General features: G+C 48.8%; 3 protein-coding genes and 1 pseudogene across 6 annotated transcripts; 3 read left to right on the top strand and 1 right to left on the bottom strand.

Annotated features, from left to right (window-relative positions):
• Positions 1-15579: 15579 nt before the first annotated feature.
• Positions 15580-20392, top strand: LOC123050066 (uncharacterized). The gene is made up of 3 exons (XM_044472904.1): positions 15580-17145; positions 17245-17741; positions 19961-20392. The coding sequence occupies exons 1-2, from the start codon at positions 16669-16671 to the stop codon at positions 17428-17430; spliced, it is 663 nt and encodes a 220-aa protein (XP_044328839.1). The 5' UTR covers positions 15580-16668; the 3' UTR covers positions 17431-17741; positions 19961-20392.
• A 2957-nt stretch (positions 20393-23349) lies between these two features.
• Positions 23350-26053, top strand: LOC123054614 (tRNA (guanine-N(7)-)-methyltransferase). Of its 2 annotated transcripts, XM_044478423.1 has the most exons (8): positions 23350-23597; positions 23709-23765; positions 23837-23912; positions 24004-24083; positions 24176-24225; positions 24323-24407; positions 24530-24628; positions 25191-26053. In XM_044478423.1, exons 1-8 carry the CDS (start codon positions 23439-23441, stop codon positions 25440-25442), a joined length of 858 nt encoding a protein of 285 aa, XP_044334358.1. In that variant the 5' UTR covers positions 23350-23438; the 3' UTR covers positions 25443-26053. The 2 variants fall into 2 exon arrangements, with proteins under 2 accessions (XP_044334358.1, XP_044334357.1); XM_044478422.1 differs by having other exon boundaries at positions 23355-23765.
• A 1487-nt stretch (positions 26054-27540) lies between these two features.
• Positions 27541-28790, top strand: LOC123054613 (glycine-rich cell wall structural protein). Of its 3 annotated transcripts, none has more exons than XM_044478421.1 (3): positions 27541-27798; positions 27937-28152; positions 28189-28790. In XM_044478421.1, the coding sequence occupies exons 1-3, from the start codon at positions 27708-27710 to the stop codon at positions 28452-28454; spliced, it is 573 nt and encodes a 190-aa protein (XP_044334356.1). In that variant the 5' UTR covers positions 27541-27707; the 3' UTR covers positions 28455-28790. The 3 variants fall into 3 exon arrangements, with proteins under 3 accessions (XP_044334356.1, XP_044334354.1, XP_044334355.1); XM_044478420.1 differs by having other exon boundaries at positions 27542-27798; positions 28186-28790; XM_044478419.1 differs by having other exon boundaries at positions 27937-28790.
• A 1980-nt stretch (positions 28791-30770) lies between these two features.
• On the bottom strand, positions 30771-40472 carry LOC123055952 (disease resistance protein RGA2-like; annotated as a pseudogene).
• Between the last annotated feature and the right edge of the window lie 30533 nt (positions 40473-71005).

Here is a 71005-nt window from a genome sequence, read left to right as displayed (position 1 = left end):
ACACGCAAGCAAATGACATGGAAACAACGACGAATAACTGGAAGACACCTGGCACATCGGATCCGGGGCGTTACAGTTAGTCCCAAAAATCATATAAATGCATATAAGACATCTAAGATGGATAATATAATAGCATGAATACTTCATAAATTATAGATACGTTGGAGACATATCATTGATGTAGAAGCCCTCCGTGATTGATGCCCCCTCCGACGGAGCTCCGGAAAAGGCCCCAAGATGGGATCTCACGGGTACAGAAGGTTGCGGCGGTGGAATTAGGTTTTTGGCTCCGTATCTGATAGTTTGGGGGTACGTAGGTATATATAGGAGGAAGAAGTACGTCGGTGGAGCAACGTGGGGCCCACGAGGGTGGAGGGCGCGCCCAGGGGGTAGGCGCACCCAGGGGTAGGCGCGCCCCCCTACACCGTGCCTTCCTGGTTGATGCCTTGACGTAGGGTCCAAGTCCTCTGGATCACGTTCGTTCCAAAAATCACGTTCCCGAAGGTTTCATTTGGACTCCGTTTGATATTCTTTTTCTGCGAAACTCTGAAATAGGCAAGAAAAACAGCAATTCTGGGCTGGGCCTCCGGTTAATAGGTTAGTCCCAAAAATAATATAAAAGTGTATAATAAAGCCCATTAATGTCCAAAAACAGAATATAATATAGCATGGAACAATCAAAATTATAGATACGTTGGAGACGTATCAGGAGTCGAGGAAGGATCTCTGGGCGTTGATGCTACAACATGTTTGTTAAATATAAACTGCTATTCTATACTCTTCTGAATGCTGCAAGATGCTTGGAGCTGCTTGAAGATGCTAGTATTCGATAGGCTAGGCCTTCCCCCCTATTCTGGCATTCTACAGTTCAGTCCACAGATACATACCCTCCTTTGATACCAATGCATACTTATTATAGATTTGATGCTTGCGAGTACTTTGGATGAGTACTCACGGTTGCTTTGCTACTCATTTTCCCCCTTCTTTCTTCTTTCCGGTTGTTGCAACCAGATGGTGGATCCCAGGAGCCAGATGCCACCGTCGATGCCTACTACTACATGGAGACCGCCGACGACCAGGAGTAGTTAGGAGGTCCCAGGCAGGAGGCCTTGCCTCTTCGATCGTTGATGTTAGTGCTAGCCTTATTAAGGCATCCTTGTTTAACTTATGTCTGTACTAAGATATTGTTGCTTCCGCTGACGCTTGTGTATCGAGCTTGTATTCGAACCCTCGAGGCCCCTGGCTTGTAATATGAAGCTTGTATTATTTTAATTTGTGTCTAGAGTTGTGTTGTGATATCTTCCCGTGAGTCCCTGATCTTGATCGTACACACTTGCATGTATGATTAGTATACGGTCGAATCGGAGGCGTCACAAAAATATGCTAAGTTGATAATGATAGTGCAACATATTTGTGGCACTGTCGTTTAGGTCATATTGGTGTAAAGTGCATGAAGAAACTCCATACAGATGGACTTTTGGAATCACTTGATTATGAATCATTTGATACTTGCGAATCATGCCTCATGGGCAAGATGAGAAAAATTCCGTTCTCTGAAACAATGGAGCGAGCCAGTGACTTATTGGAAATAATACATACCGATGTATGCGGTCCGATGAGTGTTGAGGCACGCGGAGGTTATCGTTATTTTCTGACCTTCACAAATGATTTGAGCAGGTATGGGTATATCTACTTAATGAAACACAAGTCTAAAACATTTGAAAAGTTCAAAGAATTTCAGAGTGAAGTGGAGAATCATCGTAACAAGAAAATAAAGTTTCTATGATCTGATCGTGGAGGTGAATATTTGAGACCTTCTCGCCCATAGCGATGCTTAAGTCAGTCTGAATCATGTTAGCAATTGCCGCATTTTATGATTATGAAATTTGGCAAATGGACGTAAAAACTGCATTCCTTAATGGATTTCTTAAAGAAGAGTTGTATATGATGCAACCAGAAGTTTTTGTCGATCCTAAAGGTGCTAACAAAGTGTGCGAGCTCCAACGATACATCTATGGACTGGTGCAAGCATCTCGGAGTTGGAATATACGCTTTGATGAGGTGATCAAAGTATATGGTTTTATACAGACTTTCGGTGAAGCCTGTATTTACAAGAAAGTGAGTGGGAGCTCTGTAGAATTTCTGATATTATATGTAGAAGACATATTGTTGATTGGAAATGATATAGAATTTCTGGATAGCATAAAAGGATACTTGAATAAAAAAATTCAATGAAAGACCTCGGTGAAGTTACTTATATATTGGGCATCAAGATCTATAGAGATAGCTCAAGACGCTTAATAGGACTTTCACAAAGTACATACCTTGATAAAATTTTGAAGAAGTTCAAAATGGATCAGTCAAAGAAAGGGTTCTTGCCTGTGTTACAAGGTGTGAAGTTAAGCCAGACTCAAAGCCCGGCCACTGCAGAAGATAGAGAGAAAATGAAAGTCATTCCCTATGCCTCAGCCATAGGTTCTATCATGTATGCTATGTTGTGTACCAGACCTGATGTGTGCCTTGCCATAAGTCTAGCAGGGAGGTACCAAAGTAATCCAGGAGTGGATCACTGGACAGCGGTCAAGAACATCCTTAAGTACCTGAAAAGGACCAATGATATGTTTCTCGTTGATGGAGGTGACAAAGAGCTCGTCGTAAATGGCTACGTCGATGCTAGCTTTGACACTGATCCGGATGACTCTAAGTCACAAACCGGATACGTATTTATATAGAATGGTGGAGCTGTCAGTTGGTGCAGTTCCAAGCAGAGTGTCGTGGCGGGATCTATGTGTGAAGCGGAATACATAGCTGCTTCGGAAGCAGCAAATGAAGGAGTTCATATTTGATCTAGGTATAATACCTAGTGCATCGGGTCCAATGAAAATCTTTTGTGACAATACTGGAGCAATTGCCTTGGCGACGGAATCTAGATTTCACAAAACAACCAAACACATCAAGAGACGCTTCAACTCCATTCATGATCAAGTCAAGGAGGGAGACATAAAAATTTGCAAGATACATACGGGTCTGAATATAGAAGACCCGTTGACTAAGCCTCTTCCACGAGCAAAACATGATCAGCACAAAGACTCCATAGGTGTTAGATTCATTACAAGGTAATCTAGATTATTGACTCTAGTGCAAGTGGGAGACTGAAGGAAATATGCCCTAGAGGCAATAATAAAGTTGCTATTTTATATTTCCTTATTCATGATAAGGTTTATTATTCATGCTAGAATTGTATTGATCGGAAACCTTAATACATGTGTGAATACATAAACAAACACCGTGTCCCTAGTGAGCCTCTACTAGACTAGCTCGTTGATCAAAGATGGTTAAGGTTTTCTAACCATGACATGAGTTGTCATTTGATAACGGGATCACATCATTAGGAGAATGATGTGATGGACAAGACCCATCTGTTAGCTTAGCATTATGATCGTTCAGTTTTATTGCTATTGCCTTTTTCATGTCAAATACATATTCCTTCGGCTATGAGATTATGCAACTCCCGGATACCGGAGGAATGCCTTGTGTGCTATCAAATGTCACAACGTAACTGGGTGATTATAAAGATGTTTGTTGAGTTGTCATAGATCGAGATTAGGATTTGTCACTCCGAGTATCGGAGACGTATCTCTGGGCCCTCTCGGTAATACACATCATAAGCTTGCAAGCAAACGACTAAGGATTTAGTCACAAGGTGATGTATTACGGAACGATTAAAGAGACTTGCCGTTAACGAGATTGAACTAGGTATGGAGATACCGATGATTGAATCTCGGGCAAGTAACATAGCGATGGACAAGGGGAATTACGTATGTTGTCATAACGGTTCGACTGATAAAGATCTTCGTAGAATATGTAAGAGCCAATATGAGCATCCAGGTTCCGCTATTGGTACTGACCGGAGAGGTGTCTCGGTCATGTCCACATAGTTATCGAACCCGTAGGGTCCGCACGCTTGACGTGCGATGACGATATAGTATTATATGAGTTATGTGATTTGATGACCGAATGTTATTCGGAGTCCCGGGTGAGATCACAGACATGACAAGGAGTCTCGAAATGGTCGAGAGGTAAAGATTGATACATAGGACGATGGTATTCGGACACGGAAGTGTTTCGGGGGGTACCGGGTACTTACCGGGTCACCGGAAGGGGTTCCGGGCACCCCAGGCAAAAGATATGGGCCTTATGGGCCAAGAGGGGAAACGCACCAGCCACAAGGGGCTGGTGCGCCCCCCATATGGGCCGGCCAAGGTGGAGAAGGAAAGGGAAGGGGGAAAGGAAAGAAAGGGAATAGGATTCCCCCTTCCTTTCCCCCTCCCCCTCTTTCCTTCCCCCTCCGGTAGATATGGCAGGGGGCGCGGCTAGGGAGGAGCCCAAGTAGGATTCGCTCCTACTTGGGGCGTCTCCTGGCCTCTCCCCTCCCCCTCCCACCTATATATATGTGGGACGGCGCCTAGCACACCCCAGATAATTGTTTAGCGCGGCGTCCCCCTCCACCGTTTACACCCCCGGTCATATTTTCGTAGTGCTTAGGCGAAGCCCTGCGAGGATCACTTCACCACGCCGTCGTGCTGGCGGAAGTCATCTACTACCTTGACGTCTTGCTGGATCAAGAAGGCGTGGGACATCACCGAGCTGAACGTGTGCAGAACACGGAGGTGACGTGCCTTCGGTACTTGATCAGTTGAAGCGTGAAGAAGTTCGACTACATCAACCGCGTTGAGAAACGCTTCCGCTTACGGTCTACGAGGGTACGTAGACACACTCTCCCCCTCGTTGCTATGCATCTCCATGGATAGATCATTGCGTGTGTGTAGAATTTTTTTTGTTTTCCATGCAACAATTCCCAACATCCCTTGCTAATCCACCTTCAAGTCTTGTTCCTTCTTCCACTTCATCTATCATAAAATTCTATATGTCTCAAATGGAAGTAGATCGTAAAATTCTATATGCCACAAATAGAAGTAGAAAGAAATCTTAGTAGTCATTGAGATTGAATCCAGAGAAAATCGCAATCCAATTACCGTGAGAGCGAATTGGGTGTAATTTCTATCTCCTAGCATGGTTTCTATGGCCTTCAAATGTGGTAGTGACTCCTTTGGGTTGGCTGGCTTGAAGATTAGATTTTTAAGTACTCAACATATGTACTCCAAGTGATGTCTGTTAAGTACTTACGCTAATGGCTTACAGTGAAGAGAAGTGGCACAAGGCTTCTCTTGGTGGTCCTAATCATGTTTGTGCTTCTTCTTTTCTCAAGCATAGCGTGATCTGGTACTAGCGATTGCATTCATGCCTCCAAGGAGCCGACATGATGCATGCTTCCTTCTGCAATATTTATCTTAAGCCGCATATATGTTCAACGTGCACCCTTTTCAAATAGAGTCGATTACACCGATGATGCTAGAACTTGACGCAAACGATCACGTTAGTGTAAGAACTTGTGGTATACATCAAAGTGGTGCAAAAACTTGGCTCGGGCATGCAAATACGGCGCTAATCGCGTTTGTATACACCCACGACGCCGACGAGGCATGCCAGCATGGTGTGGGGCCCGTTGTCAGTGACCGAACAATGAAGACAAGGCTTGTGGCGTGGTTTTTTGCATGGAACCCCCTCGTTTATTATTTTTTCATAGGAAAGCCCCTGACAAGCAGGTCCCGCGATCAGCAACACAAATTTAATTGAATGCAAAAAAGGTTGTTTTTGTTTGGGCAAGAATGGAAAAAAGGTACATGCTCGCGAAGCTACCCAGCCAATCCCATTCGCCATTCATGTTGATTAACAAACACAAGCTATATATTCTAAGTTGAACAACATAAATTAGGAAAACAATGTAAAATGATGCAACCGCAGAGATTCGAACCGTGAGCGTACCTTAGTTTTTTTAAACAATTTCAACATGTTAGTGTTTTTCTCCAAATTTTATTAAAAAATTCAAATTCAAATTTTAAATAATATACAATAAAATAAAATAAATGACATTAAGTAAATGCTCATCTAATTTCATAGAATGTTCAATTATTAAATTAATAAAAGTCATAAATTAAATTATGACTTATAAAAGTATTTGTATAATTTTAAAACTGTTTGCACATGTTAAATAAAAAATTAAAGTCATTGAGAGAAATATGTATATATAAATAAATTCTCACATAAGTTCAAATATTTTCATGTTTTAAAAAAATATCCATGTAGTAGTATATAAACGTGTCCATGCTTTAAAAGAATTATGTTGTTTTAAAAGTGTATGTGTGTTTTTAATAAGGGTTCCCCGGTGTTTTTTAATAAAGTTTGTGTGTTTCCAAAAAAATAACTATATATTTTTATATAAATATAAATATATGTAAGGAGACTGTTGTTCCTCAAATGAATACATATTAAAATTATATGTATCTTACTTATAATTATAATTTATTTATTTATTTATTTATTAGAAATTGCACAAATTGAAAGTAAACTAACATATTCAAAATGGGCCGCACTAACTGCTGGCTGTTTTGGCCCATGAGCACGTGCTGTTATAGAAATAAATTGTAGCAGATTACAAAAACATAAATTGTAGCATTGTCTAAAAAAACGTAACAGTAACAAACCTTTGCAGATATGAAACAGCATTGGTTGGAGTGCCAGGCTGCCACTGGCCTGCTTGTTTACCGTAGTTAGCTGGTTTGATCCCGCTTAATTGCTTCTCTTTGATTCAAATTGAAATTCTTAATTTGTGTTATTTAATTAAAGAATATAATGTCCTGTATCCTCACCACGCAACGAGCGTGGTCTTTGTCAGGTGGCTAGTAGCGGACATGTTTAACTGGAGGTCGCTCGTTCGAAATCTGGCTTTTTGATAAAAATAAATAAAAAACAAGGGGGTTTCTAGCAAAAAAAATGTCCCACACCTTGTCTTCATTGTTTGGTCACTGACAACGGGGCTGGCATGCTTGGTCAGCGTTGTGGGGCGTATACAAACGTCATTAGCACCATATTTGTACGCCTGAGTCAAGTTTTTGCACAGCTTCACGGTGTGCCACAAGTTAATGACCGTTTATGTTAAGTTCTAGCACCATCGACATAATTGACTCTTTCCAATACATTTGCTTCTCCTAGTATTCGCTACTTTTACAGCTCCAAGGATCAGGCAGTATTTTAATTATCCAGCTTAGGAGGATTCTTTTCCTTTGTGCGCCCCATGTTGAAAAAAAAAAATCAAACTGTTTATTGAGCTCTCAAAATATTTACTTGGTTTCGGATATGCCAAAGAGAACAAAAATCATCACACGCAACTATTCGGTTATGAGATTGATAAGCTCCTGTTTAGCTACCTCAGGATACGAATACACCATCAAGAACTTACTAATCTGTACTCCTAATGTCTCACTTGAAAGTCTCCCTTCCATGGTTATTTTTTGTCTTGTTTCATTTCTTCTGGGTTTTTTGTCTCACCTCCCACCACCACCCCTTCACACTGGTTTTTTCATCCTACAATAAAATCTTTCCTATCCAGCCACGTTACAAACGGGTAGAAACCGATAGCACTTTACCAAACAATGAAATCCAATTTCGTGACAATCAATGCCAAACCCATACTTTCCTAACACATCGATCTTTGTCTTTCCTACAACCAAATCTCTACTATTAAATGGAAATTGGTGAAATTTCTACTATTACTAGCAATGAGCCCGTGGGTTGCAACAGATCCAAAGTAGAATAATACAGTCACAAATTTGAAAGAAAATAGTCTAGTTTTGATATACATATATCACTAAAAATATCTTATGTTTCACTCAAAATATATTTCTTGGCCTGTTTTGATGAGGTAAGGGAGGAATGTGGTTGGTTTCAAGATACTGAGGGGTTTTCTGTAAATTGGAGTAGAGAAGTGGGATATTATTGCAAAAAGTCCATAACTTACATCACAGTTGTTAGATGCAGATCTAGTGGTCAGAAATGACGGATAGCAGACACACCATCATCACCAACTGAATCTTTTATAGGAGTAGAGAAATTGGAGCAAAGAAGTGGGATATTGTTGCAAAAAGGCCACAACTTACATCACAGTCGTTAGATGCAAATCTAATGCTTATAAATGACGGATGACAGACACACCATCATCACTAACTGAGTCTTTTACAGGAGTAGAGAAATGGAAATTGATGAATGATGGTTCATCATTCAACTCCTCCATAATGGTACGTCGTGGCCTGCCCGCACTTTCCAAAACAATTAATAACACTTACCAAATCTCTACTGGAAGCCGTTCATTTGTTTGACCCCCTCCCACTAATAACAAACACCATCAGTATCCACAATGCAGCAGATAGGCACCCTCATTCCTCTTGCCACCCACCAGTTCCCTTACCGTCAATTTTGGGTATACCCTGCAAGGTTCTACTACTACGAACACAAACCATGGTTTCAGTATAAGGTTCTCTGAGACCATCACTTCTCTGTTATTTTATTGTAGCAAAAATGCTATATTACTGTGTTTGCTAATAGTTGTTGCACCAGGAAGGACAAATATTTCGAATTGAGGTGAAAGTTCGTGATAGGAACTTGACTGAGATATAGTGTTGTTCAGAATATTGTCTATAGTAGTTACATTCAAAATTGTTAGCCATGTCCATTTTCAAGTACTGCGGCTCCTTCAAAGTCAAATTATTTATATATAACCTTCATGTTGTAACAAGTCATGCAATGCAATTTGGAAGCCTTGGAATCGTTGTAGACGCGATAATCAGAAGTACAGCTAAACCACATTGCACCTCTAAAGCTACATTTTGCTAAACCACAACACACACAGAAAACATAGGACCACTCATGCTGAAACTGAAATGAAATTCCTCAAGGATTTAATATATAGAAGATACAAAAATCAAGTTTATCAATTCAGATAAACATGTTGGTCATGCGATAGAGATACCATAATATAGTTGAGTTTAATATGTTATATATATATGTAAATTGTTTGGGGCACCTAGGTGCCCAGGCACCTAGGCGCGTTATGGCAAGTACTATTCATTAGTGCATGGTGTACAATTGGCAAAATAATGACTTTCCATGTTTTGTTTGCATGTACTAGTATCCTAAATAGTCATGATTGTTTTTTCTATAACAAAAATAATCTGAAACACTTATACTTGGGTACGTATATATGTACATGTACCCGAGATACCCATGTGTATATGTTATTAGACCGAGATACTAGTTAGTGGGTATTATACCTAACGCAAATTTGTATGCATTGATGTTATACCCATGAAAATATACACATAAATATCATACATTTTAATAAGTACATGTTAATGTTATACCCTGTAAAAATATACACATAAATATACCTCGATGCGAATATACAAATAAATATATACGTGTATAGCCAATAAAAATAAAAACATAAATATACATACCTCGATCTGATTTTTTTTGTATATACCCATCAATGTCACACATTTTATAAGCGGTATATGTACCCGAGATACCCACATGTATATTTTTTATACCGTGATACCAGTTAATGGGTATTATACCTAATGAAAATATGTGCGTATTGGTGTCATACCCAATGAAAATACATATGTGTTAGTGTTATACCTAATGAAAATATGTACATATTGGTGTACGTGGTAAAAAAATTGCGTGGTATTTTTCTAATTAATTATTAAATTGCACCCCTTTGATACTTTGATAGCTCTGTATCAGTGAGTTTAGTTAAGTCATTGTTTTAGTTTACTTTATACTATTCATATTTGCATACATACTCCCTCTGTAAACTAATATAAGAGCGTTTTAATTACTAAAGTAGTGGTCTAAACGCTCTTATATTTGTTTACGGAGGGAGTACTATTCATGGATTATTCCCGTTTATATTACAATTTGGCAAGTAGATTTTGTGTGACCATTTTAAGCACAGGAGGGTCATTCATGCGAATAAGCTGGATTTGTTTTGAGATATATTTCAAGTGGCGGAATGCGATGGTGGTGTGGAACCAGTAGGACCTCTTGGTAAACTCGAAAAAGAAAAAGGAGCTCTTGTTATTTTGGAGCTAATAAGCTACATGATTTCTTCTAAAACAATAGGGTATTTGAACAATGTTTCCAAGAGAAATAAACATATAATTTTTGCTTCAAAGAAGCAACAATGATTTTTTTCAACTATCACTTTGTATCCTCGAGTTGCCCCAAGAGAGGGCAAATCTATCAACTATCTTGCAGAAACCACCTCTAGCCATCAAGTTAATTAGGGACCTCCAGATCCATTAATTGCTTCTTTGTCCATATTTTTATGAATATATACTTACTATTGCACAAAATAAAAAGTGGATCAAAGGGGCTTAGGATTCTTTTCTGTGGGTTGGTGAATAATACAAATGCATGGTGATGAAGATGACTTGGATTTTATTTTCTTATCGCAGAATTGTTTTTATCTAATACAGTACTATTTCAGAAAGCACCATAACTTCTGACTTGCACGAAAAACAAGGTTTTGGGTGAACAGTAAACAATTAAACACCCAAAACTTTTTCGCCAACTTCATTTTTTAGGTTTTTGTTATTCTATATTTCCTTGCTTAGGTCATCTCTTGGATGTTTGTCTCTTTCCAAATGAGAAACAAGGGCGTGGTGCATTTTTCCTTTGCCATTAGTGGATTTCACACAACAATAATCTCTACTATTAAAGGGCAGTTCGTATGTTGTTTCGTTTGTTTTCCACACATCGCACGACCTCCTTATTCCTTCATCGGTTTTTTCTCAAGCCACCACCTTCTTTTTCTGGTTTCTATTATTACCGGGTTTTTTGCCACAACAATTTCCTTCATCCCCGTAATCACCCTGCCTGCCTCGTTCATCCTCACTTATCGTATGCGATCTATTAGGGCAAACACACACACACACACACACACACACACACACATGCCGCCCTCACCGCCCGGACACTCCTCCTCTCCCCTGGCCATCCTTCCCCACTGCACCCCCTCCCCTGTCAATACAAGCGGTCGACCATCCTCCATTGTGAGCACTTTTCAGGGACCACCATCAGGAGATCTGAGTCATCGTCGGTCGACACCACGCCTGCCACTAGCAGGAACCGAGCCACCATCACCTTAGGTATTGTGGCCTGAATGATGAGTTGCGGTGCCCTCCTGGGAAGCCATTTGTCCCTTCGCTTCCCTTCCGGATTGATATCCAACTCCCAGGTTCAGTTAAACTCTCTGTTGTTGGCACTTCCAATTGGAATATATTAATTACACGCTCAAGTCAGTGTTTTTTATTGATCAATTATTCTCAGCTTTCTTTTATTTATCAATTCTTCTCCCCTCCTGAAATCCTTCCGCGAGCTTCTATATATGTTGCATCCTTTTGCACCCAATTGTTTTAGGTTTATTGGTTTGTGCTCTTATTAGTTTCCTAACTACGGTTGTGGTGTGGTGATGTAGAGCTATTTGGAAGAGCTCACGGGAAAATATGTTAGAGAGAGAGAGATCTGATGCAGCAAGAGACTCCTTTTTGGCTGACTTGCTTTCTATGCTGAGAAGACTGCAAACAAAGGGGCTGACAAAGACAAATCCCATGAGAAATCAAAGGACGACAAGAGAATGTTGGATTCTCGGTGATCTAAGGATAGTTGTGAGTATGACGATATTGTTATGGTGACCTGGTGTGCACTAATGACCCACAAGTATAGGGCATCAATCGTAGTCCTGTCATAAGTAAGAGTGTCAAACCCAACAAGGAGCAGAAGGGAATGACAAGCGGTTTACAGCAAGATATAATTTCTGTAAGCACTGAAATTGTCGGTAACACGTAGTTTGATAGCAAGATAATTTGTAACAAGTAACAAGTAGCAGTAGTAATAATAGGTGCAACAAGGTAGCCAAATCCTTTTTGTAGAAAAGGACAGGCCAGAACGGTTTATGATAATAAGTAAAACGTTCTCGAGGACACACGGGAATTTCATCTAGTCACTTTCGTCATGTTGGTTTGATTTGCGTTCGCTACTTTGATAATTTGATATGTGGGTGGACAGGTGCTTGGGTGATGTTCTTACTTGAACAAGCCTCCCACTTATGGTTAACCCCTCTCGCAAGTATCCGCAACCCGCAACTACTAAAGAAGAATTAAGATAAAATCTAACCATAGCATTAAACATATGGATCCAAATCAGCCCCTTACGGAATAGCACATAAACTAGGGTTTAAGCTTTTGTCACTCTAGCAACCCATCATCTAATAACTACTCCACAATGCATTCCCTTAGACCCCAAAGATGGTGAACTGTCATGTAGTCGGCGTTCACATAACACCACTAAGGGGATCACAACATACATATCATCAAAATATCGAACGAATATCAAATTCACATGATTACTTGTAACATGACTTCTCCCATGTCCTCAAGAACAAAAGCAACTACTCACGAATCATATTCATGCTCAAGATTAGAACAGTAATAAATATCATAATGGATCTGAAAATATAATCTTCCACCAAATAAACCAACTAGCATCAACTACAAGATGTAATCAACACTACTAGTCACCCATAGGTACCAACCTAAAGTTTTGATACAAAGATTGAACACAAGAGATGAACTAGGGCTTGAACATGAAATGGTGCTGGTGAAGATGTTGATGAAGATTGATCCTCCCAAGGTGAGAGGGTTGTTGGTGATGACGATAGCTTCGATTTCTCCCTCCCGGAGGGAAGTATCCCCAGCGGAATCTCTCCGCTGGAGAGCAAAAGTGCTCATGCCCAAGTTTCGCCTCGAGAGGGTGGCTCTCCGTCCCAAAAGTCATCTCTTTATTTTCTCTAGGTCAAAATACCTTATATACCAGAAGATGGGCACCGGAGGTGGGCCAGGGCCCCCACTACCCACCAGGGTGCGCCAGGGGGGAGGCGTGCTCTGGTGCCTAGTGGGCACCTGGGTGACTCCCTCCGGTATTTCTTTTCTCTAGTATTTTTATATATTCCTGAATAATTCTCTGTAAAGTTTTAGCTTATTTGAAGATGTGCAGAATAGGTATCTTTGACGTAGCTTTTTCAGGTCCAGAATTCCAGCTGCCAGTATTCTCCCTCTTTGTGTAAACCTTGCATATTATGAGAGAAAAGGCATTAGAATTACTTCAAAAGGTGTTATAAAGAATAAAAATACTATAGATAACAGTAGGAAAACATGATGCAAAATGAACGTATCAACTCCCCCAAGCTTAGACCTCGCTTGTCCTCAAGCGAAAGCCAATATCGAGAATCATGTCCACATGTTTAGAGAGAGAGGTGTCGATAAAACAAAATACAGACATAGTAGCATCATGACCATTATTATAACAACAATAAAATTTATCATAAAACTTCTTATGAGCATCACATCAACGAAGTATAAAGCATAAACTTTCTTGAAAGCAAACAAACTGTGTTCTCAGTCGACTTTGCAATTGCAATTCATCATATTTTCAGGAATGGTCTCGTGTCGGAGCCTTTTGGCAAGTCCACATACTCAACCATCATTTAGTCTTCTATGATTTCTAACACTCACAACATATATATGGAGCAGAAAGTTTCAGCCAGACACATAGAAAGATAGGGGCTTATAGTTTCGCCTCCCAACTTGTTCACCTCAAGGGTGATGTCAACAATAATAACTCATGGTCACTCATATCCAACTGGGTATATGTGCATAGATCTTTCCCCACCACATGGTGCTTGCAAAAGAGAAAAATAAAAAGGAATAGAGGATAACACTATTGACTCTTGCATGAAAAGTAAATTCATAAAAGTAAAAGATAGGCCCTTCACAGAGGGAAGCAGAGGTTGTCATGCGCTTTTATTTTTGGATGTGCAATCTCTTAATGCAAAAGAACATCACATTATATTGCCCCTTTTGATAGCAACCTTTATTATGCAGTTCGTTGCTTTTATTACTTTGCCATCACAAGTTCATACAACGCTTATTTTCCTTTACAATAAAAGATCAAGCATATTTAGAAGCAATTTTTTATTGCTTTATGCACCGATGAAAACTTACTTGAAGGAGAGAAGTGATGAGCAGAGAGTAAATGTGATAGTTCATGGGAGGGTTGGTGGCTAAAAGTAGGATGGCTGAAAGGATACAAAAAAACAAAAGGAAAAAACTTGATGATGTGGCAGATTTGTTGAGGTGGATGGCTGCATGATGATTGCTAATGTGGATAGCTTGGATGTCAAGAGAAATAAGGTAGTGGAGGCTCCTATTTAGATATAGTAGGGGCACGTGAATGACTTCGCCAGTTTCATGTGTACTCAGTGGCTGCACTTCTGGCCGGGAGAGAAGTGATGAGCAGAGAGTAAATGTGACAGTTCATGGGCGGGCCGGTGGCTAAAAGTAGAGAAGGTAGGACAATAAGGTAGTGGCATATAAAAAAGATGTGGAATGGCTGAAAGGATACAGAAAAATAAAAGAAAAAACTTGATGACATGGCAGATTTGTTGAGGTGGGATGGCTGCATGATGATTGCTGATATGGATAGCTTGCATGTTAAGAGAAATAAGGTAATGGGGGACTCCTATTTAGATATAGTAGGGACACATGAATGCCTTCATTGGTTTCATGTGTACTCAGTGGCTGTACTTCACGAAGTGATGAGTAGAGAGTAAATGTGACAGTTCATGGGCGGGCCGGTGTCTAAAAGTAGAGAAGGTAGGAAAATAAGGTAGTCAGATATAAAAAAAGATGTGGAATGGCCGAAAGGATACCGAAAAATAAAAGGAAAAAACTTGATGACGTGGCAGATTTGTTGAGGTCGATGGCTGCATGGAGATTGCTGATGTGGATAGCTTGCAAGTCAAGAGAAATAAGATAGTGGGGGACTCCTATTTAGATATAGTATGAATACCTTCGTCAGTTTCATGTGTACTCTGTAGCTGCACTTCTGGCTGGGAGACAAGTGACGAGCAGAGAGTAAATGTGACAATTCATGGGTGGGCCGGTGGCTAAAAGTAGTGAAGGTAAGAAAATAAGGTAGTGGGATATAAAAAAAGATGTGAAATGGCTGAAAGGATACAGAAAAATAAAAGAAAAAACTTGACGACGTGGTAGATTTGTTGAGATGGATGGCTGCATGATGATTGTTGATGTAGATAGCTTGCACATTAAGAGAAATAAGGTAGTGGGGGCTCCTATTTAGATATAGTAGATCAAAGTTAACGTGGCAAAATTCAGTCTATAAATGTCTAGTTCCCCTTTGTGGAAGTCTTCAAACATCCTAAATAGGTCATGCATGCTTGATTAGCTCCGAGAAAATGTTGATAGAAAAAGAAAGGGATCCATCAGGACTCTATCAACATAGGATTCAAAAATAACTTTGTTAATTTCTTCCTCCAAAACGGGGCTAGGAGCACGGTTTTGGATTTCGTCCGGAATTCACCCTTTTCGCCAGGGCCCGGTACGAGTATAGCCCGATCAAATATTTCGGCATGTGTAGAACTTCCAGCCCAGCCCAAAGTAGCCCACGCACCTCTTTTTTGGTATAAAAACTCAAGCTGAACCAACCCGAACCCTAGTTTCATGTTTCCTCTCTTCGTTCCCTTCTGCGGCGGCGGTAGTCAACACAACCTCCGCCTCCGCCCAGCCTCCTCTTCTCAAGCACTCCTCCTTCCCATGGAGGATGTAGAGCGCAGCCGTGACAGCGCCCCTGCATGAGGCGACCTTGTCGACGGCGGCCGTGGATCGAGGCCACATGAGGTCAAGGCTGCACTTGGGCATCGACTAAGCCGGCGACGGCGCCAATAACATCGAGCATGGCCACAATTTCTGTGATATAGTCTTGTTCTACCTGATTTCAATAGGATTGACAAATTTCAGTCATTATCGTTCAAATTTTTGCCATTTTTTGTTCCAAATTTTAAAGTCTGGTTTACTCTTCGTCCGGAATTCTCCTAATTTTTTTCGAAATGACGAATTTCGCCCATTTCGCTAAGGTCCGGTAAAAAACAGAAAACGAAATCCAAAATCTTTTTATTTTATTATTTCTCCACCGCGAGCAGCTCATTCTCTGCCTAAGAGACTTTTTCATCTTTTCTTAATTTCTTATTTTATTATTTCTCCACTGCGCGTCGGCTCAGTCGCTTGCGCTTCCTCATCTTCCTCATCTTCCCCCTCTCTTGCATTTGCATTTGCTCCCCGTCGTTTGAGTTGCATCGGGGTTTTTCCATGGGGAGGTCGACTGACAGATCCGAAGGTCTAGCCGATCTCACCAGCGTCCTCCCGGAGGATCTGCTTCTGGAGATCCTCGAGCGTCTTGGCTCCGCCCGCGCCGCCGCGGGCACCAGCCTCCTCTCCCGCCGGTGGCGCGGTCTCTGGACCCGGCTCCCCAGCCTCACCCTCAGCTTCCACGACGTCCCGTTCGGCTCGATCCAGACCGCGCGCCGCCGCGCCGCCGCTCGTCGACGCCCCGGTGTGTACATCTACCACCTCAACATACGCGTCGCCGACCAGGCCGGCACGATCGGCGCCGGGAGGTTCTCCTCGCTGCTCTGGGACGCCGCGAGTCTCTCGCCGGTGGAGCTGCGCCTCACTCTCCCGCGGAACCTGCAAGTCTCCAGCATGGAGGTGACACTGCCCACCTTCCACCGCGCCACCTCCATGGATCTGCGCGCGCGGGCCCTCCACTTAACCGTGTCCGCAAAGCCATATGCGGGCTATGTCCCCTTCCGCTCGCTGGAGACTCTCCCTCTCGGGATGCCACATCGATCTGGCCACCTTCATCCCGTTCTGCCCGCGCCTGCGCGTGCTCCAGGTGAACACCACCGGTCTGATAGACATGAGCAACATTACGGTCCACTCCGCGTCGCTGGAGGAGCTCGTCGTGGAGCACGGCAACCGATGGACCCGCCGTACCCATGTCAGCGTCGACTCCCCTGTGCTTAAGCAATTGACAGCGTCCTTCCATGCCTGTGGCAACATTGGGGTGTCCATCTTGGCACCAATGGTGGACAAGGTCTGGTGGCGGTGCTCGTATGCCAAGCCGATTTACGGGCTTGGTCTTTGGGGCCTCTCAGAGGTGGGCTTGAACGCCGAAGAGACACATGGACAGACCGACTCCGGGAGAGACGCCTGTGTGCAGCTCCCTAGCGTCCATGTCCTGTCCCTACACATATCTGCAGTCCAAGTATATATGTCCCCTATCCTGCTTCTTCAATTTAGCGCAATTGCCGGCGAAACTGAACTTATCCAGGATGTCTTGTCGAACTGTTGTTTGTTGTTGCAGGATTCAGTTAGCTTTCCAAATGCAGATCTCACCTTTGCGGCAGAGATCGATAAACATATGGTTACCAACTTCTCTGGTCTGGACCTACATCTCAGCACCAAGGGCCATGTGTTTGGAGCTTTTGTACATGTTCAGCCAATAAGTTCGAGGTACATTTTTTTTAGAGGTTCGAGGTACATTCTTTAATTTCTTTCTGTAATTCGCATTCGTTTAGTTGGAAGATGCATGCCCAGTAAATTGTCTCTGTGATGAGCCTAAGAACTGGAGAACAGAAACTATCACCTTGGCTGATCTTGAGAACATGGAAATTGAAGGCGTCGGCGGGGAAGATCACGAGTTTGATTTCTTGAAAGTGATATTTAGATGTGCTCCAATGCTTAAACAGTGACTGTGAGGCTGACCGATGGTGTCACTCCAAGTGTCGATTGGTGCACAAAAGTAACCAACATCTTCATGGCATATCCTTCCGTCGAATGCAATGCTGATCTGGTAAGCAGGTATGATGCATGGTTAGCATACTCAATAGTTGCAAAAAGTTGTTTTATGGTTGTGCAGTTTATCAGTCTAAACTCACCATTTAGCCCGGAACCTTTATTTTGATCTGAAAGTAAAGCAGTAAATGGTAGAAATGTGTCAATGACATGGTAATGTCTGTTCAAGTCTGACTTAGTTTTAGTTTGGTTCCGCCCTCTTTGTTTGCTGAAAAATCGACACTGTGATGGTCCGCATGCTTCAGCAATGTTCTACGTTTTGTGTGCTAGGTTCAGTTTCCCTTTAACGCAGGTCAAGGGCACTAAAACTCCTTTATTTTATATACAAGTCGTCCATACCATCAACTTCGGTCTACAGGATATACATGTTAGATACTATACTATTTTTCTTTTTTCTTTTTTTTTAGAAAAGGAGGATGACCCCAGATGCATACGGCCACTTTATTAATTATTCTCACAAGACCTTACAAAGTCATACAACAGTAAGACTAAAGCCGCCGTCTAAGCAACAAACTGTCGCTACACCTATACAAATGATGAAGGGGCGCAGATAGCCTGGGCCTAATACCAAACAGACATTGCAGCCAAGCCTAACATCTAAGACCTGAGACCCCAACCTAGCCACTTGCCGGGTCTGGGGCACACACTGGTCCGGCGTGCTCTCAGAGGCCGCCGCCGCCAACTGCCACCGCTCCATCTTCAGAACTGTACTGATGCATCAACCTTACTCGGTCTAGCTATCGTTGACGCCACCACGGCGCCCAACGGCACCTCCTCCCTGCACGCAAACAGCTGTGCACGTCGCGGTCGCCACTGATACACCTCAGCGCCATGCTGCCAAGTACCACCAGCCGACACAGCTTGAAGTCCTTGGAAGATCTATCGTGCGTAGCACCTGCCGACTAGGCATGACAAAGCGTAGCACCTGTCGGTCAGGCGTGACTTGACATCTCCACCGAAGCTCCGTGCAAGACGAAGCCGCTCCACCTCCTGCCTCTGACTTCCAGCGCTGCTCCACAAACGATGCTCCCAAGAGAGAAACCACACCGCAGTGCCGCCATCGTCCGATCTGGAACACCAGATCCTAGGGTTTCCCCCGGAGCAGCATGAGTGGGTCGACAGTAGTTACCCGACGATGCCTCCATCAAGGTAACGACGAGAACGCCGCCATCGCCTGCTGTAGGCTCGGTTTTCACCGGCAACCATGTCTCCCCTACTCGCAGCCGGGACTAGATGATGGATCTCGAGATCCGATCACCAAGCCTCTGGCCGGCTATCTCTGGAAGAAGATGACCACCACGTCGGGCACGCGTTGCCGCCGGCACCCCCATGGTGCCTAGAGGCCGACAAGCCCCGACGAACACCACGCCTCGCCAGCCGCCATGGCTCAGACCCAAGCACCACCAGATCCAGATCGGATCGGGGTCAAGGGCCCCAAGCCGTAGCCGCCGCGGAGGCAGCACCACTAGACGGTGCCCTGCCCTCCACCCCGCCGTAGGATCGAGTCATCACCGGAGCTCCCCCGCGCCACGCCGCCAAGCGTCGCCGCCGGCACCCCCATGGTAGGAACTCGCGCCGCCGCCAGGGGAGAGAGAGAGAGAGACGCGCCAGGGAGAGGCCCCGCCGCCACCGGCACTGCCTGGGCTTTGCCCGGCCTCAGAGAGGGACGCGGGGGACGGGTTACGGCGTATAGCAGCGTCGGGTTCTTTTAGTTCTCCCTTAAAAATTGGGGGAGAATTTCACTTCCCCGGCCTCTGCATCAACTAGGGATGCATATGGCCATTTTAGTATGAGTACCAAGATAAACATGGTCCTCAGAATTTTTTTAAATGAGTATCAGATATTTTTTGATGAGTGGTTCCACCACACAACAAACTTGATCGTCAATAAATGGGGGAAAACCCCTGTGCATCACCTGTCAATTCTAAGAATTGAACTCGGGTCGTTAGGCTGCACAACCGCGTGCCCAACCACTATACTATTTTTCTTATCAGTTGCTATACTGTTCTTCTTATCAGATGCTATACTGTTTTTCTAGTCCACTGAAGTCTGGGTGTGCCTGCACTCCAATAGTTGGCTGAATATGCTCAGATTTTCTTTGTGAACCTTTTAGCCTGCACTCCAGTAGTCTGGTTATTTCGTGCATTTTTCTCTGTATTTACAAGGACAGACTTCATATCTGTAAATGACTGAAACTGGTCATGTTTTACCTCCTCTGCCCGCAGGGCCAAAGCAGTGTGTTGACATGATTATCTGCGGATTAAGGGTGCTCATTAACAAGATCGTCCTCTCCCACGCCGACCAACTACTATCTGCTTTCAGGATCTTGCTTAATGGCTTCAATCTATGCTACCTCCTGTTGTTTTGCCACTGTAGTGGAGCTACAGACTTGAAGTGGTGCAGTCTCTGATGTAATTCCTAGCATGGTTTCTATTGCCTTCAAATGTGGTACTGACTCCTTTTGGTCGGCTGGTCTGAATATTACTCCCTCCATTCCAAAATAGATGACCCAACTTTGTACTAACTTCCCCCAACTTTGTACTAACAGTATAAAATTAGTACAAAGTTGGGTCATCTATTTTGAAACGAAGGGAGTAGATTTTTAAGTATCTCAAGTTCTCAACCAATGTTGTCCAAGTGATGTCATGTTAAGTACTTAAACCAATGGCTTACATTGAAGAGCAGTGGCACGAGGCTTCTCTTGCTGGTCAAAATTAAGATGGACCTAATCATGTTTGTGCTTCTTCTTTTCTCCAGCATAGCATTATCTAGTGCCAGCGATTGCATGCCTCGATGGAGCTTACCACGTTGCACGCTTCTGCAATATTTATGTTAAGCCACATATATGTTCAACGTGCACCCTTTTCAAATACTTCCTCCATCTGGAATTACTTGTCGTGGAAATGGATGTATCTATATGTATTTCTATCCATTTTTTCGACAAGTAATTCCGAGGGAGTATTACATTTGCTTCTCCTAGTATTCGCAGAGCAAGAGTTATTTTTACGGCTCCTAGGATCAGGCAATATTCGAATAACCCTGTGTAGGAGGATTCTTTTTCTTTATGCACCCTATGTTGAACAAAAAATAATCAAAATGTTTATTGAGCTCTCAAAAAAATTATAAAGTGTTTGCAACTGATAGGGGTAATAACTATTGTACTGTTTAAGTTTGTTTAGAAGAGAAATGGTTTTCTTTCAAGCCTTTGCATTGAAAAGGAAAGAAAAGGGTTGATATAGGACACTCCAGTCTACACTGGTCTGAATTGGTTGTTTTTCCACATATAGCAAAAAAGTATATATTCCAATGAAATTTTGCAGTTTCACATGATATTGCAATAGTTGCACATGCTATTATATTTTCCAGCTTTTTTATTGCAATGGTAGAAAGATCCATTAATTATACTCGTGTAAAATTTGTAAGCTGCTGGTATTAACAGTCAGTCCATGCACGATGAGTAGCAAATGGTTTAGACGGTTATTACTTCCTGCGATCCAAAATAAGTGTCGTGGTTTTAGTTCAAAGGGAGTAGTATTTACACAAGCATATAATCGATCAACGAAGGAGACAAGTCATCAAAGTATACAAAAGAGAGGGGTTCAAGATGAGATTCTACGTGTTCTCGAGGAACTGCTAGCTTTTCCATGTCCTCTCTCGACTGCCTGCCCTTGCACCAGCCACCTCTCCTGCTTGTGGTGCCACATACGGAGACACCTCACCGATTTCACCTTCTGCGATGTCGCACTTGGCTCGCTCCAAGTGGCGATTGGGTCGCTCCTTGCCCCTACTTGGCATACATATGTATCCCCAGAAAAAGACACGTAACAAGGGTATGACCTTAGAAACAAGATTCCATTATTGGCTCCACTCAGAAGTCGTAAGATCATGGTTCCGCATAAAGAACCTCTCCCACTTTACTATTCAGGGACTTAAGCATTGGTGCAAACCCATCCGGTACATCATGTATATGCACCCAAATATTTATATGATTTGAAGCAATTGTGGTGGACTTTGTAAAGGTGGTTGGTGGTCGTTGGTGTAAGACCAACTTCCTAGATCTCTTCGCCGAGATCCAGGTCTTGCCTCCAACGGGCCGCCACATTAGGTGGCTGGCTATTGGGGTCCTAGCATGGACGCTTTCAAATGTTTAAAATAAGCTTGTGATCCAGTGTGTGCCTCTTCGACGTGCTATTGACGCGGTGTTCAAAATGTGTGGCTATTTGCAGCTTTGGCGGCTGCTTAGCCGCCACCAGGACCAGGACGCCATCAACATCATCATTGTTGACCTTCGCGCGATGGCTCTTCACTTGGCGCCACCGCTCCCTCCTCCACCACCTGAGCCAGATTAGCTTCTCCGCTTGCGGTGCTACCGCCTTTGTTTTATTTTCAGGGCTTGTTGAGTTGTGCCCTCAGCAGACACCCTTTCGTACTTCGTGTGGTGCTATCGGTGGTTTGATTTATATATAAAGCGGGGCAAAAGCCTTTTTCGGTATGGCACAAGAATGACATCGAATCCCCTATTGGTCCAAAGTCCTTTTTTCATGATTTTCTCTCAGTTCCCTAGGCAAGACAATTGCATTTTGTATAGATTTTCATCCAATGACCTGAGTTGGAGTGAGGTCCCATGCCAATCTCATGTTTTTATATAATCATAATTTACTATACTCTTCATCTGTGTTTACTCATGCACTAGGTAGCAAATTAAACAAGTTGCTTCTGTCGGTGATGGTTCTTCCGACTTGAAAACGACATCATCAAGGTCCTCATCAGCCAAGCCAAGCACCTGCATCATCGCTTACAAATCGTCCTGACCTTTCATACCGAGTTCGATGGTTCTGTCGCCATGATCCCTATCCCGAAAACAAAACGCGGGGAAAGCCTAACCCACATGACCCCTAAACCAAGGTTGGCCGGCGCTGCAAGAGGCCCCCTTGTTCACCCTGAGTGAAGGGACAACCGTGGGATTGGAGGAGGGAGGCTCAACGCGCCGTCGATGAAGGGCGCTGAGAGGATATGGATCCTAGCGAGAGGGGAAACTGGAATAGAAGAATTGTTCTTAGTAGCTTCGAGAGTTGCGTTGTGAAGAAGATTGATAGCGAATATTTGAAGGATACCAAAGATTTAAATGATTAGGTTTTTTTTCTAGGGTAATAAATTCTAAGTTCTAAAATTCAAGCGAAAAGATTTTTTTTCTTTAAAAGATTAGATTCATAGTTTAGAAAAAGATATCCAAAAGAAAGGGAGTTGGGATTCCATTGGATCAATCTTTAAAGAAGATGCAGCACAGAGAAAACAAATGCTAAACTAAGCGCTTTTGTTTGAAAAAAAAAGAGCAATGGAGGGCACACGCGCTTTGGGAGCTCATGCCAGAAAATTTGAAGATTCTTCCTTTTGGCAAATGCGCCGGCTAGTATTTTTTATGTACACCATTCGCATCAAAATGTAAGACGTTTTGCTAGACTTAAATATTTTGGTTCGGAGGTAGTATTTGATAAAAATTGTCCTTCTAGTGTGAGTAACAATAGCTCTTATACGCGATAAAGAAAAGCTCTCTGTTTTTTCCCTAAAAAGAATTTCCTCGAACATTTCCACCCCTTGACAACCCCTTCCCCAACTCATAAAAAAAAAAAAAAGATAACCCCTTCGGCTGGGTGTCGAACAGGCAGCGCCGCCGCTCAAGCACCAGCCGGAATCGACGCCAGAATGGCTTGGACGGCCGCGGCCTCCCTGTGCTGCCGTCTCGTCCGCGCGGCCCCCGTCCGTCGCTGCGCTCGGCGCCGGACCTTGTGCTCCGCCGCGCGGAGCACCGACGCGGTGGACAGGGAGTACGCGGACCTCAATCTCCGCCCCCTCTACCCCAATGTCCGCCCCAACCCCACCTATCCTATCCTCCCAGTCTTCAACCTCCGTCTCCTTTTCGAAATAGCGTACCAGCCTGACCACCCACCCACCAATTGGTTTTGGTGTATGCAGCGGGGCCATCACCTTCGCATCCGGCAGCACGTGAATCCGCTCAGCGCCTTGTTCGTCGTAAGCCTCTACCATAATCTTCAAGATCCCCCCTTCCCCTTCCGCCAATTCTTACTCTGCTTTACCTGTAGGAGCCCACGGAGCCGCCTGAATGGACGGAGGTGTTCGAGGATCCCCTGCTGCCCCTCATGGTCGACATCGGCTGCGGTGGGCATACGTCTCCTTCCATTGCATCTCCATTGTGCTGATACATTTCTTTTAGCCTCAGGTATCAGGGGATTTTTTTTTTCATGTGCAGGGAGTGGGAGATTCTTGGTTTGGTTAGCAAAGAACTCCGGTGAAAGGCGGAATTACCTCGGACTGGAAATCCGGCAGAAGGTTCTTGTGCTAATATGGTTTAATTTAATCATGGTTCTCAATGTGTGATTTTTGGTGTGGTCATAATGCTCTGCTTGTTTTTGTTTGTCTAGTTGGTCGAGCGGACACAGTTCTGGGTGACAGAATTGGGGCTTAGAAATGTGTAAGCTTTGCCTCAGATCTTTCTCACATATGGACATTTGAGGGCTTCGTGCTATCAGAACAATTTAACAGTGCTTGAAATCGCTCCCTTGGCACAGTTACTTTATGTTTGCAAATGCAACGGTGTCTTTCGAGCAAATTGTGTCATCATACCCTGGTCCCCTATCACTTGTTTCAATACTGGTGAGTGTAGCTGAGCGTAATTCCGTAACTGTTCTAAGTTATATACGATATGTCCCTGTGCTTATGCTGGTTTAGTTGATGTTATGGAATTGAGAGCTGAGTTGCAGTCATCTTTTCTGCAGTGTCCTGATCCTCACTTTAAGAAAAGGCATCACAAGCGAAGAGTTCTACAGACACCATTGGTCGATTCAATCACAAAGAACCTTTGTCTGGGTGGGCGGGTATGACCATTGTCTACGATTTTCATGCAAAGTATTCTCTGTTAATCTTACAGTCTGCATGCGGTCAGAGTCCTTCTGTATGCATCAGTTTTGTCCAATGACTGTTTAACTTAGGCCAATCACTATTTTGTTAGTTCTATCTGTATGAAGGTATCATTTCAAAATAGTCTGAATAACGAAACAATGTTTTTGAGGGATCCTAAAGTATATCAGATTGAGGATATATTAACCATGTGCATCTGGCTTAATTTCAACATCTCTATGAAATGCCATGTATTGTCCACTCGATTTGTATGTTTCAAGCTTATTCTTGCCTTCATGTTATCAGTTGGACTATATTCTTAGTTATTATTGCTTCACTGATAGGAATTTCACATCCTCTATGCATTATATGGGTCATAGAGTGATACAAGTTAATATGATCCAGTGCAAATTACTATTCAGACAATCTCTTTTCTGTATCTTCGATCAAGGCTTGTGTTGATTATGTAGGGAGTTTAGCTTTCAAAGGCTGGTCAAGTACTCTTTTGCAAGTTGACATCTCACCTTATTTCGTTTATAGGTGCTTGTACAATCAGATGTGCTTGATGTGGCTACAGACATGAGAGAAAGGTTTGATGGATACTCGGATGTGTTTGAGCATGCTGATCGTATTGATAAAGATCTTCAGTGCGACAATGAAGGTTGGCTTCTGGACAACCCTATGGGAATACGGACGGAGAGGGAAATCCATGCTGAGCTCGAAGGAGCGACCATATACAGGAGGATGTACCAAAAGACAAGATGTTTCTTGCCAGATTACTCCATCAGTTAAGTGGATGCCTGCGTGGCCAAGTAGTGCTGGGCTAATGGCTGGTCTCTCTCTGCTTGATTTGCTAACCTTGAGCACTAACTTTCACATTCCCTGGCATCTGCCAAAGCAAATTCTTAGTGAATGAATTGGGCCTTGTGTTTGTGAGGGGTTAAACTGGTCAAGGCTTGGCATCTCTCCAGTGGTTGATATTTTTCGATCTGAGATCATCGTTCTGGTTGAGGAAGAAAGATCACAGTGGAGTTAATTTCAGTGTTAACCATTCACGAGGATGTTTGACATCTGCAATTTGTATCCAGGGCTGCATTGGTCATCTTAGTTATGATGAAAGACAAGCAAGTTATGTCGTTGGCAATCAAGAGCATTGTCTTTTGCCCTTTTCAAAAAGAAAGAAAGAAAGAAAGAAAGAGAGCATTGCTGTTGATCTATGGCCGAATGTAATGAAACTTTGCTCTCAGTGGCCACAAATGATGGATGGGTGATTTCATTTCGCACTGGTTCTTGTAAGAGACTGATACTTTTCTGCTCGCGAAAAATGTTTACATCTGCAAATTCGTATCAATCTAATATGAAAATATACTCCATGATTGATCTACTGATATTGATTTGGCTGATATTGCACCACAGCCTCCTCGCCCGCCTGTGGTGTAGCATCTGGAGACACCTCACTGACTTCACCTTCTGTCTTTTTTACTGAAATATTTGCTGAACTAAACATGTGTGTGGACTGTTACGCTAGTAGTACTTGCTGTCCTGTTTCCGTGCCTGCTCAGGTCTTCGTTCCGAACTGGGCTCATTTTGCTGTCAAATTGGACCATTTTTGGGCGTTGCTTCAGTTTCGGCCTTCAGCTCACTCTTGTAGTCATTGCTAGGTGGTACATGAGCATGTTTGTATTTTTTTTTTACCTTGGGTGTTCTCTATGCTGCCCTCTGTTGAAAAAGGCAGTGCCTAGGAGGCGCTTAGGCACGCCTAGGCGCTAGGCAATGGCCCAACGCCTCGCCTAGGGCATAAGCAGAAGTCTAGGCAGAGCAAGTAAGAAATTGTCTACCCAAGCAACAAATCATGCCATATTGCACTGATATGCCAAAAGGGCCATATTCCAATCATAGTAGTTGGTCGTTAACATACTTATATGCCCTAAATTAATAAAATACACATATAATAACCACATATACACCCCAATAGTAAATATTATATAATCACCTAGGCTACGCCTAGGGCGCTTAAGCACCGCTTAGGCACTAGGCGAAGGCCAACCGCCTTGCTTACGCCTACCGCTTTTTCCAACCTTGATGCTGCCATGATTGATTATGAATAGATTAAGTATCTTCCGAAAAAAAGTGCTCCAACAGATTCTGTAAACCTGATTTTTTTACGGGATCTCGTATAATCTGTCCAATTTCTCTTGTACATTTAGGAGAAGATGACCCTTCCTGTACCACATCAACGCGTCGCCATACCCACTGCATCGCCGCTGACGACATCCGCGCTGCCGCTGCCGGTCATCGACACCGCGTCGCCCTGCTGACCACCGGCGCCCGTTGTCCGCCGCCGCTGCTGCAAAAATATCACTTTTAGGAGAAGAAATTTAGAGGAATTGAGAAATCACCTCACCTATGAACTTATATGGGCATCTCGTAAAACCACTTTTACTGGGAGTTTTGTTGGAGATGCTCTAAGCGAAGATAACTTACGTGCGAACGTTCAGCAGTGCTCCACGTCTGGTTACCAGATGCAGAAGAATATATCCGATCCAGAATCCGCTCGGCCGATTTGGATACACATGCGTCCGTGGGTAACTTGCAGCGGGGCTGATTAATGAGACTGATGCGTGCATGCAAACTTTATCGTCGCGTCGCGCGAGCAGCACCCACCCTATGCAGAAGAAGACATCCCCGATCCAGAATATGCTCGGCGTCAGAGGGGAGGCTGGCGCCATTGGTGCTCCTGCGGACGACGCGGAGGTTAGCTACTTCCATGCTAGATTGCCAGGATCGATCATTAGTGCGTGCCGTCCTTCTCCCACCCACCACCGCTCCACGGGCCGAAGACGACGCCATGGCCATGGGGACCCAACCTCAGCTCGCTCACAGTCACAGGCTCACAGCTCCTCGTGATCCCGAGCTTTTCGTATTCGTATCCAAGCCCTCCATCGGCCGGCCTATAAATTCGCTTGCTCTGCATGCTAATCCGTATCTCATCCATCACACTGGCCAGCCAGTAGCCAGTAGCCACTGCGACCACTGAAGGAGAGGCACGGATCACGGATGTCAAGCATGGCATCCAGCAAGAGGCTTCTTGTGTTCGCTCTCCTGCTTGCTGCTGCTATCCTCGTCGCCTCGACTGATGAACACCCTGGTGAGCTAATGCACTAACTCCTCGGAGCAGTTTTGAACGGGCAGGAATTGAATTAGTTGGCCGTCATTAGGCTAAGAAACTTGCTTTGCTGCATTCTGCTGCTAATTTCCATGCACCTTTTTGTTTCTGTTCGTGCAGAGGCCAAGAAGGAAGAGAATGAGGCCGGCGTGGAGAACTTCCACTTTGGCGGAGGCCACCACGGGCACGGAGGCGGCGGGGGAGGCTACGGCGGAGGCGGAGGCGGAGGAGGTTACGGCGGCGGCGGAGGGTACGGCGGCGGGGGCTACCCAGGCGGCGGAGGAGGCTATGGCGGCGGTGGCGGCTACCCTGGCCACGGTGGGGAAGGCGGTGGAGGTTACGGCGGCGGCGGCTACCCAGGCGGCGGAGGAGGCTACGGCGGCGGTGGCGGCTACCCTGGCCACGGTGGGGAAGGCGGTGGAGGTTACGGCGGCGGCGGCTACCCAGGCGGCGGAGGAGGCTACGGTGGCGGTGGCGGCTACCCTGGCCATGGCGGAAAAGGCGGCGGAGGCTACGGCGGCGGCGGATGTCACTGGGGCTGCTGCGGGCACGGGCTCTTCCATCACCATGGCTGCCGCTGCTGTGCGCGCGCGGACGAGGTTCCGGAGCCCATGTACCGGGCGGAGGTCCGCAACTGAGAGGAGCACACGCAACAATGCAGCCATGCATACGTACGTACGTACGGTAGGCAGTACTGCCGCCCAGTGCTTAGCTACCCTGCGTCGAGCTCTACGTGCATGCCGTTGCTCTGCGCGCCTACGTGCATAAGAATTAAATTACTCGTAAATAAACATGGTCCCTGGTGAACGAAGGGAAGGTGCATATATGCGCGTACGCATACGTGCGCGTTGCACAGCGACCTTGGAGAACACATGCATCCCCTCCGTGTTCTTGAATGTTTGTATGTACTATGTCCCGTATTAATACCGCCCACTTTATCTGTTATCGTGGAATAAAATCACATTGGTGCACTTAATAGCCTAGTTTCTACTCGGTGCACTTAATTCCTTTGTTATCATCGACCAGTGCTGTCTTTCAATGTTGCAAAGAACTGAAAGGGGGTATAGAAATCTTTACAGCCACTACAACCAGTGGCATGTCACGTAAGTTGATCGAGCGCACGGTAGGAACTTTCAAACTATTAACTACTCTATATAACGGAAAGTACCATCGCAAGAAAAAAGTTCACGATAAACCAGAGACGTATAAGTACTAATTTGTCTCCTTTGGTGTTCTCAACGAAAATAAGAGTGCCGTCGTTGGGTGGACACAAATGAACCGCACCTACCATGCATATTTGCTCTACAGTCACCACTAGCTCCTCCATCGTGCAAAAACGGGTCGCTCGGGATTAATTAGGTTTACTGGATCTGGCAGGAGCAACCGATCGACTGTCGCTCAAAATGGTAATTGGAACCCCGCAAAGAAAAAAATGGTAATTGGAAAAGTCCGATCGGGTGATGCCTACAAAGCACAAGCTTGTGTGTCACTGTCACTGTCCTTATCCTTGGTGGCAGGGAAATCTTCCATTTGATTATATAGCAGTGGAAATGTAAGGACATATATTCAACTCAAGCACGTAGGGGTTGGAAGCAAAACGAAAATGAACGAAACTGAGTTGTTTCCGTCTTTTTTCAGTGGAAACTGCCACCACCATGGAAATTCAGAAAGCAAATGTGTAAGCGGATATAGTCGAAAACGAATACTAAGTTAACTATATGGTGGGCATGAAATACAAAGGTGCTAGAACTCGAAAATCTCTAGAGCATACAGAAAAATACAACATAACCAAAACCAACAAAGTTGTGCAATGGCACACGCCGAAGAGAAGATCGCTCGTGAGCATGCGTGGAGGATAGGAGTGGAAGCCTTGAAGTCGATCATAGGGGCGAGGATCAAGGCAGTACGATGGATTAGGTTTTAGTGGATAGGATTACGTTGGACTACAAGTGTAGCGCGCTAAGCTGGGTCGGCTACATACGAATGACAAATGAGATTTTTCGCAGCCTTCGAACTTTTCATTTCTGCATGACTAACATCCGAAAATCTCGTTCTGCTTCTGTTCAGAAAGATTTATGTTTCTTTTTTCTATACTTTTGTTTTGTTTAACCAGTGCTTGAGAATACATATGGTCTAGTATCTCAAAATGCAACCATACATAATGACAACTTTTAGGGCAAGACAAGACATCAAGCTCGCTACCAAGTTTTATGGCCTACAAAATTTTAGAGAATTGACAGCGGGGCTTGTAAATTGCAGCTCCCTCTGAATGGGGGCATTCACCCTATGTTTCATGTCAGTCAACTGAAGCAATTCGGCACACATGCAGTACCCAACTCAGATCTACCTTCAGTGGGTGAAGATGACAGAATCAAGACTGAGCCCCTAGCACTCAGTGACTAGTGGAGTGGGAAAATCTCAAACCAGAAGACCCCACTTGGAAACATGCAAACTTCATGAAATGGGTGTTCCCCAACTTCTTTGCAAGCACCATCAAAGCATAGTTCCCGCTTCATTATAGTACTTGAGGTCAAGTACTCAAGTAGTATGTTCTTCAAGGGAGGTACTGTCAGCTGAATCCTATTCTGCAAGTGTCATGTTATTCAGTTAACTGTGGTATACCGGTTCAGCTATAGTTAAGAAGATCCTACAGTGGAGGTTGACAATGATGAGATAAACGGTGGATCGGGACCAATGACTAAACTAGTATTACTTTTGCCCCGCTTAATCACTGTTTACTTTCATCAATCAATTATTTACCGCGGCTGTAACTCACTATATAAGTGCCTGCATGTGAGTGAGTGCTTATATATATATCGAATGTACTGAACTATCAAATCCCTGTATATTCCCTTAGCAACTGCAGAAAATTCCCCAATTAATCAAAGGGTCTCCACATCAAGAGCTTATCTCTGTACTAGATTTGTGATTTCTTTGATTTACAAGTCTGGTCTTCAGTAGGATGTGATGCAGGTCATTGTCAGCGTCTCAGCGACCCTGCCCAGGCCGCTGTTGGACTTCAGCCTACAGTTCTCGTTGGACATCGTCGCCCCCTGATTGCTGTACAATCCTCAGCTTTTCTTGGACATGGCCCGATTGCCACCACATCTGACACCATCACAGCGATCCGGCGGTCAGTAAATTCATCCTACTTAGGTTAGTAGATGCATGTTTCCTGCTTCAGAAATTCTGAAATATGTATGATCTTTCACTACGAGATAATTTGGTCGGAAGCTAGAAAAAACATCCACCATATACAATATGAATGTAGGATAAAGTACGCAAAATGAAGCAAGAACTGTGCACTGGAGTCGTGGTGAGGGTGATGATAAACAAGGCAATGAACAGAGCGTACCTGAAGTGGTAGCGCCTGCCATCAAGCAAAATGTGTGGTCATCTCATCAGTCATTACCAATCAGTTAGCCCTGGTTGACCGAAGATTCCAACTTTCCATATTTGTGATGATAAACAAGGCAATGAACAGAGCTTATCTCTGTACTAGATTTGTGGTTTCTTCGATATACAAGTCTGGTCCTCAGTAGGATGTGACACAGGTGATTGTCAGCGACCCTGCCCAGGCTAATGTTGCACTTCAGCCTAAACTTTTCGTCGGACATCGTTACCGTCCTCAGCTTTTCTTGGACATGGCCCGATTGACACCACACCTGACACCATCACAGTGATTCAGAGGTTAGCAAATTCATCCTACTTAGGTTAGATGCATGTTTCATGCTTCAGAAATTTTGAAATATGTACGGTCTTTCACTATGATATAATTTGGTCGGAAGCTAGAAAAAACATATACAATACATGAATGTAGGATAAGGTACGCAAAATGAATCAAGAACTGTGCACCGGCATTGTGTTGAGGTGATGATAAACAAAGCAATGAACAGAGCGTACCTGAAGTGGTAGCGCCTGCCATCAAGCAAGCAAAATGTGCGGTCATCTCATCAGTCGTCACTAATCAGTTAGCCCTGGTTGGCCGAAGATTCCAAGTGCCGATGACTTCAAACATTCAAGTGCCCTGTTTGAATTAAAAAAACTGATGAACAAACAATGCAAACGATGTCCTTATGAATCAGATAGTAATAGTGTGAGAGAATTTATCATGGTGGCATGATGTTTATGCACAGGCCACAACACTTCATTGCCCGCTACAGTCCGACGCACCTAGCAATAGCATCGCCTTCCCACCCGCAAGGGTACGTAGCATTCTACTAGGTGTTCTTCAGCACTACTCCTAGAAGAGTACGTCCCTTCAAACAGTAAATGGGAGGGCTGTACATGCCTGCAGTTTCAGCTCAGCGACCTCAACCGTCCTCACCTCGTGACCAATCGAGCCTCCCTGCCGTCGAGCCTGGCCAGCTTTCGGGCGTCCAGGCCTCCCTTGATCGAGCTTTGTTCGGTGAGGAGGCTCTCGACGATCGATCTGCTGCTGATAAGTGAGGAGGCTCTCGACGATCGATCTGCTGCTGCCTGGAGGCAGCAGAGGAGGAGATGGAGGTCGTGAGCCGATCAGGTGATGGAGGAAGCAAAACGAGACGGTGCGTTTGCAAATTAATGATGGCGTGCCAAACTGCCAATACAACTTCACTCGCTATTGATCTTCATTAATTTGCTCTTGAATTAATGCCATGAAACTCCATGGAGTTCAGAGTTCGAACATACTCGTATTTGCTAGGCTGCAGTTCGTATAACAGTCCACCCCACCTTCGACTTCAGCCTCCAGTTTTCGTCACAGATTGTCACCGACTGATTTGATTACTGTACTGTCTTCAGATGTTCTTGGACATGGCTCAACTGCCAATCCACACCAGCACACCTGACACCATGATTAGCGGCTCATCAGTAAATTCATCCTACTTAGATTAGATGTGTGTCGCAGGCACCAGATTAACAAATGTGAAACAATAACCAAATAAGCTCCTACTTGATTCTGCTTGGGGTTCTGCTACACGTGTGATGATTTTTGTACGATCTGATCTGCGTACGGCACTGTAATTCTATTCTGCTTATAGAGTTACAGGACGCAGGTGTTAACAGAAGGGTGAGTGGTGTAAGATTCATAATAAATACTTACAATTTTATTTGTTTTTACAACACACTTTCTTTCTTTTCTTTTTCACTACGATATAACATGTTGAGAGCTGAAACACGTGATCAACATTTAAAATCAGGCAAACACACGCCTCTACAATAAGGTATGACTGATGAAACAGAGAAGGTGCACTCAAGTGTTAGTTACGGCAACAATAAACAAACAATAAACTGGACATACCAGAAATGGTAGGGCCAGGCAACCAGCAAACTAATGTGTAGCCATCACACATTTAACATGATAGCTTCCTATGTGAGGTTGGGATCCAGCGGTCCGCTGCCGATTTTACTGAATAACAAACCTGGCAAAAAATAACAATGCTTGAGCAACTACCAAAATAACAATGCTTCAGCAAATAATATCACCAACAACTACAGCACTGAGCCACTAACAAATCTAACCAGGATATAAAACTAAAAGCGAAAAACATACCATATGGTAAGGCTTGCTACAGCATAGCTCATAGCCAGCCAGCAAAGACACAAGAATGTGCGAAAATTCATAATGCCCCTGATAAACAAAAAGAGTTGGTACTTTCAACATGGTTTCCTGGGTCCATCCATCATGCAGCTAGAGTAGCTTGTGGAAAGCCAAATGGGTATATATATGCCACTTGCACAAATGCATCGGTGACAGAGAGCGCGGAAATATGTACAACATCTCGGGTGGCTGCAGTCTGCAGAGAGATGAATTGCTTTTAGCAAGAGGGTGAGCATGTAAACTAATTATATAGGCAAAATGCCCCGAAAGTGTACCTTAGAAGTAGATACTGGTGATTAATTCACATCCTGATGATCAATCATGACCGTTAGCTTCTCCGTTGCTGCAATTCTGCACTGTATGCCTAGCTCCTCACTGCAATTGTATAACTTAAGGCACCTGAGTGAAGTTGGGAGGCCCATGTCTGGCAGCCTTGTGATGCTCTTACAGTGCATGATAGATAATGTCTTGAGGGAGGTCAGCCTATGTAGGTTTGCAGGAAGTGATGAGAGTTCCGGGCATCTCAAAAATTTAAGTTCTTGGAGTGAGGTTAGAAGCTGTAACGCTTTCTCTTGTTCTTCTGTTAGGCTCACTACACTCTCTCCTTGTTTACGACCCCAATAGCCAAACTGTAGGTGTCTTAAAGATGTCAGCTGTTTGCAGAAGGGCATGCAAAGGACAGATGCGTCACTAATCCAAAGAGTTTCCAGTCCAGACCAGATCTCAGAGGCCCCTTGCTGGTGCGACACAAGCTCCGACCAGGAAGCTACGCCGGGAGAGCCAGATACTTTCAGGGATGTCAGGTTTCTAATGAACTGGAAGCCCTCGACTGATGCAAGCGAGACACACTCTTCAATTTCCAACTCTTTCAGTGTCGTGCAGCATCTCAGCTGTAGGGACGTCAATTCTGGACTTCTATGTATTTTTAATACAGTGATGGAGGGGAGGCAGGGCAGAAGATGAGATTGGAAGCTGTCCGTGAGAGCCATTATCACAAGTTTGTCAAGTGACGGAGGAAGCAGCTGAATTTGATTGCCACCCTGTTCTTGCTCCTGCAGTTTGAGATCCCATTCAGAGGACAGCTCGGGGTTCATCTTGATATCCAAGCTTCGAAGGGAGGTGAGGAACTGCAAGCTGTCCAGTACAGCCAGCTGGGCACACCCCGTGATTCGCAGCTCCTCTAGGCCTGTACAGGAATGCAACAGTGCAGACTTCAAACGCGGTGCATGTATCAGAATTAACCTTTTGAGGGAGCGAATGCCTTCAGGACTGAAAGACTGCAGGTTTTCTGGGAAAGTATGGATCCAAAGTTCTTCAAGTGATGGTGGGAGTAATCCAACTTCCATGATACCATCATCTTTCGTTTCACCCACCAACAATGAAACCAGCTTGGGGCAACGATCAAGGACTAGCTCAGTAAGAGAGGTGAATCCCGTGAGACCTCTGCTACCCCCACAGAACTCCATATCCAGGCTCATCTGAATCCATAACTTCTTGAGAGAGCATTGCAGATTATATGGCAGTTTCAATTCATGTTCATCTTGGGCCGAGATCATCACTGCTGAAGCCAAACTGCTGGTTCCTTCCGTTTCTGTAGGTTGACTGATTGATAGAAACTTTATCTGTGGACATTCAGTTAATTTCAGCTCCTCAAGGGACAGCAAATGTGCAAGCATTTGAGTTAACCACCTCCCTGTTATGCCACATGTCCTAATACTGAGCGATTTGAGAGATGGGAGGAAAAAACTGCATGATTTTTCTTTCCTTTTTTCGAGGGAAACCTCTGACATAATGTTTGACATGGTCAGGTTAGGACAGTTGTGTATACGTAAACGAACTAAAGCAATGAGCTGGCTGAAAGCTTTACTTGAAAGAGAGACCAGGTTTGGACAATTTTCTATCTGCAACGTTGTTATGCCCCTAAGAATATGAAATGGTAAGACACGTCCATGCAACACACTGGACTCATTAGATTCGATTTTGAACCGTCTCTGATTCATCCTCATTGTTGGGAGTGTCGGAACTCCCCTGACGGACAACTCAGAAATTAAGGCACAAGGCCGACGAGGATGTGACACCATCATAGAAGGGCAATCATGGATGGTGAGTCTACACAGACTAGATCGCCATTTATTTTCATCTCTTCGGGAAGGCAAAATATGCAGAGGTGGAGAGGTCTTTAGGCTGTTGCAAACTCCCAGGCTTGCCATTTTAATCAACACCAACTTCTCCAGAGAACGGACTGTCAATTCTCTCACAACATGCAGGTCCATCAACTCCAACTCCTTGAGCGCCCCCATTTCTTTTAGTGGAAGGATTTCCCAGTTACTGCAACATCATTCATCAAAGTAAGTGCCTAATATATTGTAAATGTACCAAACAGGAAAAATTAGGGAGAACAAGATCACTACATTATATGAGGACAACGCATGATGGTGAGCTTCCTGAGAGATGGAAACCATGACTTCTGCTCAGCGTCAAAAGAAGAGTAACTCTGAAAAAGAGAGAACTCATTCAGTTGAGGGCAGTTCTTGATCATCAAAACCCTTGGATGGGAGGTCAATTCCATTCCATAAGAACCAATACATTTTTCCAATTTTGGCAGATCAATCAAAATCAACTCTTCCAAGGAAGGAACTGAGATTTCCATTAAATTCAACATCCTGATCAGTGTCAGCTTCCTAAGGGAAGGAAGCATTTCCAGAGATGTGAGAACTTGCCATTCCCTGCACTTCTCTAGATGAAGTACCTGCAGTGAGGTAATTGACAAAGTACTGGAAAGCCAGGTTGGCGAGGTAGCACCGCCATATCCAGATATTTTTAACAGTTTCAGGTTCTGACGTGGTTGAAGACCTTCAAGCACATCTTTTGCAGTGTCATGCTCAAGGTTCGTACTGCTATCCTCCCATGATAAGGACAAAAATTCTAGATACTCTTTGTCTAACAGTCTGGCCCCACTAGCCTCTTCTTTTGTCTTCACATTTTGAAGTTGAGAAATTTCAAGATATACAAGCTCATTCATGGACTGAAGTTGTCCTATCTCAAAGCTGCCAACATTTTGAACCTTGAAACTTAGTTCCCGGAGAGAGGTCATGTTGCCAACACTAGCTATTGCATGCTGCACTTTCTCATGAGAAATAAGACATCGCAAATTAACGAGATTATGCATATCAGAAGGCAAAGCAAGATTGCCTGAAAATGAAATACCCGCATTCAATACTTGAAGGTGATAAAATCTTGTCAATGCTTGAGGAAACACAGTGTTGTTGTAGACTCCATATACTGCAATATTCTTCGTGCGCACACAAATAAATTCAAGATAGCGAAGATGGCAGGGATTTAACGAACTGTGTATAGAGCTGATGTCAGCATATGTCACATAAATTCTTAGGAACCGTATATATTTTGCATTCTTGCATAAAATACGCAAGGACCCTAATAAATTTATGCTGCTTCTCCCAAACAACATCAAGGTCCTCAATTTTTGCAAAGGCCCAGACTTCTGAAGTATTTTGTCAAACTTCTCAATGGGAAAACTGCCACATTTATCTGTATCAAAAGCAGTAGTTATGATTGACAAATGGCGAACACTTGGTTGAATTGCCTCAGATTTCAATCCATCTATAGTAGCACACTCGTTTGATGAAACCCTCCCTGCCAATTCATGCATTAGATCATGCATAACATGGTACGAGCCTTCCTTCTGGAAAAAGCCCAAATCAACTAATCTACCAAAATATTTCTGCCCTGTTTCCTCCAGTCTCATGGTAGGGCCTTTGCACTGCACAAAATTTTGTGATATCCAAGCACGAACCAATTTTCTGCAAGAAAACCGGTAGTCCTCTGGAAACAAAGAGCAGTACAAGAAACAACGCTGAAGGTGAACCGGTAGATAATCATAACTGAGCTTCAAGATGGGTAAAATATCATCAGCAACTTCAAGAGATTTCCATTTGTCCCGAACTGTCACCCAATGCTGATATCTACGATCTGTTTTTAGAAGTGCACCAACACTTCGTGCAGCCAATGGGCAGCCCTTTAGTGCTTTGGCAATCTCTTTCCCAATAGATTGTAAACTAGGACTGCCCTCGTAACTCGCATCACCAAATGCACAAGCTCTGAAGAAAAGCCAGAAGTTCTTGCTATCCAGACCATTAACTTTAACATCAGCCATTGTTCTTATCATTTTTGCGACTGATTTCCTTCTTGTTGTTGCTAAAATCATGCAGCCGATTGCTTGATTATTTCTCAACAGAGCCAGCAAATTAATCCATCCAATCCTGTCTTTTTCTTCCCACATATCGTCCAATACGAGAAGAAATCTTTTGTATCTAATATATTTCAAAAGGATGTTCTGCAGCACATCTGGATTGCTAACTTTTTCATACTCTTGTCTATCTTCACACACATGCTCTAGGATCTCACGTGTTACTTGTTAGCCTCACTTCATTAAAGTCAGTGGACACACAAACCCAAATTTGAAGATCAAAATGATCTATAATTCTTTGATCATGGTATACAAACCTGGCAAGTGTCGTCTTCCCAACACCACCAATGACGCCAACTAATGGCAAAACATTGAGATCACTAGATTTCCCGTTTATCAGCAGCTTTATTATCTTATCTCTCTCTGCATCCCTCCCGTACACCTTAGATTCAATTGGAACAGAAGTTGTCATGCGAGGATTCCTAGCAGTATTCTGGCTCTCACTTGATGTTGCAATGGGACATGAGATATCGACTTGGAGAACTCTCTGCACAGAATTGCCTATAGTGCATAATTTATCCACTATTACATTGATCCTCTTAGAAATGTCATGTTTAATCTCAAGAGGTAGCATGGTGCTATGAGCTGGCTGGTCCTCTTCACGTTTCCTTTTTCTGCCGGACAAGGCCCAACTAGTTATTTGGCTTGTGGCTTTGTATACGAATTCAAAAACAGAAGATGGACTGGATGAGGACACATAGCTTCCCTCAGGATTAGCGCCACTGTCACTGAGAGTACTACAATCTTTTCCTGCATAAGGAACTCTTGGTTATTTAGGGACAAGCAAATTAAAACCACTCAAACAAAAGAAGATATTATCATGTAACTGCAAATAGTTATAAGAAGTTTCATAAGGTAAAGACTCCTCTACCTTTCGCCTAGGAAAGAAAAAGTTGAATCATTGAAAAAATATCACAGTGAAGCAAGAGATAATCTGAGGGGCGGTGCCTACGATATTCAGCTGTTTTGGTTGCATATTAAACTATAAGCCGAGCAGCGCTAACAATCACACCAATATAACATAAGCTGAAAGCAAGAAACATGGAGCAGGAGAGACAAGTGAAACACCTTTTATCTGTTGCTCGAGTCGGTAGTAATCAAGCTCATCCATCACGTCCTCTGAGTCATAAAGCAGATCTCTGAGATCATCTAGTGACTGGGCCAGAGGCATGTTGTCAATCCTCCTTCCCTTGGCAGCAGCAAGAACCATCTCCACATACCTCATCTGCAATTTGAGCTTCTCCACATCTTCAGCAATCCCGATTTCACGAGTCCAGGCTTCCATCTGCCCAGTGAAGAAGCTCTCAAGGGTGCTTTGCACCAGCCATCCTATTGCTGCATCAATCACCGTGCCAAGCAATCCCGTCATCTCCCCACACGCCTAGTAGCCCAGCAATGGCAGGAGCAAGGGAGAAACCAAACAGATGGATTCAGAGGAAAGGAGAGCAATAATGCATCAAAAGGAAGCAGCTCGGAAGGCAGAAAGCTAGGCAGGCAGAAAATGGGAGAGAGAGTCAAACTATGCACCAAAAGAAGCTAACTTACCAAGTAAAACTAGGATCATTCAGCTGACGCGCAGGCCCCACTTGGTAGCTCGAAGCGGGTCTGCACAGAGGTGGAACTATGGAAGCCCTTGGGTCAAGCCTTGGCTCCACAGTTGCATTAATTAACCGTGTATTTGGCTGTGCTGACTGTGCAATGCACTACTCTTTACTAATGAAACATAACATAGCTGTCAGCCATGTAAAACATATTAGCTCATGATGTTTACATACCAACTACAGAGCACTTTCATGGAAATTGAGTGTCTAGAGAACAGAGAGTAATGAGCATTAGTCTATAGCAGCGTGGAATCCGTGGACGCGCTAAACACCTAATACATCATATGTCACATATTAGACAAATGGTACAAGCAGTACAGAACAAACATCACAAAGGGACATGCTAGCGCTAGCCTTGGTAGTTCCAGATAATTATATACTGCATATGGCGCTAGGCTATTTGAATGAACATAGACACATTTTGGTGCATTTGTTCACTCATTTCAGTTCGTATGTAGAGAGAGAGAGAGAGAGTGAGAGACCATTTTTGGCACATGGAGTAGGGGAAACAATGCAAAATCTCCCAAGCTAGTACAACCCAAAATTCCCCAAATCTACGATAGAGCTGAGGCGGCAAGTTTATGGTTTCGATCCCCAAAATGCACACCTTTGTATCCCTAGAATTTTCCAGATTACCATCCTGTGTATGATATAGTTCCAAAATCCGAACGTAGTAGGAACCATAACCAAACAAACGCATTTGCTTGTCTGTAGACATGGGTAATCTGGCCAGGAAGGGAAGCAACATGTGAGATACCTACCAGTCCCTTTACCTCTGTGTCTGACCAGCTCGGACCTGAACTGCGTGAGACGCCAGGGCCCATGACATCAGTCCGTCACTCAACAGGACATTGAGATGGAGATTGCTGATGTAGCTGCTTGCGCGACAGCCACCCGCTCGTGCACCCTGGGCGGGTTCTCCGGCCGGGCATTCCCTCGAACACCTGAAGGGCGCGAACGCGCAGTGGACGGCCACGCAGAGGGGCGCGCGCTCTTCCGCACGCCGCGGTAGGCTGGGTCACCGCTCTCGCACTAGCGCCATTGGTGGCGCAATGGCGGACGGGGTGACAGGATCTGGACGCGCGTGAGAGGAGGTGTTCCAGTGTCACACACACACACCTGATGGCAACGATGCAAAGACGTAGACGCGGGCGAACCAACCGCTTGGATGTCAGAGTGAATGTGGTATTCCCAGCCCATCAGGGTTCAAGTCCCGGTGCTCGCATTTATTTCTGGATTATTTTAGGATTTCCGGCGATGCGCATTCAGTGGGAAGAGACGGTCCCGTCGACGACGAGGTGCCTACGGCGACTTCGTAAATTTCAAGATGATATGCCAGCTCAGTCTTTCGGAGGTGCTCATAGGGGTAGGGTGTGCGTGTGTGCGTTCATAGAGATGAGTGTATGCACGTGTATATGAGCGCTTGCGTCTGTACTGTGTTCAAAAAAAGATGTAGACGCGGGATGGCGCCACCATGACTCAGAAACGGGTAATATGATGGCGCAGTCGAGCGGGCTGATTTATGTGTGGGCCATGTGTGGCAGTGGGTGTATGCTGTGGGCTGGTAAGCCACTTCTATCCTTGAGAGAAATATGAAGTCTGAAGAAAAAAAAACTATGTTGCTGCTTCTTCTTTTTCCTTACAACAATCATACCGGCCAGACGAACATCACACTGAGTGGAGTAAAAAGCATAAAACTAAGTACAGTCAGATTAGGGTTTCAAAAGACTACCAGTTCTTTTTCGTTGATAACTATCAAGTCTGAGGTCGGCTTTTCAAAAAACTCAAATCACCCCATGCTTTACAATTGATCATGATTATGACAGTTGAGGCCCACATATAAGATAACCATTTGTTTGACCGTTAACTAACATGTGAAGCACAAATGTCAGTGTCTCTTTCTCATAATCTAATGAAAATTTTAATAAAGTAATTGGGTCCCTGTAAACTTTTTTAAAAGCAATCGGATCCATATCAAATTTGAAAAAAACAACCAGGTCTCAGCAACTTTTTAGAAAAACACATCGGGTCCTTCCCGTGCTCAAGATCACAATAGATCCATAGGCTCAACCATGGCGCAAGGATGGCGTCAGCCCATGCTCCTGGGCGCGGTTGGCGGCGGCCCATTCATGGGTGGCAGCTGCTCCTCTGTGCGGTGCTCCTTCCCACAGTCGGCCCTGGCTTAACATGTGGTCGGTGGTGGAGGTGCGATGGTGGAGCTCGGGCCTTCGTCAGGAGGAGAAGGGAGAGAAGAAAAGATAAGGGGAAGAAGAGAGAACTTACATGTGGGTCACACATGGAAGTTGACGGTCGAACAAAACAAACGGAATGTTTAGGAGTGGAACTGCCTTGTCAGAAAACGGCTTAAATTGCTGGCAACGAGCGTTTTGGTTTTTTTGACTTGGTAGTTACGAGTGAAAAAAGAATTGATAGTTTTTTGAAATCCTAACCTAAATTATAGTAGTTTTATACTATTTACTCCACTGAGTGTGGGCTAGTACTTCTCACTGACACAAGCACTTAACCCGCGTGATTGATTACAACACCCAACCCAGTGTGTAGTGTCAAATCATCTAGCGGATATACCACGCGTGAGGACTATACAAGTAGATATCTTTCTCAGGTACAAATCTCCAAAGCAGTGAAATCGTATATACCGAATAATAGAGATGAGAACAGTCTCACGACAAAAAAAAGATCCTTTCGCATTTCACTAGTCGTGGTGGGTTGGCATTTCCGTGCTTACAGATCACAATAGATCCACAGGCTCAACCATTATGAAATATATCATCTTCCTGCAAAAGAGCAAATTTAAATTCTAGATGTTGAATCCGAACTTGTAGTTTGTGCATGGGAGTCTGGGCCGTGTCTCAGTCCCAGTGTGGCTGATCATCCTCTCGGACCAGCTACTGATCATCGCCTTGATAAGCTATTACCTCACCAACTAGCTAATCAGATGCAAGCCCCTCCTTGGACGGATTTCTCCTTTTGCTCCTCAGCACGGGATATTAGCAACCGTTTCCAGTTGTTGTTCCCCTCCCAAGGGCAAGTTCTTACGCGTTACTCACCCGTTGAGAAGCCGCTCCCGTGTGGGGTGGCCGTGAGAATGATTCCGAGTCTTCCTGACCAGACCCATGTGGAACTTGTAAATAAATAGGTTTGTAAGTGCCTAGCTGAGTAATAAGATAAGTACCTTTGCTAATAATCCAAAACCTTTCATCTTCTCTTTCTAGATATAAATTTTCCAGAGAGTTTCCTTTGCTCCCCGATCAGCTCTTCATCGATGATGAACTCGGGATGTAACTCATTTGCTCTATGTGCCTGAATTTAAAATGGGAGGAAAGGTGTATATGTCATCATGAGATTAACACGTACACGAGCTACGATTTAAAATGCAATAAGCATCTAAAGGGAAAGCATTAATTAGGTGATTGTAGCTCGTCTTGTTGTATAAGTGGCCTAATATCACAGGTGATAATGGGACAGTGGTGATGGACATCGACTGTGTTGAGGTGATTGTTTATGTGTGGGGATCAAGCCAGCATCATATACTATTTGCCACCTCACTTTAGGGGTTAAAACTCACTCATATTCATGCCATTGTTGTGACCCCGGAGCCCCCTTCCCCCGTGTAGGGGTTGCTCCCTGGGGTTAAAGAAATCTCTCTCGAGGTGTGCTAGATTCCAACGGCTAGAGCATGGGAGAGGAGGTATAAATACACACTGTTCCGCGTGATACTTGATCACGCACATGATGCATCCTCTTAGTGCATGTCGTGGACAATCATCTTGACAATATTCTCCACGACCACATTTGTGTGATCTTGCTTGCCCTCGGCGCAAGTAAAGAAATCATACAATCATGCATACATGCATAAAGAATAAAGTCAAGAGTACAACAATTTTTTAGCATTTAGTATTGACTTCATGGTATGTCAGAGGTATGGTGGCGTTGCCGTACACCCACTTTTTGTGTCCAGGAAATTCGGAGCATGTTTATAGTGCTCCCACGACCAAGCTGGCTTTCCTGGTATTGTTCCGCAAAGTGACCAAGTAGGGTAATAGAACTTACACCGAAGACCAATGATGCCGCTCGACGGGCATGGTGGAGGCGTCTCTCCAACATATGTGAAGCTCCTACACAGTAAGCTAAGTCATTCTGTATGAAATATTCTAGGTGAGGAAAACTAGCTAGTAATTCTTAAGATTTGATAGAACTTCTTACTTGTTTCCAACTGGTTTACTCACTACGTGTTTATGCACATATGGTTGCCTAGGCAGCTTTGAAGGCCCACACGGCGACACTATAGTCACCGTAGTGGTGATAGGCAAACCCCTGCTTGCCCTCCTCCTCATCAGCTCCCACCCGCGAGGGTCCATGCCCACCATGTGGATCCTGACAAACAATCAGCAGTGGTTCATCCTCCTCCTCCTCCTCCAGCCACCGCGCATCCTCCCCCTCCTCCTCCTCAGGCTCACCACCCACTGGAGTGGAGGGCATAGGAGAAGGATATCGACCATGTGGTCTTCACAACATCTGTGCAACACTGCTACTCGTTTCCCCCATCCTTCACTACCAAAATCGCGCCCTATGCCGATGGCCCTGGCCGTCGGCATAGCCCTGATTCCTGTCGGGACAGGCCTATGCCGACGGCCCCCGTCGGCATAGGGCCGTCGGCAACATATCCATCGGCGTAGCCCGGGAGGCCGTCGGCATAGATCCTATCCCGACGGTGTCCGTACATCTATGCCGACGGGGGCGGCCGTCGGCAACGTCCCCGCCTAACGGTGGCCGCCGTCAAGTGCTGACCAACAGCTGCGCGACACGTGGCACACGCAGCGACGCCCATGAGGGGGCACACCCCGGAGCCGCGTGCCGCGTGCCGGGTGCCTGTGCCTACCACCAAGCTTCCACAATCGTAGGAGGGCCCACCGCAACACCTGACTGCATTGCTACCCCCCCAGGTACTCCTGTTGGGGAATGTAGTAATTTCAAAAACAAATCTACGCACACGCAGGATCATGGTGATGCATAGCAACGAGAGGGGAGAGTGTTGTCCACGTACCCTCGTAGACCGAAAGCGGAAGCGTTAGCACAACGCGGTTGATGTAGTCGTACGTCTTCACAATCCGACCGATCCAAGCACCGAACGTACGGCACCTCCGAGTTCAGCACACGTTCAGCTCGATGACGTCCCGCGAACTTCGATCCAGCAGAGCTTTACGGGAGAGTTCCGTCAGCACGACGACGTGATGACGGTGATGATGTTGCTACCGACACAGGGCTTCTCCTAAGCACCGCTACGATATGACCGAGGTGGAATATGGTGGAGGAGGCACCGCACACGGCTGGAATAGATCAACAGATCAACTTGTGTGTCTAGAGGTGCCCCCTGCCCCCGTATATAAAGGATCAAGGAGGAGGCGGCCGGCCAGGAGGAGGGCGCGCCAAGGGGGGAGTCCTACTCCCATCGGGAGTAGGACTCCTCCTTTTCCTTGTTGGAGTAGGAGAGGGAAGGAAGGGAGAGAGGAGGAGAAGGTAAAAGGGGGCGCCGCCCCCCTCCTTGTCCAATTCGGACTAGAGGGGGAGGGGGCGCGCGGCTGCCCTAGCCGCCCCTCCTCTTCTCCCACTAAGGCCCATGAGGCCCAATTAACTCCCCGGGGGGTTCCGGTAACCCCCCGGTACTCCGGCTTTCTCCGAAACCACTCGGAACACTTCTGGTGTCCGAATATAGTCGTCCAATATATCGATCTTTATGTCTCGACCATTTCGAGACTCCTCGTCATGTACGTGATCATATCCGGGACTCCGAACTACCTTCGGTACATCAAAACATAAAAACTCATAATACCGATCGTCACCAAACTTTAAGCGTGCGGACCCTACGGGTTCGAGAACTATGTAGACATGACCGAGACACGTCTCCGTCAATAACCAATAGTGGAACCTAGATGCTCATATTGGCTCCTACATATTCTACGAAGATCTTTATCGGTCAAACCGCATAACAACATACATTGTTCCCTTTGTCATCGGTATGTTACTTGCCCGAGATTCGATCGTCAGTATCTCAATACCTAGTTCAATCTCGTTACCGGCAAGTCTCTTTACTCGTTCCGTAATGCATCATCCCGCAACTAACTCATTAGTCACATTGCTTGCAAGGCTTATAGTGATGTGCATTACCGAGAGGGCCCAGAGATACCTCTCCGACAATCGGAGTGACAAATCCTAATCTCGAAATACGCCAACTCAACAAGTACCTTCGGAGACACCTATAGAGCACCTTTATAATCACCCAGTTACGTTGTGACGTTTGGTAGCACACAAAGTGTTCCTCCGTTAAACGGGAGTTGCATAATCTCATAGTCATAGGAACATGTATAAGTCATGAAGAAAGCAATAACAACATACTAAACGATCAAGTGCTAAGCTAACGGAATGGGTCAAGTCAATCACATCATTCTCCTAATGATGTGACCCCGTTAATCAAATGACAACTCATGTCCATGGCTAGGAAACTCAGCCATCTTCGATTAACGAGCTAGTCAAGTAGAGGCATACTAGTGACACTATGTTTGTCTATGTATTCACACATGTATTATGTTTCCGGTTAATACAATTCTAGCATGAATAATAAACATTTATCATGATATGAGGAAATAAATAATAACTTTATTATTGCCTCTAGGGCATATTTCCTTCAGCCTCCCACTTGCACTAGAGTCAATAATCTAGATTACACAGTAATGATTCTAACACCCATGGAGTTTTGGTGCTGATCATGTTTTGCTCGTGGAAGTGGCTTAGTCAATGGGTCTGCAATATTCAGATCCGTATGTATCTTGCAAATCTCTATGTCTCCCACCTGGACTTGGTCCCGGATGGAATTGAAGCGTCTCTTCATGTGCTTGGTCCTCTTGTGAAATCTGGATTCCTTTGCCAAGGCAATTGCACCAGTATTGTCACAAAAGATTTTCATTGGACCCAATGCACTAAGTATGACACCTAGATCGGATATGAACTCCTTCATCCAGACTCCTTCATTTGCTGCTTCTGAAGCAGCTATGTACTCCGCTTCACACGTAGATCCCGCCACGACGCTTTGTTTAGAACTGCACCAACTGACAGCTCCACCGTTCAGTGTAAATACGTATCTGGTTTGCGATTTAGAATCGTCCGGATCAGTGTCAAAGCTTGCATCGACGTAACCATTTACGACTAGCTCTTTGTCACCTCCATAAACGAGAAACGTATCCTTAGTCCTTTTCAGGTATTTCAGGATGTTCTTGACCGCTGTCCAGTGATCCACTCCTGGATTACTTTGGTACCTTCCTCCTAGGCTAATAGCAAGACACACATCCGGTCTGGTATACAACATTGCATACATGATAGAGCCTATGGCTGAAGCATACGGAACATCTTTCATTTTCTCTCTATCTTCTGTAGTGGTCAGGCATTGAGTCTGACTCAACTTCACACCTTGTAACACAGGCAAGAACCCTTTCTTTGCTTGATCCATTTTGAACTTCTTCAAAACTTTGTCAAGGTATGTGCTTTGTGAAAGTCCTATCAAGTGTCTTGATCTATCTCTATAGATCTTGATGCCTAATATGTAAGTAGCTTCACCGAGGTCTTTCATTGAAAAACTCTTATTCAAGTATCCTTTTATGCTATCCAGAAATTCTATATCAGTTCCAATCAGCAATATGTCATCCACATATAATATCAGAAATGCTACAGAGCTCCCACTCACTTTCTTGTAAATACAGGCTTCTCCAAAAGTCTGTATAAAACCATATGCTTTGATCACACTATCAAGACGTTTATTCCAACTCCGAGAGGCTTGCACCAGTCCATAAATGGATCGCTGGAGTTTGCACACTTTGTTAGCTCCCTTTGGATTGACAAAACCTTCTGGTTGCATCATATACAACTCTTCTTCTAGAAATCCATTCAGGAATGCAGTTTTGACATCCATTTGCCAAATTTCATAATCATAAAATGCGGCAATTGCTAACATGATTCAGACAGACTTAAGCATCGCTACGGGTGAGAAAGTCTCATCGTAGTCAATCCCTTGAACTTGTCGAAAACCTTTCGCAACAAGTCGAGCTTTATAGACAGTAACATTACCGCCAGCGTCAGTCTTCTTCTTGAAGATCCATTTATTCTCAATGGCTTGCCGATCATCGGGCAAGTCAACCAAAGTCCACACTTTGTTCTCATACATGGATCCCATCTCAAATTTCATGGCCTCAAGCCATTTTCCGGAATCTGGGCTCACCATCGCTTCTTCATAATTCGTAGGTTCGCCTTGGTAAAGTAACATGACCTCCAGAATAGGATTACCGTACCACTCTGGTGCGGATCTTACTCTGGTTGACCTACGAGGTTCAGTAGTAACTTGATCTGAAGTTTCATGATCAATATCATTAGCTTCCTCACTAATTGGTGTAGGTGTCACAGGAACCGGTTTCTGTGATGAACTACTTTCCAATAAGGGAGCAGGTACAGTTACCTCATCAAGTTCTACTTTCCTCCCACTCACTTCTTCTGAGAGAAACTCCTTCTCTAGAAAAGATCCATTCTTAGCAACGAATGTCTTGCCTTCGGATCTGTGATAGAAGGTGTACCCAACAGTTTCCTTTGGGTATCCTATGAAGACACATTTCTCCGATTTGGGTTCGAGCTTATCAGGTTGAAGCTTTTTCACATAAGCATCGCAGCACCAAACTTTAAGAAACGACAACTTTGGTTTCTTTCCAAACCATAGTTCATAAGGCGTCGTCTCAACGGATTTCGATGGTGCCCTATTTAACGTGAATGCAGCCGTCTCTAAAGCATAACCCCAAAATGATAGCGGTAAATCAGTAAGAGACATCATAGATCGCACCATATCTAGTAAAGTACGATTACGACGTTCGGTCACACCATTACGCTGCGGTGTTCCGGGTGGCGTGAGTTGCAAATCTATTCCGCATTGTTTCAAATGTACACCAAACTCGTAACTCAAATATTCTCCTCCATGATCAGATCGTAGAAACTTTATTTTCTTGTTACGATGATTTTCCACTTCACTCTGAAATTCTTTGAACTTTTCAAATGTTTCAGACTTATGTTTCATTAAGTAGATATACCCATATCTCCTCAAATCATCAGTGAAGGTGAGAAAATAATGATACCCGCCGCGAGCCTCAACATTCATCGGACCACATACATCAGTATGTATGATCTCCAACAAATCTGTTGGTCGCTCCATTGTTCCGGAGAATGGCGTTTTAGTCATCTTGCCCATAAGGCATGGTTCGCAAGTACCAAGTGATTCATAATCAAGTGATTCCAAAAGTACATCAGTATGGAGTTTCTTCATGCGCTTTACACCAATATGACCCAAATGGAAGTGCCACAAATAAGTTGCACTATCATTATCAACGCTGCATCTTTTGGCTTCAACATTATGAATATGTGTATCACTACTATCGAGATTCAACAAAAATAGACCACTCTTCAAGGGTGCATGACCATAAAAGATATTACTCATATAAATAGAACAACCATTATTCTCAGATTTAAATGAATAACCGTCTCGCATAAAACAAGATCCAGATATAATGTTCATGCTTAACGCTGGCACCAAATAACAATTATTTAGGTCTAAAACTAATCCCGAAGGTAGATGTAGAGGTAGCGTGCTGACGACGATCACATCGACTTTGGAACCATTTCCCACGCGCATCGTCACCTCGTCCTTAGCCAGTCTTCGCTTAATCCGTACTCCCTGTTTCGAGTTGCAAATATTAGCAACAGAACCAGTATCAAATACCCAGGTGCTACTGTGAGCTCTAGTAAGGTACACATCAATAACATGTATATCACATATACCTTTGTTCACCTTGCCATCCTTCTTATCCGCCAAATACTTGGGGCAGTTCCGCTTCAAGTGTCCAGTCTGCTTGCAGTAGAAGCACTCAGTCTCGGGCTTAGGTCCAGACTTGGGTTTCTTCTCTTGAGCCGCAACTTGTTTGCTGTTCTTCTTGAAGTTCCCCTTCTTCTTCCCTTTGCCCTTTTTTCTTGAAACTGGTGGTCTTGTTGACCATCAACACTTGATGCTCCTTTTTGATTTCTACCTCCGCAGCCTTTAGCATTGCGAAGAGCTCGGGAATTATCTTATTCATCCCTTGCATATTATAGTTCATCACGAAGCTATTGTAGCTTGGTGGCAGTGATTGAAGAATTCTGTCAGTGACACTATCATCCGGAAGATTAACTCCCAGTTCAATCAAGTGATTGTTATACCCAAACATTTTGAGTATATGTTCACTGACAGAACTATTCTCCTCCATCTTGTAGATGTAGAACTTATTGGAGACTTCATATCTCTCAATCCGGGCATTTGCTTGAAATATTAACTTCAACTCCTGGAACATCTCATATGCTCCATGACGTTCAAAACGTCGTTGAAGCCCCGGTTCTAAGCCGTAAAGCATGGCACACTGAACTATCGAGTAGTCATCAGCTTTGCTCTGCCAGACGTTCTTAACGTCGTCAGTTGCATCTGCAGTAGGCCTGGCACCCAGCGGAGCTTCCAGGACGTAATTCTTCTGTGCATCAATGAGGATAATCCTCAAGTTACGGACCCAGTTCGTGCAATTGCTACCATTATCTTTCAACTTTGCTTTGTCAAGGAACGCATTAAAATTTAACGGAACAACAGCACGAGCCATCTATCTACAATCAACATAGACAAGCAAAATACTATCAGGTACTAAGTTCATGATAAATTTAAGTTCAATTAATCATATTACTTAAGAACTCCCACTTAGATAGACATCCCTCTAATCATCTAAGTGATCACGTGATCCAAATCAACTAAACCATGTCCGATCATCACGTGAGATGGAGTAGTTTTCAATGGTGAACATCACTATGTTGATCATATCTACTATATGATTCACGCTCAACCTTTCGGTCTCAGTGTTCCGAGGCCATATCTGCATATGCTAGGCTCGTCAAGTTTAACCCGAGTATTCTGCGTGTGCAAAACTAGCTTGCACCCGTTGTAGATGAACGTAGAGCTTATCACACCCGATCATCACGTGGTGCCTCGGCACGACGAACTGTCGGTGTGGAACGACACCTATGGGATCACAAGAATCCCTACTACGGTTGCCGGGGCGCGGGATTACGAGAAGAGCAGGGTTAGTAGCCAACACAGGATCGTTTACCCATGTTCGGGCCGCGAGGATGCGTAAAACCCTAGTCCTGCTTTGGTGGGTGTATTTCAGAGAGTTCTTGAGCTCTGGAACTAGCTGTGGTCAGTGCGTGGTTCGAAAGAGCCGAATCCTTCTCCAGTATGCCATGGGCCTCCTTTTATAGTCGAAAGGGGCTGCCACAGTGGCACACAGGAGGTGGAAAGGCGTACAGTGCCCTGAGCTTATCGCTCGTACTACAGGACAAGACGCATTTAATGCATAGCTTAGGTGTCCCCTTGCTTTATTGGGGACGGGGCGAGGCCCGTCCCGTCCGTCGCCGCTCCTCCTCGCTTTGACACGCGTCCTGGCCAGTGAGGCGTGTGGTGCCATGTAGGCAGGCAGGCAGCTGAGGTGGCGCGGTGGTGGAGCCTTCACGAAGACCTGCATGTCGCCACGCAGGCGCTTGATGAGTTGGCCTGGGAGCTGCATGTTGCCACGCAGGTGCCCGCCCATCTGGTTGGGCTGGCAGCTGCATGTGAACGGCGGTGGAAGCTTGGTTGGCGTGGGCCTGGCGGTGGCCCTGCTGGCTTCCTTGGTGAGGGCCTTGCCGGGTGGCCCGGCAAGGGTCTTGTCGTGTGGCCCGGCAAGGGTCTTGCCGTGGCGCGCTGTCATCCCTGGCAAGGGCCTTGCCGGGGGTCTGGTGGCCTTCCTCGGCAAGGATCTTGCTGAGGATCGTCGTCTTCTAATCCTCATCTGATCTTGAATATGTCTTCACAAAGATCTGCATGCCACCACGGAGGTGCCTCCCGAGCCCTGGCCCAACGTGGATGATGGCGTCGGGGACCGTGGGCTCAAGGGTGGCTCGCTCTGTTGGTGTGGGGCGAGCTGTCCCGGCAAGGATCTTTCCGGGGCTGCTGAGGCTGCCCCGGCAAGGGTCTTGCCGGGGGAACCTGCTTCGTCCCTCTGCTCTTTGTGGTCTTGGCCTTGGCTTTGCTCTGATTATCTTGAGCTTCGGTCTTACCTTGGATCACCTCCCCTGCTCTGCTTGGCGTGACCGTAGGCACGGCTCCGACTGCCCGTGCACAGGTATAGGGGGTACAAAAACGCACCCCTCTTTTTGTACACCGACAGGAGCCCCCGGGCCTTGGCCACACATAAGCGCGACACGTTGTTGGGCCAGGCCCAAAACGGTGCGCGGGCAGGCAGGGCGGTTTTTACCGCAGTAAAACTCTTCGCGCGCTTCTCTTCCCACGACCCGCGCATGCGGCGCGGCGTGGAGGGGTGTGCGTGACGTGGACGACATGCGTGGGGCAGTTCCTGCACGCATGCGTCACATCGCAGTAAATGGGCAGCGCGACCTGCGGCTTCCCCATAAAAAGGGATAACCGCGGGCGCACTGTTCCTTTTACCCTTCGCGCAACCCCAATCTTGGAAACCTCCGCCTGCCTTCCTCTTCTGCTGCTTCCGGCTCCAGCAAGTACATGAGGGTGAGCGACGACTTGTTCGTCCACCTTCCAGTCGTGTCGAGCACCAGGACACCCGTTGAGGGAGAGGTGTTCGACGACGAAGTGCTTGCCGCTGCCGGGATTGAAGTCGTCGACGAGCCGATCGTTGGTGGCGACGGTTCGCAGGAAGAGCGGCTCCTCCACGCCATGGTGCCAGCTTCCGGAAGCTCCAGGCGCTCCATCGCGTCCTCCTGGACAAGGTTAAGTCCAGGACGGCGGTGGTGGAGAAGGCGGAGGCGGACCTCCAGAAGCGCGTTGCCGAGACGCAGGACTGGTTCCGCGAGGCCCACAAGGAGCTCAAGGCCGCTCAGGGCGAGCTGGGCAAGCGCGACGCGGAGCTCACCATGAAGCTCGCTGACGTCGAGAAAGCTCAAGAGACGGCGAGGAACTTGGCCGCGGCCGCCGAAGCCGCGCGCCCAGACCAGCACGAGGCCGTGCTGAACTCCTGGGAGGAGGACCTCGGTGCACGCGAGGAAAAGCTTGCCGCCATGCTTCGCGGCTACAATGCAGAGGTGGAGAAGCTTGTCTTGCAGCGGACCAGTGAGCTGGAGCAGAGGCATGAAGAGGCACTCAATGCCCAGGCCCAGGTTCACGCCGGCAAGGTGGAGGAGCTGGAGGCGGAGCGCGACGGTTTGAAGGAGCAGGCCCTGAAGCTATCCTAGGAGAAGGACATGCTTAACAGTGCCCTGACAGAGGCGTAGGGCGCAGTCGTCAGCAAGGCTGGGGAGCTCTCCGAGGCCAACAACTCCATCAAAGACCTCAAGCTGAAGCTGGAGGGTCTCGAGAAGGTGCTGTCGGAGGCCAAAACCCGAGAGGGGACCCTGGCCAAGGAGCTGGAGGCCGAGAAGCTGTTGCGGAAGAACGAGGGCCTCAACTTCGCAGATCATGTGGAGGGCGAGAACCGCTGGCTCGATCGCCTCGCCACCGTCGCCAACCAGGCCGCCGCGTAGCTGGCCATCATGGGGATGCCGGACGTGAGGTATGTCCCAGAGCGGAGCGTGAGCGCCAATTGCTGCATGACGATGTTCTTTGAGAAGGTCGTCGGGGCTCTGGAGCGGCTCCACGCCAACCGGGCGACCTCACTGGCCGACGAGTCCCGGAGGCTTTGCCAGGGTGCCATGACCAAGGTTCTCACCAAGGTGGCACACTAGTACCCCGACCTCGACTTCGACGCCGCGCTGGAGAGCTTGCCGGAGGGTACTGACCTCGCGTCGCTCAGGGAGCGCATCAAAGCCCATCATCAGCCGAGTCGGCGAAATTCAGAGGGTGGAGGGCCAGCGCCGGGATTAGGCACCCCGTTCTTTATCGCCGTTGCAGGTTCATAACCAAGACAATCGCTATCTCTAGTTAGAACCGCAGCAACAATTCGATGTAATATAACTCTGCAGCACTTTCAGTATCATGCATGTTATTTTCCTGTTCGATTTTCCTTTGTATGTCCACCCTACGCTACCCGGGTAGGTTTGCCGACGTGTAAACCCAGGGCGGCGTCTTGGGGACGGATCCCCATTGGCCTACCGGGTGTGCTTGCTGCCGGGCAAACCACCTTGCCGCCCTTAGTGCGGCCGCCCGAACTGCCGAGCTTGACTCGAGTCAGAATCGAGAGCGTTGCCAGGTGCGGAAGGCTACCCCGCCGCTCTCGACGCGGCCGCTTGAGCTGTTGAGCGGACTGAAAACAGAACAAGGGTGTTGCCAATTGTGGGAGGGCCCCTTTGCGTGCAGGTCTCTCATACATAGGCAAAATCTCCGAGGACGATAACCTTATATATAGGAGGAAATAACTCAAAGCTCTGAATGACTTAGCTTTTCTATTGCCGCGCCGGCGTCGCTCCTCCGGCCGCCTTCTTCTCAGGAGCCAAGGGTGATGAAGAACGGCTAGGTTAGTTGCTAGGCCAGATTCTCACAACTACGCACGCCCCTACCTGGTGCGCCAAAGATGTCGGTGTGGAACGACACCTATGGGATCACAAGAATCCCTACTACGGTTGCCGGGGCGCGGGGTTGCGAGAAGAGCAGGGTTAGTAGCCAGCACAAGGATCGTTTACCCAGGTTAGGGCCGCGAGGATGCGCAAAACCCTAGTCCTGCTTCGGTGGGTGTATTTTAGAGCGTTCTTGAGCTCTCGAACTAGCTGTGGTCAGTGCGTGGTTCGAAAGAGCCGAATCCTTCTCCAGTATGCCATGGGCCTCCTTTTATAGTCGAAAGGGGCTGCCACAGTGGCACACAGGAGGTGGAAAGGCGTACAGTGCCCTGAGCTTATCGCTCGTACTACAGGACAAGATGCATTTAATGCGTAGCTTAGGTGTCCCCTTGCTTTATTGGGGATGGGGGCGAGGCCCATCCCGTCCATCGCCGCTCCTGCTCGCTTTGACACGCGCCCTGGCCAGTGAGGCATGTGGTGCCATGTAGGCAGGCAGGCAGCTGAGGTGGCGCGGTGGTGGAACCTTCACGAAGATCTGCATGCCGCCACGCAGGCGCTCGATGAGTTGGCCTGGGAGCTGCATGTTGCCACGCAGGTGCCCACCCAGCTGGTTGGGCTGGCAGCTGCATGTGAACGGCGATGGAAGCTTGGTTGGCATGGGCCTAGCTGTGGCCCTGCTGGCGTCCTTGGTGAGGGCCTTGCCGGGTGGCCCGGCAAGGGTCTTGTCGTGTGGCCCGGCAAGGGTCTTGTCGTGTGGCCCGGCAAGGGTCTTGCCGTGGCGCGCTGTCGTCCCCGGCAAGGGCCTTGCCGAGGGTCTGGTGGCCTTCCTCGGCAAGGATCTTGCTGAGGATCGTCGTCTTCTAATCCTCATCTGATCTTGAATATGTCTTCACAAAGATCAGCATGCCACCACGGAGGTGCCTCCCGAGCCCTGGCCCAACGTGGATGATGGCGTCGGGGACCGTGGCCTCAAGGGTGGCTCGCTCTGTTGGTGTGGGGCGAGCTGTCCCAGCAAGGATCTTGCCGGGGGAACCTGCTTCGTCCCTCTGCTCTTTGTGGTCTTGGCCTTGGCTTTGCTCTGATTATCTTGAGCTTCGGTCTTACCTTGGCTCACCTCCCCTGCTCTGCTTGGCGTGACCGTAGGCGCAGCTCCGACTACCCGTGCACAGGTATAGGGGTACAAAAACGCACCCCTCTTTTTGTACACCGACAGGAGCCCCCGGGCCTGGGCCACACATAAGCGCGACACGTTGTTGGGCCAGGCCCAAAATGGTGCGCGGGCAAGCGGGGCGGTTTTTACCGCAGTAAAACTCTTCGCGCGCTTCGCTTCCCACGACCCATGCGCGCGGCGTGGCGTGGAGGGGTGTGCGTGACGTGGACGGCATGCGTGGGGCGGTTCATGCACGCATGCGTCACATCACAGTAAATGGGCAGCGTGACCCGCGGCTTCCTCATAAAAAGGGATAACCGCGGGCGCACTGTTCCTTTTACCCTTCGCGCAACCCCAATCTCGAAAACCTCCGCCTGCCTTCCTCTTCTGCTGCTTCCGGCTCCGGCAAGTACTTGAGGGTGAGCGACGACTTGTTCGTCCACCTTCCAGGTGCGTCGAGCACCAGGACACCCGTTGAGGGAGAGGTGTTCGACGACGAAGTGCTTGCCGCTGCCGGGCTTGAAGTCGTCGACGAGCCGATCGTTGGTGGCGACGGTTCGCAGGAAGAGTGGCTCCTCCACGCCATGGGTGCCAGCTTCCGGAAGCTCCAGGCGCTCCACCGCTCCCGCCTAGACAAGGCTATGTCCAGGACGGCGGTGGTGGAGAAGGCGGAGGCGGACCTCCAGAAGCGCGTTGCCGAGACGCAGGACTGGTTCCGCGAGGCCCACAAGGAGCTCAAGGCCGCTCAGGGCGAGCTGGGCAAGCGCGACGCGGAGCTCACCATGAAGCTCGCCGACGTCGAGAAAGCTCAAGAGACGACGAGGAACTTGGCTGCGGCCGCCGAAGCCGCCCGGACCCAGCACGAGGCCGCGCTGAACTCCCAGGAGGAGGACCTCGCTGCACGCGAGGAAAATCTTGCCGCCATGCTTCCCGGCAAGGATGCAGAGGTGGAGAAGCTTGTCTTGCAGCGGACCAGTGAGCTGGAGCAGAGGCACGAAGAGGCACTCAATGCCCAGGCCCAGGTTCACGCCGGCAAGGTGGAGGAGCTAGAGGCGGAGCGCGACGGGGTCTTACCTTGGCTCACCTCCCCTGTTCTGCTTGGCGTGACCGTAGGCGCGACTCCGGCTGCCCGTGCATAGGTATAGGGGTACAAAAACGCACCCCTCCTTTTGTACACCGACAGGAGCCCCCGGGCCCGGGCCACACATAAGCGCGACACGTTGTTGGGCCAGGCCCAAAAATGGTGCGCGGGCAGGCGGGGCGGTTTTTATCATGGTAAAACTTTTCGCGCGCGGCGCTTCCCACGACCCGCGCGCGCGGCGCGGCGTGGAGGGGTGTGCGTGACATGGGCGGCATGCGTGGGGCAGTTTCCACATGCATGCGTCACATCGCAGTAAAGAGGCGGCTCGTGCCTTCCCCGTAAAAAGAGGGAGGCGTGGAGGCGCGGCTCATTTACTGAACGGGGCCGGGGCGCGGTCTTCAAGGCGTCCACTCCCCACGATCACGGGGTGGGGAGAGGTCGCTTCGCCTGTCCCCTCGGTTTCTGCGCGTCCGCCACGCCTCCTCCATGGACCTGGGGTTGCAAGCGGTGGAGGCGGGAAACCGGGCCATAGCTGGTTGGGGCAGCGGGTCGGTCCTGATTCCCTGCGCCTCTGGTGGCTGGATTGGCCGAGCGGGGGGGCCGAGCCCTGTCCCCGCCTCCTTATAAAGAGGGGGAAGGGGGACGGCGTCCCGCACTCTTCCGTCATCTATCTCCTCTCGCTTCTGCTTCTTCCTTCCACTCGCCATGGAGAAGGGGAATCCTGGTCTCTCGACGGTGGCGGTGAGGGTCGCCGCTCGACAGCGCATCCCTCCTCCTCCTGAGCCCGCGGTGGTGGAGCCGGCCGCGAGGGGAAGGGGGAGGGGGCGAGGCTGTGGGCGAGGCCGGGGCAGAGGTCGTAGTGCTTGGGGAAGAGGAGGGCGGGGCAGCGCGTCGGCTTCGCCCCCGCCAATGATGCCTTTTCCAATGGAAGGCCATGTTGGAGACCAGCCCCGTGAGTTCTTCATCAGGCTGCGCTGGCCTCCGCGTCGCCATCTTCGTCTTCCCGCCCCATTCGCTCGGGAGATGGAGCATGACCCGCCCCAATCCCTCAGATTGCACATGAGGGGTTGTGGGAATGGGGGCACGCGGGTCGACGTTGACTTCCCGGCTGCTCGGGTCATGTACCTCCGGCGTGGGTGGAAGACGTTTGCTCGTATCCATAGCCTGACGACGGGGCTCGTCCTCTACTTCAAATTAATGGAGGACGGCCTGCTCTCCGTAAAGGTCTTCGGCGACTTCGGGACCCGCCTGAAGTGCTGCGTGGAGAGCTCCTCCGATGGAGATTCCGACGATGGAAGCTCTTCCTCGAGCGAAAGTGACGAGGAGGATAGCGGGGCAGACGGGGGGACGAGTCCGACTAGGCGTCGGCAGCAGCAACATCTGCACCTGGCCGCTCCTCCGGCAGAGTTTTGCCAGGGGCGGGGCTAGCTCCTTGAACTTCTCGGGGCCGTCTCCTTGGGCGGCTGGCGTCGGGAGGCTGCGGAAGAGGAAGAGGGCGGGCGGCAAGGCCGTGAACTCGGAGTACGCGGGCACCGACGCCTTCGTCGCGTACTGCCGGTCCTGCCGCCTCGGCTTCTAGCTCCTTTCCCGGCACCGTCATCACCGACCCGCCCCTGGGCGGTCACCGAGGTGTTCTCTTGGTGCTTTCTGCTGCTCATAGCTTGCCTAGGCGCCCCTTTTGCCCTCTCGCCTCCTTGACCTGCCTTCTGAGGAGAGGGACAAGAAAGGGATCACGGGCATCTTATCTCTCTTCTTTAGTTTGTAAGCCTGCGGGCCTTTGTTAAATTCAGAACTTGTAATCCCCTTGCTCATGTTTTTCATTCCGTATGAACTGCACCTGTATGGGATGTTTTTAATGAAAAAGGGATGCTTGCCGGGTTTTTCGTTCGTGGGTAGACCCCGCGACAAGGAGCGAATCCTTGTTATTATTTAAGATAAATGTTTTTCGCCCGGCAACAGGCCTTGCCGTCCCCCCACTCCACTCGATCATTCTCGTGCTCTTGGCAGAGGCAGGGATGAAGTGGGCTTTAGGCTCCTCGTTCTACCTCCTTGCCGCCGTGGCTACGACCAAATCCAGACCCAGGAAATAATCCTTAGGTATAGGAAAAAGGGGAGCACGGCAGCCTAGAGATAAAAACGAGGTTTCACATGCCCCAGTTCTGTTCCGAAATGCATGACAGAGGATGAAAGACTTATCTGGATCTGCAGCCCCCGGCGATCTCATCTTGCCGCGGTTGGACCCTTGTGCTTGCAGCCCCCGGCAACTCTCGTTTGCCGGGGTCAGGATGCCGGTCCGTTTCCTTTCTTCCAAGTAGCTCAACAGAAGTGCTCATGTGCCTTGCGAACCAAAGGAGGACATAAGAGAAACAGATAGACGCGTACTCGACCTCTAAGCTAGGGGTTAGTCGCTGCTGAGCACTATCAACCCTAACCAAGGAAGAGACTCGACATAGCATGCATGATATGACTTAGGGCGCCAGCGCTTCATTTATTTATGCTCAGGGTCTGCGCCTGGCTTTGTACGAAGGGTTACATGCCTTGCCGGCAAAGCTTGTACAAAAGGTGGCTTGCCGGGAGGCCCGGCAAGCCGCGCCTTATGGGTAAAACTTGCGAAGATGCTCGATGTTCCAGGAGTTGCTCACTGGGACGGCATCTTCGGTCTCCAGGCGGACTGCGCCGGGCCTGGTGACTCGTATTACCCGATAAGGGCCTTCCCACTTTGGCGTCAACTTGTTGGCATTCTTGGCCGACTGAACGCGCCGAAGAACAAGGTCGCCTTCCTCAAAGCTTCGGGCATGAACCTTGCGGCTATGGTAGCGGTGCAAGGCTTGCTGGTAGCGCGCTGCTCTCACAGCCGCCCGAAGACGATCTTTCTCAAGGAGCGTCGTGTCGTCTTGGCGCAAATGCTCTTGCTCAAGCTCATCATAAGCGAGCACTCGAGGTGACCCGTATATGAGTTCTGTGGGGAGAACTGCTTCTGCCCCGTAGACCAGGGCAAAAGGTGTCTGGCTGGTGGCTCGATTTGGCGTCGTTTTGATCGACCAAAGAACCGTCGGCAATTCATCAATCCAGCGCCTTCCGCTCTTGCGCAGCTTGTCAAAAGTCTTTGTCCTTAGGCCTCGCAACACTTCAGCATTCACCCTCTCCACTTGGTCGTTGCTCCGTGGGTGTGCCACGGAAGCAAAACAGACCTTGTTGCCGAGGTCTTGAATGTACTTCATGAAGGTGTGGCTCGTGAACTACGTGCCGTTGTCGGTGATGACTCTATTTGGCACACCAAAACGGTAGACCAGTCCTTTGAAAAACTTGACAGCTGCCTGAGCAGTCACCTTTCTCATTGCTTCCACCTCCGACCACATCGTGAACTTGTCGATTGCAACGTACAAGTACTCAAAGCCCTCGAGAGCGCGGGGGAAAGGGCCCAGTATGTCGAGGCCCCAGACCGAGAATGGCCAGGAGAGAGGGATTGTTTGAAGGGCTTGGGCTGGTTGATGAAGCTTCTTTGAATGGAACTGACACGCTTCACACTTGGTTACTAGTGCCGTCTCATCCTGGAGGGCGGTGGGCCAGAAGAAACCTTGCCGGAACGCCTTTCCGGCAAGGGCCCTCGACCCTATGTGGGAGCCACATATGCCTCCATGTATCTCCGCCAACAGCTCCAGTCCTTCCTCCCGGGGGATGCACTTCAATTTCACGCCGTTCGGCCTTCTCCTGTACAGGACGTCATCGACGAACTGGTACAGGGCGGACCGACGGGCTACTTTCTCCGCTTCTTCCTGCTCCTCAGGAAGCTCCCCTATTTGGAGGAATCGGACGGTATGCTGCGCCCACGCCGGAGCCTAGGGCTCGACAACAAGGACCAAAGGCATTTCTTCCGCCATGGGAGCGGCTGTCTCTACGGCTAGGGCTTGATGCCCTGCCGGAGGCAGCTGCTCTTGGGCAGGCTCACCGTCCGCGGCAGCTCCCTTGCCGGCAGCCCCAGAGGGCTCGGTAGGAAAGTACTTGCCGTGATCCGACTTCCTTTGCTTGTTTTGCCCCGTTGATGGTTTGACGGATGGTTGAGTTAGCCGGAGCAAAAAGGTACCCGGTTCCATAGGTTCAAAACCAATTTGGACTGCTCTTGCAAATGTTGAGCCAGCGCTCTTCAACCCGAAAGGCATCCGTACAAAGCAATACGTACCACATGGGGTGATGAACGCTGTCTTTTCTTCATCCTCTCTTGTCATGAAGATCTGGTGGTAGCCTGAGTAGGCGTCGAGGAATGATAACAGATCACACCCGGCTGTGGAGTCAACAATCTGGTCGATGCGCGGCAACGGGAAGGGGTCCTTAGTCGATGCGCGGCAACGGGAAGGGGTCCTTAGGACAAGCCTTATTGATATCTGTGTAATCAATACACAGCCTCCACTTCCCATTCGCCTTGCGCACCACTACCGGATTGGCCAACCACGTCAGGTGGAGCACTCCTCTCACCAACCCTGCCGCTTCCAGCTTCCTGATCTCCTGTGTGATGAACTCCTACCTCTCCAGAGCCTGCTTTCTGACCTTCTGCTTGATGGGCCGTGCATGGGGGCAGACAGCTAGGTGGTGCTCAATCACCTCCCTAGGAACACCGGGGATGTCGGATGCTTGCCATGCAAACACGTCGACATTCGCCCGCAGGAAGGTGACGAGCGCGCCTTCCTATTTGCTGCCGAGGGTGGAGCCTATGGTGAAGGCCCCTCCCGTGCCATCCTCCCTGGCGGACACCTTCTTGGTCTGCGGTGGCTTGGCTCTGGATCTCTTGCTCTTGCCGGTAGAGCTCTCTGGCACGTCCTCGACGGTAGCACAACACTCCAAAGAGGTGCGCTTGCCGGAGTGGGTGCGAGAGGTCTTGCCGGGCTTCTTCTTCCCTCCCGGGGCTGCAGCTGCAGGAGCAGGCGCCTTGGTGGCAGTTGCTGCAACTGCTTCCTGGTAGAGTTGGTCGGCGCAAATCAGCGCGTCCTTCTTGTCGGAGGGGACGGAGATGATGGTCAACGGCCCAGGCATCTTTAGCATGTTGTAGGCGTAGTGTGACGCCGCCATGAACTTGGCTAGCGCCGGGCGGCCGAGGATCCCGTTGTAGGGCAAGGGGATCTCGGCCACGTCGAAGACGATCCTCTCCGTCCTGTAGTTCAACTCTCCTCCAAATGTCACGGGCAGTGTGACCTTTCCCTTCGGCTGGCTCCTCCCTGGATTGACCCCTTGGAACGTGCCCGTTTCCTCGAGGTCTCCATCAGGGATTTGCAACCTTTTGATCACGACAGGCGAGATCAGGTTCAGGACGGCCCCACCGTCAACCAACATCTTGTTCACCCTGAGGTTGCATATTGTTGGTGAGACCAACAATGGCAAACACCCGACCGCGGTAGTGTGGTCAGGGTGGTCCTCGGCGTCAAAGATGAGGAGCGTGCTGGACCACTTCAGCGGCTTCTGAGCGTCGAACGACGGCTCCGCTGCTGTAATCTCACGCGCCCACTGCTTGAGCTGGTGGTGAGAGGTATGCAGCGAGGCGCCGCCATCGACGCACATGGCCTCCGTAGCCTTCTGGAACCCTTGCTCACCGTCCTCGTCGTCCTCGTCGTGATCATCGTCTTCTTGTTTCTTGTCGCGGCCCCGGGCGGGCCTCTCTTGCTGGTTGTCCTTGCCGGGCGGCTTCCTTGGCCACCACGCTTCTTGCCATATCCCTAAGCACCGTCCTGGTCCTTCTCCTTGTCCCACCTCTCGTACTCAGCCTTTTGCTTCTCAGCAATCAGCTCGACTTGTCGGCAGTTCTGGAGGTCGTGGCCCTTGGTGCGATGGATCTTGCAGTATTGCTTGCCGGAGCTTCCTGGCTTGTCGGTAGCCGCCAAGGCCCGGCAGGCGGCGCACCCGGCAATCTCCTTGTCGAGGGCACCTGCCTTGACCTTCTTGCCGGCACCGGTGTCGTCAGATCCCTCAGCGGCAAGCACGGCCTTGCCTTTGCGTTTCCTGTTGCGACGCCGGCCCTTTCTTCGTCGGGGTAGCGGCGTCTTCATCGGTAGAGTCGGTTTCCGCACCGGCGTCTTTGCCGGGGTACTTCCTTCCCTCTTCAGCCCGGGCGCACCTACCGGCCAGAACGTAGAGCTCGGACACATCCTTAACCTTGGTCATCGCCAGCTTGCGCATGTTCTGGTGGAACGCGCTGTCGGAGTAAATGGCCACGGGTAGCCTAACCGACTCCCCCTGGCTCTTCAAAAAATCATCAGGCCATTCGAGCCTTCAAGCATCCAGAGCATGGGGCCGCCTTCCTCCGGCCGGCTATCCCCAGGTCCGACTACCAGAAGGCGACCCGGCCTCAAAAACCTTCCCGAAGAAAGCTACGAGATGGCCGACTCCAGGAAGCCGGCCCCAAAGGACCGACTCCCAGAAGCCAGCCATGAAGAGAGCCGACTCCCAGAAGCCGGCCAAGACTGCACCCACCAGGGCTGCATCCACATAACGGTGATAAGACGGGGCATGGCCGCAGTACAGCCCACTACCCCCGAATCCCGAAACAGGCATTGCCACAGGGCGCCGTACGGGTCAGCCATCCCCCGTCCGGCGTGGCACTGTAGCCATGTTGACCTCAACGTCACCCACGACAGGCGCCAGTACGACCCGCGGGCGGCGGGCCCCTTTAGCCAGAGAGACGCTCGAAGGCGGCCCGGCCTCCCCTAGTCAGCCGGGGGCGTAGCCGGCTCCCAATAGCCGGCTACCTCCCTCCCTCGAAACATGTGCATCATTAAGGAGACAAGACGAGGTGAGGCAACAGCGAGAGCCCGCAAGGCGGCGGCACTGTAGCCACGCTTACCTCGACAAAGCCCTCGTCATCAGGGGCGAGGCAACAGTAACCAGCCGCCGACAAGGCCCCCAAGCGGTGGGGCCGGCCTGTCGGCCAAGAGGCCGACAGCCGGCGGGACCCAGCAGTCGGCGGGCCCCAATGGCCGGCGGAGAAGCCGGAGAGCATAGACACTGACGGCTGGGACCCGCGCCCAGCCGGATTACCATTGTACCCCTGGGGGGTAGGCCGATATAAACCCCCCGGGACACCCATGCAAAGGGTTGATCTCACATAGTTTCACACACCACATAGAGAGAAAAGGAGAGCTAGCCTTGCCCTTCTTCTTCCCCTAGCCAAACAGCTCAAGAAGCACTTGTAGCTACTTGTATTGATCTAGTGATCATGCGGAGACCCCGCACAGCAGGACTAGGGGTGTTATCTCCACGGAGAGCCCCGAACCTAGGTAAGATCCGCCGGTGTGCATGTCTTCGCCTTATCCCGTTTCCAGGCACCGGCGATGTCTTACTGGCTCCCACAATGATAAGCCACCCGTTGGCATATGTCGCACCTACCACCCGACATTTGGCGCCCACCGTGGGGCCAGGTGCACCGTCGTCCGGAGACCTGTTCTGGACGGGAACCCTTTTCCTCCCCCGCGAGCGTAGCCAGCCCGCTACGCCCGATGGCGCTTGCCCTGACGCGCAGCAAGGCGTCGACGACGCCTACGCGGCGAGCTGCCTCGCCGACCTTCTTGGCGAGACGCGCATCTCCGACGAGCCCACGTCACAGACTACCCCGAGAGCCGCCTCGTCAGCCTCCTCGACCAGCTTCACGTCTCCAGCGAGCTTGCTGTGGACTTGGAGTCGGTCGGCTCTACTGACCCGATGCTTGTCAACTCCGACATGGCATCGCTTGACGCTTTCCCCACCGACGTGGTGATCTTCGACGACCCTATCCCTCGAGCCGACAGTGGCAGCAGCGCTTTCACTGAGGTGCTGGTCATCAGCCACGGCACCGTCTCGGGCGAGAACGCCCACGACGCCCTACAAGCGGCGCTGCACGACTTGTCCGTCCCCATCCCGGCCGACGCCGACGCCGAGACTCTGGAGGCACGCCGCCTCGCCCTCATCGCGGAGGGCCAGAAGATAGCGTCCATGAGACGCCTCACTAAGGCTCACTGGCACGAAGTCGACCGCGCCGCCTTTGGTACGCCACCTCATGGCGGGCCGAGCCGAGCCGGCCTTGTCAAGAAGCATGGCGCGGCCATCGCCAGCATGCTGGGGGCAGACCGCCCAGTCTACGCCACGCCGCTCGAGAATCTGCGAGCCGCTCAGGCGGCCGCAGAAGAGCTGAACGGGCTGGGGGCTGATGAGCTCCGCTACATGACAAGGCGCATCCAACAGCTGATCGACGCTGCCGCAGAACGGCATGAAGCCGGCGCCCGCGCTGAGAGTCCTCCCCCACGCCGAGAACACGCCGCGACATCCCGGTCGCCAACTGCGAGCGGCGCCCGCGCAAGGAAAGACAAGGAGCCGGCTGCTAGCCGCAGCTGGACTCGAATCACCATTGAGCGCGACGCAGAAGGCCGCCCTCGAGCGGTGGAACGACAAGGCAATCCGCCTCCCCCCCGCCTCGTGGGGAGAGATATCCCACCCCGCCGCCTGTCACGCATCCTACTCTCGGTGGCCGACTAGGCCATCGCGAAGGAGTCGGCGAGAATGATGCCCGCCACTGGATCGACCGCCTAGCGCGATCCCTGGCGTTAGAAGAAGAAGACAATGTCGGCCCGCCTTGCTTTGGCCCCCGCATCCGCGACGAGCCCTTCCCCAAAGGGTTCTCACTTCCCAGAGACACGCCCAAGTACAACGGCTCTGTGAAGCCAGAAGATTGGCTGATCGACTACTCTACCGCCGTCAGCATAGCAAACGGCAACAGGCGCGTTGCCGTGAAGTACGTCCCTCTCATGCTTCAAGGCACGGCGCGTACCTGGCTGAACAGCCTCAAGCCCTACAGCGTCAACAGCTGGCTAGACTTCACGGAAGTCTTCATCCGCCACTTCACCAGCACATACAAGCGGCCTCCCAAGCCCCGCCAGCTCTCCTTATGCGTCCAAGGGCCCAGCGAATCGACTCGCGACTACCTCACGCGGTGGGCCGAGCTCCACAACTCCTGCGAGGGGATGCACGAGGTTCAAGCCATAGAATACTTCACTGCCGGGTGCCGAGAGGGCACCCTCCTCAAGCACCGACTCCTCTACGATGAGCCAACTACCCTCGACGAGCTGCTGGTCATAGCAGACAAGTACGCCACGGCCGACTCCTCGATGAAGACCGAGCTCCGAGTGGACGCCTCTGGAAAGGTGCTCGCTCCGGCTCCCAACACGCCGGCTGGCGACTCCAACCGACGCCCCTACCAGAACGACCACAAGCGCAAGGCCCCTATGCCGCCTTCCACCAGTTGGCAAGTAGCCACCGTCGAAGACGAGCAGCCCGAAGAGTGGCCCGCTCCCAAGAAGAAGGGCGGCAGGCCGGCTTGGTAGCCAGCCTTCTCCTACGAGCAAACTCTCGATGCCCCCTGCAAGTTCCACAGCGGCGCGAAGCCGTCCAACCACATGACCCGGAAGTGCCATTGGCTCACGCGGATCTCCAAGGGCGAGGGGCTGGTGCCGCCTCCGCCTCCCGGCCCGCCGCCTCCGGCACCCCAGCAGCCGGCTGCTCGACCAGCAGTCAGAGCCATTCAGGATGAGTTCCCAGATGAGCACACCACCTACGTCGTCTTCACGAGCCAGATTGAAGACAAGCGCAGTCGGCGCCGACAGCACCAAGAAGTCAACGCGGTCGCCGCCAGCAACCCCGAGTTCATGAATTGGTCTGAAAGGCCTATCAGCTGGAGCCGGGCCGATCACCTAGAGGTGATGCCGTCTCCTGGCTCCTACGCATTGGTGTTGGACGTCACCCTCGCAACGGAAAGGTGAGCTGCCCGTTTCTCCCGCGTGCTGATTGATGGCGGAAGCAGTATCAACATACTGTACCGCGACACCATGGAGAAGTTGAACCTCAAGGCGAAGCAGCTCATGCCAAGCCGGACTGTGTTCCATGGCATCGTAACCAGCCTATCCTGTTCCCCAATCGGCAAGATCAAGATGGATGTTCTCTTCGGAGACAAGGATCACTTTCGCCGAGAAGCGATCTAGTTCGAAGTAGTGGACGTAGAAAGCCCTTACCACGCCTTGCTTGGCCGACCTGCCCTGGCCAAGTTCATGGCTGTGCCCCACTACGCTTACCTCAAGATGAAGATGCCGAGTTCAGAGGGGATCATCACTGTAACCGGAGACTACAAGAAGTCCATCGAGTGCGCTGTAGCCAGTAGCCGACTGGCCAAGTCCCTCGTGGTTGCTGAAGAGAAGAAGATGCTGGACCGAGTTGTGGCCATGGCCGGCAAGGAGCCGGCCCTGTCCCCCAACCCATGGGAATATGATGCTCAGGGCTCCTTCCAGCCTGCCAAGGAGACAAAGAAGATACCTCTGGACCCGGAGAACCCGGAGAAGTTTGCTGTCATTGGTGCAAACCTGGACAGTAAATAGGAAGGCGAGCTCGTCGACTTCCTCCGTGAGAATCGAGACATCTTTGCATGGTCCCCAAAGGACATGCCAGGTGTTCCGAAGGATTTCGCCGAGCACAAGCTACACGTCCGAGCGGACGCGAAACCAGTCAAGCAGCCTCTCCGCCGACTGTCGGAGGAGAAGAGAAGGATCGTAGGAGAAGAGATAGCCCGGCTCCTGGCTGCCAGCTTCATTATGGAAGTGTTTTTCCCAGAATGGCTTGCCAACCCGGTTTTGGTGTTGAAGAAGAACAACAAATGGCGTATGTGTATAGATTACACTAGCCTCAACAAAGCCTGCCCCAAAGGTCCATTTGCCCTACCACGGATTGATCAAGTGATAGACTCCACAGCCGGATGCGAGCTGTTGAGTTTCTTGGATGCCTACTCCGGATACCACCAGATCAAGTTGGACCCAGCCGACCGCCTGAAGACCGCCTTCATCACACCATTCGAAGCTTTCTGCTACCTGACTATGACATTCGGCTTGAGGAATGCCGGTGCCACTTTTCAGCGTTGCATGCAGAAATGCCTCCTCAAGCAACTCGGCAGAAATGCCCACGTTTATGTAGACGATATTGTGGTGAAGACGGAGAAGCGCGGCACCCTACTGGAAGACCTCAGAGAAACATTTGCCAACTTGCGCCGATTCCAGATCAAGCTCAACCCCGAGAAATGCGTGTTCGGAGTACCAGCCGGCCATCTTCTAGGCTTTTTGGTCTCCGAACGCGGCATTGAGTGCAACCCTATGAAGATCAAGGCCATTGAGAGAATGGAGATTCCCACCAAGTTGTGAGACGTTCAGAAATTCACCGGGTGCCTGGCCTCCCTAAACCGCTTTATCAGCAGGCTAGGCGAGAAGGCTCTCCCCCTGTACCGACTCATGAAGAAATCCACCCACTTCGAGTGGAACGACCAAGCAGACCAAGCTTTCCATGAGTTGAGGAAGATGCTAACCACTCCACCCGTCCTGGCAGCGCCGACTGAGAAGGAGCCCATGCTCCTCTACATTGCTGCGACTAGCCGAGTGGTCAGTACAGTCATCGTGGTCCAGCGCCCAGAAGAAGGCCGAGCCCAGTTAGTCCAGAGGCCGGTATAGTATTTAAGCGAAGTACTGTCCACCTCAAAGCAAAACTACCCGCACTACCAGAAGATGTGCTATGGAGTGTACTTCGCCGCCAAGAAGCTGAAGCCCTACTTTCAAGAGCATCCCATCACGGTCGTATGCACCGCCCTGCTTGCCGAGATCATAGGCAGCCGGGATGCATCCGGCCGGGTGGCTAAGTGGGCCATTGCGCTGGGTCCTTACACGATCTTCTACCAGCCCCGCACCGCCATCAAGTCCCAAGCATTGGCCGACTTCCTTGTCGACTGGGCCGAGACCCAGTACCTACCGCCGGCTCCTGACTCCACTCATTGGCGGATGCACTTCGACGGGTCCAAGATGTGCACCGGCTTGGGAGCCGGCATAGTCCTCACCTCTCCCAAGGGCGACAAGCTCAGATACACATTGAAAATCCATTTTGCCGCCTCCAACAATGTGGCTGAATACGAGGTGCTCATACACGGGCTCTGGCTAGCCAAAGAGCTCGGCATACGCCGGATCCTGTGTTATGGCGACTCGGACTTGGTGGTCCAGCAGTCATCTGGCGACTGGGACGCCAAGGACGCAAAAATGGCGAGCTATCGATTCCTCGTCCAGCAGATTAGTGGATACTTTGAAGGGTGCGAGTTCCTCCACATGCCACGGGCCGACAACGACCATGCAGATGCCCTGGCACGGATCGGCTCCACCCGACAAGCTATACCAACCGGTGTCTCTCTCTAGCGCCTCCTCAAACCATCTATCAAGCCGTCTCCAGAATCGGACTCTATCTTTGTACCACCTGCCCCTGAGGCAGTCGGATCCGACTAGAGGAACCCAGCAGGCGGCTCGGGGACTTCGACAAGCGGCCCGGGGACTGCCGTAGTCTCACCCGGCTCGGGGAGTTCAGAACCCGGCCCGGGGACTGCAGCGACACAACAGGCGGTGGCTGACTCCAACTCTCCACCACCCAACCCACCCACCCGGGTCATAGTGGCCGTACTGACAACAAAAGAAGTCACAGCTCCATCATGGGCCCAGCCCATCCTCAACTTCCTAGTCAACAGAGAGCTGCCGACTGATGAGATCTCGGCAAGATTAGTTCAATGCCGAGCCGGAGCATACACAATAATAAACAGAGAACTTGTCAAGCATAGCGTCACTGGAGTCTTCCAGTGCTGCGTCGAGCCAGAGAAGGGCATAGCAATCCTCAAGGATATCCACCAAGGCGAATGCGGCCACCACGCGGCCTCAAGATCACTTGCCGCCAAAACTTTCCTCCATGGTTTCTTCTGGCCGACTGCTTTGGAAGATGCCAAGGAATTAGTCAAATGCTGCAAAGGATGCCAAGTCTTTAGCTCCAAGCAACACCTGTCGGCTTCTGCACTCAAGACCATCCCCCTCACCTGGCCCTTTGCCGTTTGGGGGCTGGACATGGTGGGCCCATTCAAGACAGCCTGCGGCGGCATGACACATCTGCTTGTCGCCGTGGACAAATTTACCAAGTGGATTGAAGCGAAGCCAATCAAGAAGCTGAACGGGCCGACTGCCGTGACATTCATCGCAGACATCACTACTCGGTATGGTGTACCACACAGCATCATCACCGACAACAGCACGAATTTTGCCAAGGGAGCACTGGCACGTTTCTGCGCGACACAGGGCATCCGACTGGACTTAGCGTCCGTTGCCCACCCGCAGTCAAACGGCCCGGTCGAGCTAGCAAACGACCTCATCCTCTCCGGCATCAAGCCCCGACTGGTCATACCACTGGAGCGTTCGGCCGGCTGCTGGCTCGATGAGCTGCCGGCTGTCCTCTGGAGTTTGCGTACTACCCCGAACAAGTCAACCGGCTTCACTCCGTTCTTCCTTGTATATGGTGCCGAGGCGGTCATCCCAACAGACATCGAGTTCGACTCGCCTCGGGTCACCATGTACACGGAGGCGGAGGCCAAGGAAGCGCGAGAAGACGGCGTCGACCTGCTGGAAGAAGGCCGGCTGTTAGCACTCAGCCGGTCCGCCATCTACCAGCAGGGTTTGCGCCGTTACCACAACCGGAAAGTCAAGCCAAGATCCTTCCAAGAGGGCGATCTTGTGCTCCGGCTGATCCAGCGAACAGTCGGCCAGCACAAGCTCTCGGCCCCTTGGGAAGGCCCTTTCGTCATCGGTAAGGCCCTTGGCAACGACTCCTACTACCTGGTCGACGCACAGAAGCCAAGAGCAAGCAAGAGGGATGATTCCGGCAAGGAGTCGGAACGACCATGGAACGCCAATCTCCTGAGAAGATTCTACAGTTAAAAGCAGTATGTATCATGCTACCTTTTTGTATTAAGTACAAGACAGCGGGCCCCCCGAGGCGCACTCGGGGACTGCCCTCCTTTATTTATGAATGACGAGTGTCATACCCATGAATGTATTATTACATTTGATTTTCTATGTGGCACCGGGTTTGACTAGTCGGCCCGGGGACTGGCCGCCTTAAGTTATATTAAAAGTTGTACCTGAAGTCAGACAAGTAGTGTGCCAGCACCCGAGCCCTCTCTTGTTGTAAGTCACAGCTCGAAGAACCGACTGTCCGACTGGCAAGAGCCAAAGGCAGAAAGGACGCCCACACGAAAAACAGCTAAGGACTAACGAACTTATATAACACAAGCCGGCCTCCAACCACGCCTACCGACTGTGAAAACAGCCGGCTGACCGGCTTCCAAGTCACTTCGCTACAATCCAACAAAGCTAGAGTACTTGCCCTCCCAACTGGCCAAGCACTTCTCCAGCCACAGACTGCAGAGCAGCTGCCCGGCTGGGAAGGCGGCAACCAAGGGAGGGCTGCAAAGGAAACAGCCGAAGGATGAAAAGCAAAGAACAATGGAAAGCCAAACGCATGCATGATTATATTTACACATAAGGCCTTCAACAGGCCGGCAATCAATACAGTTCGAATACACCCCCAGTGGGTGGAACTGCGCAAACTTAACGAAATATTGTTCAAAGAGTAATAAAATAGGAAAGTAAAGGCGGCAGATTAGACTAAGGGCGCAACAGGGGAGCCGGGCTGGTCGGTGGAGACGGCAGCGCCGGCTGGAGAGTCTCGGCTTGATCATCGCCGGCTGCAGGCGGTGCGCTCGCACGTGCCTTGTTGCTGGAGGCACGGTCAAGCTGAGGCTGACCGGCTGCTCCACCATCTGGCGCGACGTCTTCACCCTCTTCCTCCTCCTCCTCGCCCTCGTCGCTGGAGTCGGTCTCCTCAGCCGAGTCCTCGCCATCTGCCGGGTTCAGCCCGAACCACTGCTCCGGCTAGGCAACGCCGTTGTCGTCCACCTCAGGGGCAAAGGCGCTGGTGTTGGTGTAGTCGGCGATCGCCGAGGCACGCTGGATGATAGCCGGCCGCACCGGCTCCAGCTCCGTGT

The sequence above is a fragment of the Triticum aestivum genome, chromosome 2D, assembly GCF_018294505.1.
Source record: "Triticum aestivum cultivar Chinese Spring chromosome 2D, IWGSC CS RefSeq v2.1, whole genome shotgun sequence".
NCBI classification, from domain to species: domain Eukaryota; kingdom Viridiplantae; phylum Streptophyta; class Magnoliopsida; order Poales; family Poaceae; genus Triticum; species Triticum aestivum.
Note: the sequence above shows the minus strand (reverse complement) of the source record. Positions and strands in the feature narration are given on the sequence as shown.

What these genes read in the sequence shown, in the direction of transcription:
- LOC123050066 (XM_044472904.1), top strand. Translation starts at nt 16,669, where the DNA reads ATGCGGGCTATGTCCCCTTCCGCTCGCTGGAGACTCTCCCTCTCGGGA. An exon ending in TACACATATCTGCAGTCCAA is followed by an intron (nt 17,146 to 17,244) that starts GTATATATGTCC and finishes TTGTTGTTGCAG; the next exon opens with GATTCAGTTAGCTTTCCAAA.
- LOC123054614 (XM_044478422.1), top strand. Translation starts at nt 23,439, where the DNA reads ATGGCTTGGACGGCCGCGGCCTCCCTGTGCTGCCGTCTCGTCCGCGCG. An exon ending in TATCACTTGTTTCAATACTG is followed by an intron (nt 24,408 to 24,529) that starts GTGAGTGTAGCT and finishes TCTTTTCTGCAG; the next exon opens with TGTCCTGATCCTCACTTTAA. An exon ending in ACCTTTGTCTGGGTGGGCGG is followed by an intron (nt 24,629 to 25,190) that starts GTATGACCATTG and finishes TTTCGTTTATAG; the next exon opens with GTGCTTGTACAATCAGATGT.
- LOC123054613 (XM_044478419.1), top strand. Translation starts at nt 27,708, where the DNA reads ATGTCAAGCATGGCATCCAGCAAGAGGCTTCTTGTGTTCGCTCTCCTG. An exon ending in CTCGACTGATGAACACCCTG is followed by an intron (nt 27,799 to 27,936) that starts GTGAGCTAATGC and finishes CTGTTCGTGCAG; the next exon opens with AGGCCAAGAAGGAAGAGAAT.